This window comes from Coptis chinensis, chromosome 6 (genome assembly GCF_015680905.1).
Source record: "Coptis chinensis isolate HL-2020 chromosome 6, ASM1568090v1, whole genome shotgun sequence".
Classification (NCBI taxonomy): Eukaryota; Viridiplantae; Streptophyta; class Magnoliopsida; order Ranunculales; family Ranunculaceae; genus Coptis; species Coptis chinensis.
In genome coordinates this window covers 76,329,537-76,401,625 of record NC_141461.1, presented here as the reverse complement: position 1 = coordinate 76,401,625, position 72,089 = coordinate 76,329,537, and the positions used below count along the sequence as shown (strand labels likewise).

The 72,089-nt window shown below is 39.7% G+C and overlaps 2 protein-coding genes and 1 pseudogene across 3 annotated transcripts in view; 2 read left to right on the top strand and 1 right to left on the bottom strand.

Moving 5' to 3' along the window:
• Positions 1–44,101: 44,101 nt before the first annotated feature.
• LOC147494526 (uncharacterized) lies at positions 44,102–46,259 on the top strand. The gene is made up of 2 exons (XM_086568963.1): positions 44,102–44,370; positions 44,735–46,259. The coding sequence occupies exon 2, from the start codon at positions 44,783–44,785 to the stop codon at positions 46,052–46,054; it is 1,272 nt and encodes a 423-aa protein (XP_086425089.1). The 5' UTR covers positions 44,102–44,370; positions 44,735–44,782; the 3' UTR covers positions 46,055–46,259.
• A 187-nt stretch (positions 46,260–46,446) lies between these two features.
• Positions 46,447–47,495, bottom strand: LOC147494525 (peroxisomal membrane protein 11B pseudogene; annotated as a pseudogene). The gene has a single exon (XR_015199948.1). The product of XR_015199948.1 is annotated as a peroxisomal membrane protein 11B pseudogene (transcript).
• An 8,385-nt stretch (positions 47,496–55,880) lies between these two features.
• Positions 55,881–72,089, top strand: part of LOC147494524 (uncharacterized) — a 20,250-nt gene continuing 4,041 nt past the window's right edge. Inside the window, exons 1-8 of the mRNA XM_086568962.1 lie at positions 55,881–56,192; positions 56,272–56,454; positions 56,535–56,753; positions 56,845–56,899; positions 56,981–57,039; positions 57,177–57,302; positions 60,414–60,477; positions 60,617–60,771. Coding sequence (XP_086425088.1) covers positions 56,070–56,192; positions 56,272–56,454; positions 56,535–56,753; positions 56,845–56,899; positions 56,981–57,039; positions 57,177–57,302; positions 60,414–60,477; positions 60,617–60,771 — 984 coding nt within the window. The 5' untranslated portion in view covers positions 55,881–56,069. The remainder of the gene's footprint in view (positions 56,193–56,271; positions 56,455–56,534; positions 56,754–56,844; positions 56,900–56,980; positions 57,040–57,176; positions 57,303–60,413; positions 60,478–60,616; positions 60,772–72,089) is intronic.

Here is a 72,089-nt window from a genome sequence, read left to right as displayed (position 1 = left end):
TTTGGAATCAAAGGTAGTAGGACATATAATGGGAAATTAAAATTAATAACACACACCTTTTCCCAACCAGTATATATGGAAGCCCTATGGGAAGTGACAGTGCCAGAGTCTCCATAGGCTTGATCCCGAGGGAGATGGGAGCTGAAAAACAGAGATGCTGCGACAGCTGGGTTCTCCAAAGCTGAATCACGAGTGTTGACATCGTGGTCTCTAGCCTTGAATTTGGAATGCCAGACTTCAACCGGGCGGATGTTAATGGACTCACTAGAGTTGGATCCTGCCTGGAGCGGCGTGTGGGAGCAATAGACCACGAAGGCTCAGCGCGGGCACCAGTGTTGGAATGCGAAGTGGTTTTGACCTTTTTCGCGGGAGGTCTCTTATAAGAAACATCAATAGGCGCATCGCCATCAGAGTCATTGTCCCAAAGCTTGTATTTATTGACATCCATATCGGGGGCAGAAGTTGGATCAAGATTGTGGGCAAAGTTGTCTTTCTCACCCACACGAGAATACGAGGGAGGAAGTGGGACAACTTTTGTAGTTGAGGCCTTGGTAGCAGCGGCCCGTTGAGCAGCAACACGAGAGTGAGAGATTTTGGTGGTATACTTGAAAGACCGGTGAACTGGACATTTTCTTTTTTGAGGTGGGGAAGGTTTTGGCTTTCTTTCTTTGGGGGGCGGCAGTCGATAGAGGGGGCCTTGGTATTTGCCGATGTCTTTCAGAGAAGGGTCAAGTAGGAGAGGATTGGCTTTTTCGGGATCTATACCGAGGACTTCACACTGGGCACTTCCCAAATTGCGAAGGGATTGAAAAATCTATGAAAAAATGTCGGTGTATATCTGTGATCGCGAATCGGGTCTCCAACCTGGATCACCAAAAATAAAGGCAAATTACAAACAAGTTGGACAGAAATATTGCGACTCTAAATGGATTACTTACCGCTTGTAAGGAAATGGAGATGCCTCAGAGAAACTTCCGAAGGGAGGTCCACGGATAAAAAACTCCCAGACGTCAGAAGTGGTGATGTGAAAAATGAAAGACTTCTTTTGCGGACGAGTGCAGAAGGATTGGTATCCCACACTCCCAAGTTTAGTGCTTTTCTTTATATAAAAATGGGCAAGTATATCGCGGAGTTGGATTTTGGGGGAGTGGGTCGCGTTGTAATGGTTGGCAGCGTACATAACACGCTAGAAATTACCTATGCCCGGACATGGCAGAATGTTGAAATGGTTACATACTTTGACGTCAAGAAGAGTTAAGGGAAAGCGCAAACCTGCCGCTATCCGTCCCTACGATGGCGGCAGAGATAACCAGTCCTTGAGAGTTGCCAAGTGAGGGAAGTGGGTGACACCAGACACGTGTTCTAGCATCACGTCGCTGGGTATGCCATAAGCGACTTTTAAGCGGCATCTAAGTTGGGTCTATGGTAGTGATGCGGCGGGGAGGAAGAGATGATTTCCTCAGTAGATGGAACAACTTTGGACCGGGTGGAGTCGGAAGTGGGGGATTCCAATCGGTCCACGGAGGGATGGCTAGATCTGGGGGTAGACGATCTAGATCGGTCGGATTTGGTGGCAGAGGTAGTCGCCAATTCCGATCCAGACATGATGGAATCAGCGCAAAGAAGGGGGTTTCACACAAAGGGAGATATTGCAATGCAAGAAAAGAATAAAGTGATGGAGCAACACCTAAAAGATACTAAAACTAATAACAAGAGGAAAAGAAAATGAACAAAAGGGGAAAAACAAACCTGCGACAGGAGGAAGCCAAAGCGACTGAGGAAGGTGAAGAGCACGATCGGAGCTGGAGATATCCACCGGAGGGAAGAACAGAAGAGACAAAGTGGAAGGGTTGAAGGGAAAGAATTTGAAGGGAAAGTGAGGGTTTGGGGTTTTGAGAGAAGTAATAAGTTTGAGCGGGATTTGAAGGGGCAGGGGCAAAAGGGGATTTATCGAAAAAATAAGAACCAGAGAAATTGGGACACGTAGTATCTCAAAAATCGAAGAGGCAGATTTGGATGTGCGTGCGCGTGCACCGTATTTCCACGTGGCAATAAAGAGGAAGCACGTGGAGCACGTACTGAGAAAGAGAAAATGTGGGAAAATAGTAAAATAATAGGGGGTGGCAGTGAAAGGAAGAGAGATATGCCGCGAAGGGTGTATGGAATGAGCAAATGTAGTTCTCGGCCCCATCGTTGTCCACGGCCCATCAATATGACCGAGAGAGGGCATCTGTAGGGGTCATATTCATGACCTAAAAGGCTAGTGGTGACAAATGGACCGGATGCAGTATAGTACGGGGAAGCGGGCTGCATGGGATCATATCCACGATATCCTAACCGCTTTGGAACCGCTGCGAGACGTGGAGAGAGAGCGGAATCCTAACCGCAAGATAACTGCCGTGATACATGGAAAGCGAAGAGACATTGGATGGAGGGAAGATCAACGAACAGAGAGGAGGAGGTTAGAAAAGAGAGATAAAAGGAAAAAGGAAGAGAAAAAGAGAGAGGAGAAAAGGAAAAGACAGAGAGAGAAGAGAGAGAGAGGAGAAGAGACAAGTGATCTGATAGGTTATAATAACAGTGTATACAACTGCCTTTGAACTCACCAATGCACCTGGTACAAGTACTCCAAACCAAGGTGAGATACACGCAATCACTACTCTTCGATCTGGCAAAACTGTAGACAATCAAATACGTATGCCAGATGATCAACCAAAGGAATTTGAAGGTTCCAATGAATCTATTTCCAATAATGAACCTACGGAGGATTCACTAAATCCAACAAAGTCAACATCTCAGAAATTAGGAAACAAGCAAGTGGACCCCTTTGCCAAATTCCGCCCTAAGGTACCGTTTCCTGCACGCTTGGTAAAGAATAAACCTGATGAGAATTTTGATGAAATTCGAAAAACTTTTCAGAATTTGAAAATCAACTTACTTTTTCTCGATGCCCTAAAGCTATTGCCAAAACATGCAAAATTTCTAAAAGATATGTGCACCACAAAAAGGAGAACTAATGTTCCTTAACAAGCATTCCTTACCAAACAGTTTCTATCCATCACCGAACACAATAGTATAGTCAAATACAAGGACCCTGGTAGACCAACAGTTCCATGCACCTTAGGTGACAAATATACGGCTACTATGCTACTAGACCTAGGTGCTAGTATGAGCTTACTTCCATATTACTTATTTAAACAACTAGGTCTTCATGAGCTTAAACCTACCACCATGACTCTACATTTAGCCGATCATTCCGTTAAGTATCCAAAAGGAATTGTGGAAAATGTCCTTGTAAAAGTCCAAGACGTTTACTATCATGTAGACTTTGTTATTTTGGATACAAAAAGTTGCATGTGATTCCATTCCTATCATCTTAGGACGTCCGTTCCTAGCAACTGCTAATGCTCTCATTAACTGTAGGGATGGTTCCATGACCATGTCTTTCAGAAATCTTTCGGTCGAGGTGAATGTGTTCAAGTTGATGAAACAAATTCCAGAGCCTGACATTGATGGTGAAGTGAACATGGTTGACAGCCTTGTGCACGAGTATTTAACAAACTCTTTTCCTGACGATGAAATACAACCATTTCTTTCCTTTGGCGAATCTGAATTTGACGTCAATGATTATACACAGGAAGTAAACACGTTATTAGAGTCAATACCACTATTTGACCCTACTATCGTGATATCCAGTGACTTGGATGAACATCAATCTGTTTACTCCATGGAAGACAACTTTCCTCAAGAATCTTTAATACCCACGCACTCCTCCCGCCCCTGACTTAAAACCTCTTCCTTCGGAATTAAAATATGTACATCTTGATCCAGATAGTAGTCATCCAATTATCATATCATCACAATTGACTGACGATCAAGAATCCCGTTTAATAGATGTCATTCAACAACACCATTCTGCTATTGGATGGTCCCTCGATGACATTAAAGGCATTGACCCTACTGTGTGCACCCATTGTATACACCTTGAAGAAAATGCTAAGACGTCGTGCGAACTGCAGAGTCGTCTAAACCCAACCATGAAAGATGTGGTACGGGAGAAAGTTTTAAGATTACTCGATGCGGGTATTATTTACCCTATCTCTAATAGTGTTTGGGTGAGTCTAGTACACGTTGTTCCCAAGAAATCTGGCATTACAATTGTGCGAAATGATAAAGATGAATGCATTTCTGCTCGTATTCCAGTGAAATGGCGAATATGCATTGACTATCGCAAACTTAATGCAGTCACTCGTAAGAATCACTTTCCACTTCCATTTATTGATCAGATGCTTGAACGGTTAGTTGGTCATGCATATTACTATTTTCTTGGTGGTTATTCAGGATATTTTCAAATAGTCATAGATCCTGCTGACCAAGAAAAGACCACGTTCACCTGTCCATTTGGTACATTTGCATATAAACGAATGTCTTTCGGCCTTTGCAATACACCTGGTACTTTCCAACGCTGCATGCTTCACATTTTCAGTGATATGGTTGAACGTTTTATGGAAGTATTCATACACGACTTCTCAATATATGGTGATTCTTTCGATAATTGTTTGTCCAATCTGGAAAAGGTTTTCGCACGTTGTGAAGAGAAAAATGTCATTTCATGGTTACAAAAAGAATAGTTCTAGGACATATTGTTTCAAAGGACGAATCGAAGTCGATAAAGCTAAGATTGAAAAAATTGCTTCACTTCCTATACCAAAAACAGTTCGCGACATTTGCACATTTTTAGGACACGCAGGTTTCTATAGGAGATTTATTCAAGATTTCTAAAAGGTTGCTCGACCTTTAACCAATCTCCTGCTTAAAGATGCCGCTTTTGATTTCACTTTCAATTGCAAACAAGCTTTTGAGACCTTAAAATCCACCTTAACTATCGCTCCCATAATTCAACCACCTGATTGGTCTAAACCTTTTGAATTAATGTGTGACGCGAGTGACTATGCTATTGGAGCTGTACTAGGGTAACACCGAGAAGATAAGCCAATTGTCATTTACTACGCAAGTAAACCCTTAATGAAGCTCAATGTAACTATACCACAACTAAGAAAGAGTTTCTCGCTGTTGTATATGCCTTGGATAAGTTTCGTTCGTACTTAGTGGGTTTTTTCACAATTGTCTACACTGACCATGCGGAGCTTCTTTACCTATTAGCGAAAAAAAGATGCAAAACAAAGGTTGATCCGTTGGATTCTCCTCTTGCAAGAATTTACTCTAGAAATTAGAGATAAAAAAGGTTGTAAAAATGTGGTTGCAGACCATTTATCATGACTCGTCAGTGAGGTCGATAATGATACATAATCCATCTGTGATTCCTTTCCCGATGAACACTTGTATTCTGTCTTTTCGTCTCCTTGGTACGCTGATATAGTAAATTACCTAGTTACCGAGGAAGTTCCTTCATCTTGGTACATTGTATTCTTGGTCTCGTAATGACAGAAAAAAGTTCTTATCCACTGTGAAATTTTATTTCTGGGATGATCCTTACCTCTTCAAGTATTGTTCCGACCAACTAATCCATCGTTGCATTCCCGATTGGGAACACAATGACGTGTTATCCTTCTGCCATGAACAATCTTGTGATGGTCATTTCAGTGGAAAGAAAACAACGGCCAAGGTTCTACAATGTGGATTTTATTGGCCAACACTGTTTCGAGATGCACATGAGCATTGCAAAGCATCCAACCACGGCCAGCAGCTAGGACGCATTACTCAACGCAATATGATGCCCTTAAATCCCATTTTAATTGTGGAAATCTTTGATGTATGGGGCATCGACTTCATGGGTCCCTTTCCAAATTCTCATGGCTTCCTATACATACTGGTAGTTGTTAACTACGTGTCAAAATAGATTAAGGCTTTGGCATGTCATGCTAATGATCATAAAACGGTCGTTTTGTTCGTAAAAGAAAATATTTTCTCTCGATTTGGTGTTCCCAAAGCTATAATTAGTGATGGGGGAAAACATTTCTGTAATAAATTTTTTGAATCATTAGTAAAGAAATATAGAGTCACGCACAAAGTGGCAACTCCGTATCATCCTCAGACCAGTGGCCAAGTAGAAGTCTCTAATAGAGAGATCAAATCAATTTTAGAAAAGACAGTTAATCCATCTAGAAAAGATTGGTCTCTATGATTATCTGATGCCTTGTGGGCATATAGAACAGCTTTTAAGACACCTATAGGGATGTCTCCTTATCGCATCGTTTTTGGAAAACCTTATCATTTGCCGGTTGAACTTGAGCATTATGCTCTATGGGCCATCAAAAGCCTCAATTATAATACCAATGCGGCAGGCGAGAAGCGAAAATTGCAGTTAAATGAGCTTGAGGAGATTCGGAGTGATGCCTATGATCTCTCAAAATCCTATAAAGCCAACATGAAAAGAGTGCATGACAAGCACATATTGAGAAAAAATTTCAAAGTTGGTCAAAAAGTTTTGTTGTATAACTCAAGATTACATATTTTTTCAGAAAAATTAAAAACTCGATGGTCTGGTCCTTTCATTGTCACTGTTGTTACCCCTTATGGGGCTATATCTTTGAAAAATTTAAACGATAGTAGCGAATTTCAAGTAAATGGCTAACGTCTAAAACATTATCATGAGTTGCGCTCTCCAGATGTTGAAAAGACTCTTCTCCAAGATCCAGTCTACACAGACTAATAGATTCCCTGGTGTACTTCCTTCTATGTGATTAAAACAGGGAAAGTACGCCATTAGGGTAGCTGGGCCCTCTTATATTTTCTTTTCTAAAAATCCCTAGAGTATGGTTGGAAGCGCCGGAACCTTAGTGATAAAAGATAAAAATGATAGTTTACCTACGAAATGAACGATGAAACTCAAAACGTAAGTAAACTAAAACTTTAACGTGTCTATATTTATCAAGTTTTCTACTCTCAATTCTATCGAAATAGAGTGGAGTAACAAATTCGTTCCACTCCTAGTTCTCTAGCATGGAATGCTTTCGTAGTTAACTAATCGGTCTTAAGTCCAATGAGAGCTTTATGAAGGGTGTTATACTACAATACAATATGAAATTGATTATGTTGAATTTAAACTACGAATGCTATGGAAATATGATTGTTTTTTAATCTAGATAAAGGATTAGAGGGGAATTGAATCCACCTCGAATCCAACTTAATAACCTAGCATAGATTCTTGTATCTCGATTCTTACGTTCTTACGGCAAGAATTTCGAAGTTCTAATCCCTAGTGTTCATGGCATTTCTACCAAATACTAACTAGCATGTGAGGTCGTCCACCCATTCTCATGGGCGAATCCGACCTTCTAGAGTGGAATAGATTCTACAACGCTTCTACACTATACCACTAAGTTTTCATCAAAGCTTCATCAACCCCTCTAATGGAGGTTTTAGCCTTGAGTCATCAACCCATCATTTCCTATTGAATTATAACTACACATCATATTAAAATTCTAACTTAACTAATTTAACTAACAATGTTTCAATCTACTTAAACTACGAAATGATAATTAACAAGAATTAAAACTAGATCTATAAATTGAAATGACAAAAATCGAAATTGACAAAATAACTATTTTATTTATCTAATCAATCAAGAACAATGATTCAAAGACTTAATCTAAAACAAGAATTGAAAATGGAACTTAAACTTAATTAATCTACTGAAAACTAGATCTAGAATTATATATAGTTTTAGGTCTAATTAGCTACCATTAACAAAGAGCTAAGCTTTGGTTTTTATATGTTCAGATCCAAAAATCGTGCATGGGCTTGGATCCATGTTTCGGGCCATAGAATCAGGCCCAAAACCCAATACTTTCGGTCCAAAAAGGCCTCTTCAGCTACAGTTGACTTCGATAGACTTTTTGTCCACTTTTGCTCCTCTGATTAGGCCAACGTTTGGACCATTGGAAAGCTCTCTCCGAGCCGGTCGTTTTGACGTAAGGTAGGCCCAATTCCGAGGTCTGAGTCTAAAGATATGGTCTTCGGAAGTTCTGTTGACTTTGTGCACTGTTTCTGCCCGCATGGACTTTGACTTTTCATCTTTTGACCGGGCTTTACAGAGGCTTTGTATTCTTGAAAATTGGCTTTTAAACACAGAACTCCTTAGCAACCGACCTTTGCTCCTTTATCTAGCTAAAGTGGCACATTTCTGCACATAATGGACTTTGAAGCCGAAATGCATAAAACACGTAATCGGTATTAACTCTTAATTATTACTCACATAATTGGTCTAAAAGTATGTATGTTACGGGGTTAAAACTACAGTTTTGGGCTCTTATCAAACCACCCCAAACAGCATTTTGTTTGTCCTCAAGCAAAGATGAGAAATTAGAATAAGTGACCAAAATGGAGTTCTAACTACTCTCGCTTTGAGTTGCGATTGCATTGACCATATGCAACAAGGCCTTAAACCACTAGGAATTCCCTAGTGGACGAGTTATAGCCTCGTGAGAGTTTTCCAGTGAAGGTACTCACAAACTTCATCTATACTACAACGACTAAGAAATAAACTATTGTTTCCTCATTCATGTCTCAACTACCTATACATCTCACTAGCAATTGAATAAGAATAACCAAGTCAAAAACCTAAACTAATATATGCATAATAATCAATCATCTATGATACAAATATATACACTATGCGTAATACTATGAAATGCCTAGCAGGTTCGTTTCTGAAAACTCGGAATAGCGTCCTTAAGTAGGTCCTCACATAAATGTCAAGACAAAAACCACTCTGATTTTTCCGCTCAAGTTTCGCTACTCCAATGTGCAGTGGGCACACTTTACCTTACAATCTCAATGACAAACAAGGAAGCCAGAGTCTATCAAATATATCTGCCACTTACTATCACACTAACATATTCCTAATTGAGCTAGAGGTCTTTATTAGGTGTTGCAGGGATTAGGAGATGGTTTAAGAAGGAAGGAAATGGATATTCAAAAGGACAAGTCTGAGATAATAGAGTCTTCATATTATGTAACTTAGAGAAAACCTTGTTATTTTCTTTTGCTTCTATACTTTGTTTCCATCCTTAGCCACATTTTTCTTTTTCTTTTCTTTGGCTTTTGACTCCCTTTTATTCTATTTTTGGAGTTTTTATTTATTTCTATTTTTTCTTTTTCTTTTCTTTGAATGGAAACTTCTTTTCTTTATTTTCTGAAGCAATTAACTAACTTTTGTTTACACCGGTTTTTCTCTTCTTCTTTCTTCCTCATTCTATTCTCAGACTTATTCTAGATTGGGTAAGTTGATTTTTATTTTTATTTTTTTTTATTTTGTTTTGTTTTTGTAACAGGGTAAAGGAATTGTGGTTTATGGAAGGTTAACGAAAGGCTCAGAGGGGCGACTAGCGGAAAATAATTCATAGGTTTGAATTCCTGGCTATATCGATCCAAATAGGGCCTAAATTCTCGCTTAGGATATGACATAGTGATCAAGCAAGTGGACGTGTGATTTCTCTATCCGGATTTTACTTCTCCCTTGTGTCATTTCTCAAATGTTTTGCTCATATAAGGCTTTAGGCTATATTCTAACAGGTTTTGTAGAATAAGTACTCTAGCCTAGATTTCATAAACTTACTGATAACAATCATAGATACTCATGTAATATATTTATAGATAGATGCAAAGATTATTACCTACATATTAACCTAAGTTTCTAACAATTATTCTGATGCAAAAGCTACGTGAGACTTCTAGATTGTTAAGAGCATAAAGAAAGAAAACAATACCAATATCCCTAAGTGTATAGCATAAACTTATTTATTTATATTTTTGAAAATTTTAACTTGAAAACAAATGCATATTATACATATCTATATCCTAACAGATGCCTTAATTACACGTGTTTCTATGCCCCCCAAAACAAAAGCATGCTTTGTCCCTCAAAGCATTTAAATAAAGAGGGTAAAATACCATGGGAGCGTGGAAATCGGGAACATCCGCAAAACAAGGTTAGAACATACTAATATAGGGAAAAAATAAAATACCGACGCGAACTCTATAAGAGTTCCACCCATTATGGGGTTAATAGAAATAAATTGCTTGGGACATAAAGCGGGACAATAACAAAACTTAAAAACTTACCTTATCTCCCGCTTAAACATCCTCCTCATTAAAGAGATGAGGTTCCTTCGCATCCTGCCAGTCCATTATAACTTGCCAAGCTTGCCACCATTTATCATCTACTAATGCTAACCTGTTAAGTGTTATTATGTCTGATGGGATGTACGGGGCGACCAAATGAGGTGCACACCGCCATCCCGGCCAAGTCATTATTCGCAATGAGCGAACCACCCAATTGGTGGGTCTCGTGACTTCAACCCTTTTCCAATCTGTGAATTGTGCATAGAATACAGGTAAACAACTATGCATGATGCGACTTACCAAAACAGGCATAAGAAGATACTTACGCCTCATGCTTTGGGCTCTCTTAAGACTAGCGACTAAAACTCGGGGAATGTCATATCGGCGACGTCCCTCAGCTAAAGCGAGGAAAATGTCACCAGCGATCTTGTTTGCGAAATGAACCGCTATTCCCCAAAATATTCATCGGGATGAATAACATGGTGGTGCCTACGTTTAGGGAAAGGCTACCAAGGGCAATGCTATATCGCCCCTGGTCCATTACTCGAAATACCCCTCCCTCATAATACTCATGGAAATATGTATAATCATAAAGGTATGCATTATCGGTCATATATGCCCATGTGTGAACAGGATCAGGTATTGGTAATCCTGAAACTAAAGCGACCACATTTTTATTGAATTTATGTATCATGTCATCGATTACGACGGAGAATTCTTGTTCTCCATCCCCGATTACAATAGAATTTAACGTGGTCGTAGAAATAAGCAATAAAGTTTGTGGTGAATATGAATCGTCATCACTTACTTACCGTAGATGACGCCATCCTAACGGGCAGGATCCCGCCGGAACCAATGTCCATAGGTCTCGGTTTGCAACACGCCTTCGAAAAGACTGTTCCAGGTATGACTTTAGGAGATGTCATATCAACGACTCTTTGAACAGCCCAAAAAAATCCAGGATGACCCTCGAGAAAATTGGAATTTCCGTGTTCACGGATGGCGGTAGTGGCGAGTGCGCTTCGCTTTGGGCGCCGGGTCAGCTCGTGGGTTTTGGAATTACAGTGTTTGGGGCGAAGTCGCTTCAAGGAGGGCGCTGGTCGCGCTCCGGAGTAAACTTTTGAAAGTGTACAAAGTGCGCTTCATCGAAAAGCAGCGCTTCGTAAGGCCGGGCGAGGAGTTTAGAGGAAAAAGAAGGAAAAGCTTGGAGTGAAAGGTGAGGGATGATGGTGGGGTGTAGTGTGGTTTGTTAGTGTAGAATGAAGGGAGTTTAAATAGGTTCTGAGCTTCCAAAACGAATTGGCAAGTTGCCAAATTGTTTTAAGGCAATTTCCGGAAATAGAAAAATTCCAAACCCGAAAATGGAAACAAACCATCTTCTTAATTTTCTAAAAATCCTGGTATATTTTATACTGGATTTAGAATAGTAACTTCTAAACTCTCATAGATTTCATGCTACCACCACACAAAATCATAGATATGCCGATATCGGCCAAATTCTCAACCTTTCCTCCAAGACAACTTTACAATAGATGATCATATAAATTAATTATGCTCGGTATAAATATTACCACCCCCATCAATCAAGTCCGGAAGGTGAGATTAATGATAAAAAACAAGCGTAACTCGAAAATAACCAATTATATTAAAATTAAAATTTAAAACCAAACAACATAAAACAAACACCTTAATATTTAAATTTAACACTGAATTAAAATCCAACTAATAAAACAAAATCATGAAATAACAAATAACACAAACCGATGGTGAACACCTAGTTATGTGATGAAGATGGACCCCGAGATGGAGATTGGCCCAGGATGGAGAATGGTTTTGAACCATCTCGTCCTTCGGGCGACGACGCTCATGCCTTTTAGACTTCGGCTAAAACAGAATCCTCCACGGGTGGCATCGTCAGTAGCATCTCTATTCGAACAAGCGTTGGCTTCCATCTCACCCGAAAGATCGCGCATAATCGGGCTTGGTGATCTTTGGTGGATAGTCTCCAAGTTAGACAAGATATCGTCCCCGACCCTTTCGAGCATTTCAAGTCTCGCCGTCGAAGGTTCGCTTTGCTTATTTCGAACTACTAAACTGTCTATCTCGGATATTTTCACAAATACCTTAAACGCTAACGCGCAAGGCAGTTTGCAACACTTGCATGCGTTCTAAATTAGAACTACAACTATCTAATGCATCATCATCCAGACATGTCATATCCTCCCTTTCATCCTCCAACTCAACCACCTTTCCTTCAGACAACGGCCAAGTCTCTTGGATGCAATCCGTATAGATACTTGCATTAGAATGCAATTTGATCTTAATAGGAGCAGATTTTGCGACAACTCTAAAGGAGAGCATGATCTTAGTGATCAAGACGGAAGAGGCGCCAAGCTTTTCCCACTCCTCTAATCACATTAAACATTAAATCGAGGATGCAGAAATTATACTTATTAGTTTGCAAAATCCAGAACGTCGCGCACATTGCGCAGACCGATATCGGGCCGACTTTGTCTTTTCCCGAGGACGTTCCTACCGACCGAATCGAGCTCTGAACCCGTTGATTGGTTATCGGTCGATCGGGCGGACGAATGAGATGTCGGATTGTATTCACCCTCCACGCGGTATCTTTCATCAAAGCGGGAACTCCAAGATAATCGATTCCCGAATGGTCGTTACTAGGTTGCTTTCAAAGCGTAATTCTAACAAATTTCGACCAACAACCGCCTCTCGCATTTCCCTTCTCGTTCCTCGCTACCTTTATGAAAATCCTATCCCCCCCAATTCTCGCTTCTTATAAAACTGTTCTACCAAATCATAGTGATAGAACTCCTCACCGAAAGTACCACAGTCCGCTTCAATCCCTCCTAATCATCTGCGTAAAAGCGGTCGGTGCGGTTTTTCGGCAAAGAACGCGTGTTCCGCAAAATTCTTCGTCGTAAGCGCCATTGAAGTTTTTGAAACAACCAATGGTTTGTAGGCGATGGGGAGCGAAGTTTGATGTAAAACAACCAAAGACACAGTGGTGACGATGGTGGGTACGGTGGCAGGTTGAAGCTTGAATTGGTGGCTGTTTTCGGAGTTTTAAAATTGTTGGGGTTGGTGGTGGTAATGGTTTGGAGAAGATTTCAGTTGGATTGAATTGCTTGGCGTGGGTGTAGTTAGGTTTCCTTTTCTCTTTTTTTATTTTTTTATTTATTTATTTATTTTTTTATTTTGGTGTTCAAGGTTTGTTTTAAACTTTGGTAATCGGCGGGATTGGAAAGGAAAGAATTGTGCATTTTTAGGAAGGAAGGGGGCGCAGGTGCGCTGCTAGTGCGCGTGAGTTTGGGCCTAAGCCCAATTTGAATTTCGAAATTTCCCGATTTTTCGCGCAATTTCAAATTCAATTTGCGCGCTCATCTTGGCCCGATTTTGGCTTAATGAGTTATGGAAATGATCGAGAGAGAATTTCCAATCCAATGATCCATAAAACACTCAATTCCAACCATGGGTGACGTATAAGAAGGTGGAAAAATGCCTCAAAGCGCGCGGTGTGACGAAGTTATGCTTAACGAAGGAAATCTAAGTTTTAGATAACGCCAACCCAATTGAACTACACTCACTGGGCCTAAGCAACACAAATGGAAAGTTCGAGCAATCCGGATGGAAAGATCGATCGCTTCACCCCCAAACAAATTTTTAAATACAAAATTTGTTTTAACGCTGGTCGCTTTTAAAGTCGATTCCCAAGACTTGTTGGATTGCTATTTCTACGATTTAGAATTTTTTATTTTTTTATTAGTTTATTATAAGAAAAATGAAAAACAATAAATACATAATTCACCCCATAGAGGAACATGACTCAAAAATCGAGAAAACATGCAAAAGTGGAAAACGTGAATTATGTGAAACGTGGACTTAGGATCCGGTACTTATAGCCACACACTCCATAGGGAGGGCCCGGTTACCTGGATGGTGCACTTACCACTATATGGAAGTGGAAGGAAGTACACCAAATGACAAAGGTCAATCCTCATAGACAGTGGTCCCGTGAAAAAGAGTTCCCTACATACATCGGGAAGGGTTCGCGGAAAATGTTTTAACCGTTGACCATTAACTTGAAAGGTACTGTTGTCATTGAGATTTACCAAGGTGATTGCCCGTGTAAGGGGTGACTTGAGAACTTAGAAAAGGACCGCACCAACGGTTTTAGTTTCCCGGGAAAATATGTAGCGGGAGTTGTAAAGCAAGACCTTTTGATCGACCACAAACTCTTTTTGCATAAGATTTGCTTATCATGAACACGTTTCATGTTAGCTTTATAATCCTGGCGAGATCGTAAGAATCGCTACACGGATTTCTTCAAGCTCATTCAATTGCAACTTGCGTTTGACACCCGCCTCATCAATATTGAAGTTAAGGCTTTTTATAGCCCACAGAGCACGGTGCTCTAATTCAACGGGCAAATGACATGGTTTCCCAAATACAAGTCTAAAGGGAGACATACCTATAGGAGTTTTGAAAGCAGTTCTATCGCCCATAAGGCATCCGATAGACGCTTCGACCCGGTCTTTCCTATCGGGGTTTCTATTTGTTTCTAAAATCTTTTAATTTCCTATTAGAAACTTCTACTTGTCCGCTAGTTTGTGGATGATAAGGAGTTGCTACTTTGTGTGTAACTCCATACTTTTTCACTAGGGATGCAACAACTCTGTTGTAAAAATGTGTTCCACCATCACTAATGATGGCTTTAGGAATGCCAAACCGACAGAAAATATATTCTTTAATAAAAAATACAACTGTCTTATGGTCATTGCTACGGCAAGCCAGGGCCTCTATCCATTTAGACACGTAGTCCATTTCTATAACTAGAATATAAATGAAACCGTGGAAAACGGGGAAGGGACCCATGAAATCAATGCCCCAAACGCCAAAAAATTTATACTATCAAGATTGGATTTAATGGCATCATATTACGCCTTGCGGATTCACCCAAGTTGTTGGCAACGAATACACGCCTTGCAATGCACTTGGACATCCTTAAAAGGGTAGGCCAATAAAATCCACATTGAAGAACTTTAGTGGCTGTTTTCATCCCACTAAAATGGCCACCACACTCTTTATCATGGCGAACGATAGAACTTCATTATATTCCCAATCGGGAAATACAACAATTTAATAACTGATCCGCACAATACTTAAAAAGGTAGGGCTCATCCCAAGAGTATAACTTAACTCGCCAAGAACTTTTACGTTCATTTCTTGACCAATTATAAGGCATAACATCAGCCGTTAAATAATTTACAATGTCAAAGATACCATGGTGTCAAAAAATAGCATACGATGCTCATCAAGAAAAGAGTCCCGTATGGACTCGTAATCACTATTATAGTCGTTTTGTGAAGTCTAGATAAGTGGTCGGCAACTACGTTTTCGACCCCTCTTTTGTCCCTTTATTTCTAATGTGAACTCTTGCGAGAGAAGGATCCATCGGATTAATCTCGCTTAGCATCCTTCTTTGCAAGAAGGTACTTAGCGGCATGCATGGTCCGTGGTAAATTAAAGTTTTAGAACCAACCAAATAAGGACTAAACTTATCTAAAGCATAAAATGACAGCTAAGAATTCTTTTTCGGTAGTTGAATAATTCCGTTGAGCATCGTTTAAGGTTTTACTAGCATAATAAATAACAAATGGACTTATTATCTAGTTTTGTCCCAAGATCGTACTAACCGTGATAGTCACTAGCATCACACATGAGTTCGAAAGGTTTAGACCAATCGAGGCTGATAATTGGTGTAAAGGTTAGGGCGGCTTTTAAAGTTTCAAAAGCCTGCTTACAGTTAAAATTAAAATCAAAGATTGCATCCTTCAAAAGCAGATTAGTTAAAGGCCTCGCTATTTTCGAGAAGTCTTTAATAAACCGCCTATAAAAACCTGCATGGCCTAGAAATGCTCTAATATCATGGACAGTCCGTGGTTTAGGTAGAGTCGCTATCTTATCTAGTTTGGCCTTATCTACTTCGATGCCATCACTAGATACAATGTGACCTAGTACTATGCCCTTTTTTCACCATAAAATGACACTTTTCCCAGCTTTTAAAACGAGGCTCTTTTCTTCACACGCGTCAAAACCTTAGATAGGTTAGACAAACAGTTTGTGAAGGAGTCTCCATAGATAGAAAAATCATCCATGAAAACTTCCATAAAGCGTTCTACCATGTCACTAAATATATGAAGCATACACCATTTGGAAGGTACTGTGAGCATTACAAAGGCCAAAAGGCATTGCTTTTATAGGCATACGCTCCAAAGGGACATGTGAAGGTAGTCTTTTCTTGGTCATCAATATCAATAATAATCTGAAAATAGCCCGAGTAGCCATCCAGAAAACAATAAAAAGCATGACCAGCTAGGCGCTCGAAAGCATTTGATCTATAAAAGGTAAAGGAAAGTGATCCTTTCGTGTCATAGCATTTAAACGCCTCAGAATCAATACAGATCCTCCATTTCATAGGACCTTGTGTGACAACATAGTCACCCTTTCATTACGCACCATGGTAACTCCCGATTTCTTAGGAACTACATGAATGGGGCTTACCCATTCGCTATCGAGATCGGGTATATGATACCCGCGATCGAAAGTAATCGTAGAAGACTTCTTCCCTAACCACCTATTTCATGGCAGGGGTTCAAGCGGCGAGGAGGTTCGCAAGAAGTCTTCGCGTTATCCTCCAAATGGATACGATGAGTGCAAACATTAGGGTCAATTCCCTTAATGTCGGCTAGGGACCAACCAATCGCAGACCGATGTTCCCTAATCACCCGGATTAAACGTGTCTCTTCATTCTTAGATAATGAGAAGATACAATTACGGATGACTACCATCCGGATCAAGTTGAATATATTTTAACCCGGGGAAGAGGTTTAAGCATTGGGGTGGAAGGAAAATCAACAGATGTTTCGTCAGGGTCCTCATCTTGCATAATGAATACTTGCTTAGGTAGCAAGTCTTCATACTCAGTATATGGAGCGACTGGCGGTTTTACAATTGGTGTGGACTCAAGGATGGTGTTGACTTCCTCTAAGTAGGAGTCATTTACAAAATCTGAAGTTCCAAAAGAAAGGAATTTGTACATATTGTTTTCGGGAAAAGTGTTGTTAAAATAATCTTGAGCTAAGCTCTCGATCATGCTAACCTCCCCATCTATAGATCTAATCTGTAAATGTTTCATCATTTTAAAACATTTACCTCAACAAGAAGATGGCCAAAAGATAAGGACATCTTACCATCGCTGCAATTTATAAGCGGCGTTGGCGGTTGCCAAGAAGGGGCTTCTAAGATGATCGGGATGAGTCGTTAGCGATTTCTCGTGATCGAGGATAACAAAATCCGTAGGATAGTAGAAATCCTCAACCTTAACAAGCACGTTTTCCACTACACCCTTAGGATACTTAATTGACATGTCCGCTAATTGCAACGTTATTTTTTGTAGGTTGCATTTCCTGTAGACCTATTTGTTTATATAAATAATACGGGAGTAAGTTAACACTTCGCCGTGTCTAATAAAGCGGTCGCCGCGGGGAATCTCCTAAGGTGCATTTTATTATAGGATCTAACGAGTCCTTGTACTTAACAATTCCATTATTTTCGGATAAAGTTGGGAACCGCTCAGGTTAGAAAGGCGTCTTTAGGTATGTTTGTCTTATGCCTAGTAGTGCACAACTCCTTAAGAAACTTAGCGTGGTTAGGTAGCTTTTAATAGCTTCGAGAAAAGGAAGGTTTATCGTTAGATTTTGAAAACGTTCCTAATCTCCTCAAAGTTTGTATCCCCGATTAGCATGGCTAATTTTTCGAGGGAACGGTGGTTTCGCTTCTATATTTAGCGTATGGCTCGACTTGATGTGTAACCTTGGCTTTCTGTTTCTTAGTTTGTTGTTGAACTGGTACCTCTACAGTGGTAGGCTCTTCATTGTTATCAACCACTCTTCCAGAGCGGAGAGTGGTGATGGCATTAAGGTCACCTACAATTGTAGTTTCCGTACTAGTGTTACCGTTTACCTCAAAGGCTGTGTTTGCTGTTTTAGGGTTTGTTATCGCTTGTCCTGGAAACACGCCTTTTGGTTAGGTTTTCTCTTAGGCTAATTGTTGTATGCCCCGATTTATGGATTGTAAGATCTCGTTGGTTTGATTGAGTCATTGATTGGAAAAGTTGTTGGGTAATCTGTACAAAAGGCGCCTATAACGATCCGGTTGTGATGGTGTAGTAGTCCGGTGGTGCGACCGAACTATCTCACGTTGATTATTTATGGGTGGGTTGTGATAGTTACTATTGTTAACCGGAACGATACCTATATTGGTATTATAACTATTATAATTACCCTGACCTTGTGTTAGACCTTGTCGTGGTTGCGCTTGGTTGTTATAATTGTTATAATTCCCCTGACCTTGTCCTTGTCTAGGTGGAGCTTGGTTATAGTTGTTTGCTTGCCTAACATTTTGGTTATTAACCCTGGAGGTGTAACTTGTTGATTGTTTCACCAACTAAAGTTGGGATGTTGTCTCCATGGGGCATTAGGAATAGGATAGCTATTAATGGAGCAAACATTATCTTGCTTTGATTGTTGTTGTTCATATAGAGAGGACAATAGGAGTCGTGGTGCTCGGGGACTCAAACAGAAATTACATGGGTTGGAGTTTACATTCATGACGGGATAGGCTTTTGTTGAACGAAATAGCCTTAACCTTTTTAGTTAGAGATTCGATTAAATTTTTAAGTTCTGGATCGGATTTCATCTCAAACATACCGGCGGCCTTAACTATTGAAGAAAAACTAGCAGAGCGGGGGATATCATCACTACCCCCCAATTGTTATTGCATTTAGTTTGCTCTTCTAAAAATTTGTAAGCCTTCGAGGCTCCTTTACTTAGGAAACTACCCCCATTCATTATGTCAAGGACTTCTTTATGGTGATGTTGAAGTCCTTTGAAAAAGGCACGAACTAACGTGTCTTTTGCTAGGTTATGGTGTGGACACTTTATAAGCAAATCGGTGAAATGATTCCAAGCCTCAGAAAATGATTCATGAGGATTCTGTCGGAAAAAATGAATCTTGGAAAGCATCTCATCCGTCTTTAGGGGTGGGTAAAAATGTTCCATAAACAGCTGAACAAGTTTAGCTCACGAGTCCACAGAGTTAGGCGCTTGGGCAGTTAACCATGACACTGCCTTATTGGCTAAGGTGAAGGGAAATACCCTCAGTTTAATTTGTTCCGCACCAACCGTAGGATGATGGAATGTTGTAAGGACTTGTTCAATCCTACGCATGTGTTGATAAGGTTTTTCATGGTCTAAACCATGGAAAACGGGTAACAAATTAAATATGTTTGGGGGAATTCAAAAATCCCCCACTGGGTCTGCTAGAACGATGCAAGATTTAGGGCTATCGCTCAAGGCTTTGTAAAAGTCGGAGAGAGGAGTCTCTCTTTCTTCAGCCATTATGTCAGGTGTGGTTGGTGGAATAGTAGCTAGAGGTGTAGTGATTGGTATACTCGATAGATTTGTTTGTTGACGTTGACGGTTAATTACGTTCGGTGTTTTTCTCCCACTGCACCTTTAATCTCATGCAAGTCTAAGTCTAAACACACAACAACACTCCAAACAATCTTGATATTTTAGTATAAACCTCTAACTGGATACGCGAGGTATGGAAAAAAGGAATACCCGATAAGCGTCCTTGCTTTCGCTTATGAATAGCGCCTTGTTTTGGCGTGTTGATGTAAATAACAAGTTAGAACACTGAAAAACTTAAAAATCGGGTTCAAATAAACCCTGTAGAAACCCAGAAAATTTCATGCCGGTGTGCCTCGCTAGAAGTATGGTCGCTCCGTGTAACTCCAAGTTACGTTGTTTTTGGCTGGTCGCTCAAGGTTCCAGCGCTTTGCGCGAGGTGCACTTTCGGTTAGGGCGCGGTCGCGCTCAGTGTAATTTTTTGCGGAACTTTTCAACGCTGAAACGGACAACCACAGTATGAATCAAACAAGGGTGGGTGGGTTTAATGGGACTTAAAAATGACTAATTATACTATGAAAACAATGCTAAATTGAAACTAAGATGGCAGCGGTGCCATTTGATAAAAGATAAAAATGATAGTTTACCTACGAAATGAACGATGAAACTCAAAACGTAAGTAAACTAAAACTTTAACGGTCTATATTTATCAAGTTTTCTACTCTCAATTCTATGAAATAGAGTGGAGTAACAAATTAAGTTCCATCGCTAGTTCTCTAGCATGGAATGCTTTAAGAAGTTAACTAATCGGGTCTTAAGTCCAATGAGAGCTTTACTTAAGAGTGTTATACTCACGCATACAATATGAAATTGATTATGTTGAATTTAAACTATGAATGCTATGGAAATATGATTGTTTTTGAATCTAGATAAAGGATTAGAGGGGAACTGAATCCACCTCGAATCCAACTTAATAACCTAGCATAGATTCTTGTATCTCGATTCTTACGTTCTTACGGCAAGAATTTCGAGTTTTAATCCCTAGTGTTCATGGCATTTCTACCAAATACTAATTATAACTAGCATGTGAGGTCGTCCACCCATTCTCATGGCGAATCACGACCTTCTAGAGTGGAATAGATTCTACAACGCTTCTACACTATACCACTAAGTTTTCATCAAAGCTTCATCAACCCCTCTAATGGAGGTTTTAGCCTTGAGTCATCAACCCATCATTTCCCATTGAATTATAACTACACATCATATTAAAATTCTAACTTAACTAATTTAACTAACAATGTTTCAATCTACTTAAACTACTTAAAATGATAATTAACAAGAATTAAAACTAGATCTATAAATTGAAATGACAAAAATCGAAATTGACAAAATAACTATTTTATTTATCTAATCAATCAAGAACAATGATTCAAAGACTTAATCTAAAACAAGAATTGAAAATGGAACTTAAACTTAATTAATCTACTGAAAACTAGATCTAGAATTATATAGTTTTAGGTCTAACTAGCTACCATTAACAAAGAGCTAAGCTTTGGTTTTTATATGTTCAGATCCAAAAATCGTGCATGGGCTTGGATCCATGTTTCGGGCCAGAGAATCAGGCCCAAAACCCAATACTTTCGGTCCAAAAAGGCCTCTTCAACTGCAGTTGACTTCGATAGACTTTTCGTCTGCTTCTGGTCCTCTGATTGGGCCAAGGCTTGGATCATTGGAAAGCTCTCTCCGAGACGGTCATTTTGACGTAAGGTAGGCCCAATTCCAAGGTCTGAGTCCAAAGATATGGTCTTCGGAAGTTCTGTTGACTTTGTGCACTATTTCTGCCCGCGTGGACTTTGACTTTTCATCTTTTGATCGGGCTTTACAGAGGCTTTGTCTTCTTGAAAATTGGCTTTTAATCACAGAACTCCTTAGCAACCGATCTTTGCTCCTTTATCTAGCTAAAGTGGCACATTTCTGCACATAATGGACTTTGAAGCCTGAAATGCATAAAAACACGTAATCAGTATTAACTCTTAATTATTACTCACATAATTGGTCTAAAAGTATGACTGTTACAGGGTTAAAACTACAGTTTTGGGCTCTTATCACTTAGTCTACAAAAACTCTAAACAGAACTGAGTATAAATGTCTTCTGTTAATCAAGCAAACGTGCCTTCTGGTAAACAATGGGTTCCCAAAATTTCCCCTCCTTCATTCTCTTTCCTTTTCTATTCTCTCCCTCGCGAACTTCAGCTCATTATTTGGTGTAAGTCTCACCCATCTCGAATAGGTAATAGTCGTAGTACTTTTGCTCGAAAGCGACGTGCACGAAGGATGGGGTGGTGTATGAATTGTCAAACACCTTTCTGTCCAGGTCTTGAACTACTATCCGATATGAGCCGGTATAAGGTATATTATTGTCTAACACCAGCTCAGCAAGATAAACTTCTTCATCATTCCGTTGCTCCCACAGGTTGGGATTCGTCTTGAGGATAGATCTAACGTTAAAAGACTCACATTCGTCTTGAGGATCTGACGTTAAAAGACTCAAAATGTATATACTTGTGTCTTTTATTTTCACCTTTGCACTAAGCATTGTGCACAAAGAGAGTCATGATGTGCAACATCGGATGGTCCCTCGTTTGCACGGGCAATGGATTTCACTAGGCCAACCCCGAATAGTTTTATATTTGATGATAGTTCGGGGCGGTTTGAGGCTATACCATATGTACTAAGGGTAATATTATTATTAGACCATTGCACATTGGTCAAGGATGGTACCGTCCTGAACCCTAGGCCCCCAAAACATAAAGGTTAAGCCACAGTCTAGTTGGATTGGGTTCGCCCCAGGGCCGACATGACAGTTGCCTGATTTTATAGTAATGGTTTTCTTCTTGAAGTCCGGTGTTGTTGACATGTTCATCTCCCCTTGTAAATTTGTATATATATATAAAAAATAAAAAAAATATATATATATATATATATATATATATATATATATATATATATATATATATATATATATAAATAAAGTTAGCTCGCTGTTTTACAAGACTCAACCCCAAAAAAAAAAAAAAAATAAATAATAATAAATATTAATTATCAAATCCATAACAAGGAAGAAAAATTAATAACTCACAAAGATAATTCAATTTGAACTCAATAGGTTCTTATACGCTCGTGCACACCGCTCATTTTGTCTATCCATCTTCCATTATTGAGGTATGATAATCAATTCTGAAATTACGTGTAGGTCTAATTGCCCTGTGAAACCTTCCTCCATACTTTCTATCATTTTAATACCTCATTAATTGTTGTTAGACATCTGACATGAAAAAACATACTATGGATACCCATAGTTTCTGTACATAATAGTGTGTACCAACACCACATGGTTCACTTGTGTTTTCACATATTAATTCTGGACCTAACTGCACTTGGCATCCTGATTCGTACAGACTTATATATTGGCTATAAATCTTTTCTTTTTAGCCAATTTTTCTCATGCATTCTTCTCTATCTTTCCCTCACTTATCCTTCCAAATGGATCACTCAAGAAAGATAGTGCCCGAGAAGAAATACCTGAAACTTTTTGATGATGGTCGATTTTCTCCTTTTTATGACACAGAAATTGTACGTCGAGGATGGATGCCTGTTCCATATCATGCAGAAGCAGCTTATTTTAGAGATTTGGTCTTGATGTTCTACCAATTTAGCAAACGTGAAAATGGAAAATTTTATTTCCATGCTTATGGACATACTTCAAATTCCAATGAATAACTCATAGTTCAATCTTTCAGAGCCCCCATTTCATTCCGTCAAAAATTTACTACGGGCCACCGTATCTCATGGCGAAGTCGGAAATAAAAATCACGTTGTTCTTCAACGCTCTTTGAAACAGAATCAACGAGCTGTGCTCCACTGGTTGGGACACAATGTGGTGGGTACGTCACACCAATATGAAGTCACCAAGCCATAACTCTACCTACTTTGGATTATGCAGAATCAAAGAGATGATTTTTGCATAATCCAACACCTCTGGAACGCGATCACCAGGAAAACAAAAAGGTTACCACCTCTGCCTACTTTAGTCACGAAAATTATGATGCGTTGGGGTTATCCAGTAATACCTCTTCAAAAAGCGGTTGTTACTGTACTTCACAAAGACTGTGTCGGTGGTTCTTGGACTCCAGATACTATGATAGAGGAACAGGATGACCCAAGCTCAAACTCAGAACATTTCTTCCATGAAAATGCCATACATAACATTTTTAATCCCATGGAAGGCATTTCATTTCTTCATCAAGGCATGAGGGAACTACACGCATGTCTAGAACTCATCATCAAAAGCTTCATGGAATTCCAAGAACGTCAAGTAATGCACGATGTTCAACAGGGGGAAATCTTGGAAAATCATTCTCAGTCCTTGCAAAATCACGATCTCCTAATGGAAAATCAATCTACACTCTCTATCAACCAAGGTGACATTCAACTGCAGCTAAGCTAACAAATTGATGAACTAAACAGTCTTGTGCACGATTTGCGCCTCCATAGTCATCCTACTGATTTGTGTTTTCCTTAAATAAAATAAAATGAAATAAAATAATAATTAAAATAATAATAATAATAATAATAATACTAAGTAAATAAATAAATAATCGAATATATTATTACATTTATCGTCGTATTATGAATTTTGTTGTTATCTTTGTGTCTTCTTTTGTAAGAAATGCCTACTAGCATTGTCATAATTCATGTTGTGACAAGAACAATTTTAACATGTGATTTTCAATGTTATTACAGGAGAGTCTATTTTCTTCCATACTCATTTATCCATCCAGTTCGCCTTTATCCTTACCCATTTATTTACTTCATCCAACATGGCATTTTCATCAAACATTGCATCTTCATCAAACATTGCATCTTCATCAAACATGACACCTCCAAAACTCATTCCTGAGCAATCCTTTCAGTCTATGATGGATTCCAATACTTATGGCCATCTCTTCCGTGACTACATCACTAACATTGGGTGGTCTTTCCTAGTTTTTCAACCTGACCAAACTTATTCTCCGAGTTTGGCTGCATACTTTTATGCTAATATGGAAGACACACCAGCATTCAACTATGTGCATGGCTTCTACTTAGACGGCTTCACAATCCTAGTTGGTGACACACGACATATTTTTTCTGAACAACAGCTTGCCTTAACTTTGGATCTTCCATATCACCAACCGGCCGCATCATGGCATTACATCTATCACAATCCTTACCGTTCCTTTCATTGACATATTTTTCACGAAGCTTACGGTGATGGTATTGGGATTACACGAGAAGGAGATGGCCATGTGCCATGGCACGCGACATCACCATTCCCTTAGCAAGAATGACCATGAACATGGGGACTGCGATGTTGTTTATACTCCTGAACATCATGGGAGATTGGCACTTTTCTATGGCCAATGAGGCTCCCTGCGTGGTATTCAATGCACTGGCTGAAGGTCATACATTATTTGATATCTTACGTTATGTTATCTCCAATCTGAAACGAGCTCGCACTCTTCAGGATCAGTATATACTTTTACCTGTAACCGCTTGCCGAATCATAAAGACACATTTCCCACAGTTTTCAACTACGTTTCATGACTGGGTCAAGGTAGATTCTATATGCCCAGCAAACAAAATCATTCGTTCATTAAGGTTTAGGCAATGGAAACGTCCCGCTCGGTACCTGAGGCATGTTCGTTGTTACCCGAAGGATGAAAAAATGATGACACATTTGAACAAATTCGGAGACAAAGAATGGGCAAAAATTTGGCGGACTATTATCTTTTTTAGCGATGCTAAGGAAATGCATTTCATTTTAGAGGGCCTTGGACCAACACATCTCTTTGGATGGTAAATTTGAGCATGTTATTGTACATATATCTAACTGTAAATAGTTATGTTTCGTGTGCTACTGTTTTTCTTTGTTTATTTATGTATAATATATTAGGTTATCCAAACTTTGTGTTCCAGCAATCCAGCCCCTAATTTTGCTCACAGTTCTCAGGTAATTTCTTTCTTTATCTATCAATACTTCGAGGACTAAGCATCATTCAATTTGGGGGTGCTGTAAACCTGTAGCAAAAATTAGGCAACTTGTAGGCTGTATATAGTTCCACTTTCTTGTTAATAAATGTATTTAGTGACAAAGTCTTGTTTCCTTTTTCAATGATGAAAATTGTCTAGAAATGTCACATTAGCATTCGAATTAGGGTTTGTTTTTAAAAACTTAAGATAATACGTACGCAATAGTTTTAACATCTTTTCATGAGTATTCATGCACTGAGTATCATCAATTGTACATAGCAGTAAGTTTCTGGAACCCACGGTTAGTTTACTTAAACTATCAATCCTGTGAGAATCTAACAAAAAAGCCTCTATATGTGTGACATGTGAGTAATGGCACAGAGGAGTAGTGTTCCGAGTAGAGAAAATCACGAGTCTACTTACTTGATCACCATCCGAACCCTAGGCGAGAATTTAGGCCGTCTTTGGATTGACATAGCCAAAAATTCATACTTGTTACAAATTCTACCGCTAGTCACTCTACTAGACCTTTCATCAAACCTTTCATTTTCACCAAAAATCCCTTACCCGTCTAGTAATCCTAAATAAATTAAACCTACCCAAATGAGGAGTATGAGAAATAGGATGAAATGTAGAAAAATAAAGAGAAAGACTTGTCCCAAATAAAAGTCAGTTATTTGCTTCAAGAAAGAAAAAAATAGAATCATGTTCTTAAGCCTTAAAAAAAAAAAAAAAAAAAAAAAAAAAACAAAGGCTTAAAAGCAAAGTAGGAAACTCAGGTAGAAGCAGGAAAAGAAAACAAAGATTTCTCTAGTGTAAATATCTTGAAGACCCTATTATCTCATACTTGTCATTTTTGATTATCCATTTCCATTTTCTTCTACACCATCACCTAAGCCCCACAATACCTAATAAAGACATCTAGCTCAATTAGGAATAGGATGGTGTGATATTAAGTAGTAGTTGTGATCGATCTACCTCAGCTCCTTTGTTGTCATTGAGATGTGAGAAAAAGTGTGCCAATGCACACTGGAGTTAGCAAAACTTGAGTGGAAAAATTATGAGTGAATTTGTGTTTCGACACATACCTGTGAGAACCCATTTAGAGAAGTTCTCCAAAGGATCCAGAAACGGCCCTGCTTGTACATTTCAATGTAAAGTTCATTGTATGTATGTTCATATGTAGATGTTTTAATTATTATATGCATATTAACTTGAGTTCCAAGGGAACCAATCCTTTTTTCCCGCTAAGGAGATGTATAGATATCTGAGATTAATTTAGGAAACAAGCTTTTGTTACTAAGTCGTTGTAGTATAAATGAAGTTTGTGAGTATCTTCTCTCGAAAACTCTCACGAGGCTATAACTCGACCACTAGGGAATTCCTAGTGGTTTAAGGCCTTGTTGCATACGGTCAATGCAACCGCACTCTGCGAAACGAGAATTAGTTAGGACTACACATTTTTGGCTACTTATCTGTTTTAATGTCTCTTCTTTGCTTGAGGACAAGCAAAGTGCTGTTTGGGGGTAGTGTGATAAGCACCCAAAACTGTGATATTATACCCCATAGAGACATAGCAATTTGGTTAATTATATGTTTAATAATCAGGAAATAATCGCATTTTCGTGCTTTTGCAGGTTAGAGCAACTAACGTAAAAATGATGACAAAGCCAGTATTTAAGCACGAAATAGGGAGTATACAGAAGCTTTCCGATTAAGCCCACGTGAAGCCCAACAAAATCCGGACTAAAGCCCAAAGACTCAAACAGTACATAATCCAGTCAGAAACGGGATTACGTGCACAGAAGTGTCAAACTTTTGAAGCTCATATCTCTTGAACCAGGACTCCGAATGTGACGAGTGAGCTGCCCCAACGATTAGTGCGACAAACTCTACGCATAGGTGGGAAGTTGTAAAAATGCCAAAAGACCGGACTACCACTGGACACTGCACATGGACCTACTAGGTGGGCCCATAAAATTTGATGAGTTATCATGCAAGTCAAGACAAAGGTGCAAATAATTGGTGCAAATTTGACACCTTGCATGAAATTAATGAGTTGGTTGGATTTAGGTGATGATTGTCTAAAAAAATGAAAGGTGTCAAATGGGGGTTAGTTGTGGATAAGAGAAAAATAAATGAGATGAGAGTGTTTCATATGGGAGAAGAGAAAAAGGCTCTCTTATGTAAAGGGGGGCTATTTTTGGGGAGTTGGCTAGCTTTTACTTCCTTGACTCTTATTTTTCATTTACTTCCATGTCTTTACTTTTGGTTTTAGTTTTTAGTGTTAAGAAAAAAAAAACTTGTAACTTGTTAATGGAGGACTACACCTTCTAGTTCTTGAATAAAATTTCTTTGATCCTTAGGTAAAATAGTTGGTACATTTTGTATTCCTTTCTTCTTTCTCTCTCTCTCTTTTAGATATCTTCTTATAACTTTTATTTTAATTCCAAGGATCATGATGAGCTAAAACCCTCCATTTGTGGAGGGTTAGTGATGCTTATGTGAGAAATCCTTTTTTATTGTTTTTCTAGATAGTTGTTTTGGAAAAACAACTAGACTTACATCCTATCCCAAAATGGTAGTTGGTGTAGAGTTTAGTTAGGAATCAAGGTGATGATCTTAGAGATAAATCATTATTTGGGTTCCACATGCTAAAAATATGATATTAGAGATGAGTCATATTTTTAGGGATCAAAATAATCTTGTTAGGATTTGTTTTTGAGTTCTAGAAAGATTAAGTTGCAATAATCTAAAGTTAACAATAGAAATCGTCTTCACATAAGGATAACTAACTCTCCACACCTTTCCTAGAAATTGATTTTCATTTTATTTTAGTTTGCATGTTAAGTAAACTTAAAAATTAGAAGAAAACTAAGTAGTTAGTATCAATTCAATCATAGTTTAAAAACTTACTCACTAGTTTCCTAAGGAGCAAAAACAAGTTGTAAGTTGTCCTAGACTTGGGTTGAATTGGCTCGAAATCCCTACTCAAAACTATGCACACAAATATCGTGAGTAAGGAAAAATCTTTGTATTCACACTTTGCCGAAACAGAGAATCAAATCTCTAACATACTCAAAAAGGTGAACATCAAAATAAATTATTTGCCATTCTAAAGACCCAAGGACTCGTGGCTTTACATTTGGAATTCTCTATGGGGAAACCCCCCACTCTCATCCTTTCATTTATTTCATTTTCTTGAGTTTCTTTTTTTTTTTTTGAAATTTCCTGTGTTTTGCTACTGATCCGCATACTTCTTTTGGTTGCACTTACAGGTTCAAAATGCATCGACCTAGAAACTAGGCTACAACAAACACTAACCTTACTGTGAAAAATTTGGTCTGCTGTGCACATTTCTTTTCTTTGGCGGACTTGCGGGAAGCTTGCAGGTTCCAAATTTTAAATATTTTTGCATGATTCAAATGTATATAGTAGTTATGTTGTAGCATGAACTATTATTTGCGTATTAGATTAGAAATATGCATTAATCATGTGAATACGCCTGTAAATATCTATATACGGTTAAGTGACTATGAATTGCATTTAAATGTATATGTACATGTACATGGTACTGTTTTGCATGGTTATATATATATATATATATATAAGTTGCATGTTTAGCATATATATAAATATGGATGGAATATAATTGCATGTTGGCATTTTTAACTTTTGAGTTATACATAGTAATTAGGGTGTGTTTTGGTATTTTGGCCATAACTTTGGCTATAGTTCTCTGAATCACGCGTGTGAGCTCAATTCGGAAAGATCTCAACAGCGCGCACGCTATCACCACAGAGGGCATTTTCGAGGTCAAAATCAACTATTTTCCCTTCCAAAATCATCATTTTAGAAAATTGTCTTTTTAATAAGTCGATTTTGTCATGAAAGAGGAGAACATTCCAACGAGGGTTCAAATCTGAGTTAGGTAACGACAAAACGATCCACATGATCACGTTCTAGGATGATTTTGTTACATCCACTAGAGAAAAAAGGAGACGCGTAGGCACTCTCCAAGAAGTCTACCGGTTTTCTTCACAGGCCGCACTTGCCCCACGTAGTTTAGGTCGCAGTCCAGGTGACATAACCTTCACAGAGGCCGACCTCAACAAGGTTTGCCTCCCCCACAATGATGCCCTAGTTGTTCACGTCAAAATCAGCGACTGGACAGCCAAACGTGTCCTGATAGACCCTCAAAGAGATGACCTGCCCAGATCGGTCTTCATAGATCCAATCGCCCCTCTCTATGGATTCAATGGGTCTCGAACTGATCCAATGGGGGACATCATACTTTCTGTCTCTATTGGATCCAAATAAGACAAAGTTAACATCAATACGCGTTTCAACGTTCTGGATGTCAGCTCGTCCTATAATGCCATCCTAGGACGTCGCTAGATCCATCAAATTCAAGTAATACCATCAACACTCCATCAAGTACTCCGTTTTCCAGGCCCTAGAGGTATGATGGAGCTTCGCAGCAACCAGCTCGAAGCTTATCATTGCAACCAAATCTTCTCAGCAAACAAGCCCGCTGGGGCTTTAGTTCGAACCAACAGTGAGCTCGCCAGCACAAAGATGGCCAAAGACTTCATCGTTGAGGTCAAAACAAGAACGCCAACACAAAATGCTGGGGGCTCTATCAAAAAAGTCACACTACAAGTATGGACCTCAAAGGTCGCTACAGCTCCTACTCTCAAGACCCCCAGGATCGCCCCAACCCCTGTTGTCATGACCACATAGGTCTCATCAGCCCTTGTTGTCGTAACCACAGAGGTCGTCCCAGATCCCGTCATCACGACCTCCGCTCCTCAGGTTGAGAAAGCATCACCTGAGACCAGCACCGCCGAGGTCGCTTCAGAGCCCAAAGCAACAGTTCAGATTGAAGAAAAGGAGAAAGTAAACTTGGGAACAGAGGACGATCCCAAGTTCTGTAGGAACCGTTATTCAGAATCAATATTTCTACAAACCGCGAACACCACGCAGCGGAATTAATGGGTGTTCACGATTTGTGATTGGAAAACATACCTTTGATAATCGGTTTAGATAACTCTGAGAATCCAAGCTTTATGAAATCTGAAATCAACCTCTTGTTCTTCTGTTGTATTCCTGAATAGATTGGACGTTGTGTAGACAACAATCTACCAACCCCCTTCTTTTCACAAGATCATAAACGAATTCAGATCTACTTTTCTTGCTTCTTTTTCAGAACAATGAATAGTGAATTTCGGCCAGAGAGAGAGTATTCTATTTATATGCTACAACAGGGACCATGAGGAGAAATTAGGGTTGGGCCTCCTGACGGGCTTGGACTTCCCATGTTCGTCCAGAACACACGGCCCAAGTCCGTCCAACAAATGGCTTATTCCACTAAAGGTCATTGTTGTACTCACCGCCTAATCCCAAATTACGCGGTCGTTTATGGGCTCCATATTATATGCTTGTGGATCTCCCCATGTTTAAGATATCGAATATCCGTTGATTAAGTTAAGTTATCGACAACTACATTAATCAACTTCTTATGTCCTTGAGTAGTACCACTCAACCTCATTGTCATGTCGGAATAAATCCACCCGGGGTTTACATGACAATCTTTTTTGAGCTCTTCAAGGGGATATCATCAATCCGACTTCTTCATTCGAATTCCTTCAATCAACATCATTACATATAATGTCATTCATTCGAAGTTTGTTAATTCACAAATGAATCTCACTCATTGATGATTTAAAGTAATATACAATGCACATAAGTGCCCGTTATTATATCCGGATTAAGAGGACAAGCATCCATAATAACATAGGTGTTTGTTCTCTTATATAGTCAGTATAAGGAGAAGCAGCCTCACTTGGTCCTGTTCAATACACACAAAGTGTACTAGTGTAATCCTATAGTCAAGATAGGCTAATATCAGATTATACTACAACCGTATCAATGGTTTGTCCAAATCCATCTAGGTTGTGAACGATTACTTATACTTTATAAGGTACTGATGATATGATCTCCTGTGTGTTCACACCATATCATCTACAACATAAAGTATTAGACACATGCATATAACTAATAACATATATAATATACATAACATTTGCCCATATGATTCTCATTCAAAATATAAAGAATTAGAGTTAATACAAAAGTAATGCTTTTAGTATATAACCCTATCAAGTTTGTCTATGTAGGGGCTAACCTTGACCCTACACTCAAGGCCCAGCTTGTAAACTTTTTATCAATGAATAAAGACGTCTTCACTTGGTCGTACATCGATGTAACTGGTATAGATCCTAGTATTGCATGTCATAATTTAAACGTGAACCCCAATGCTAGACCAGTTCGTTAATGACCTAGGAAATTATACCTGAGATTTTAGAAAACAATTAATGATGAGATCGACAAACTCAAACAGGTCGGTTTCATTCGAAAGGTCGATTACCCAGAATGGATCACTAATATAATAGCAGTCCCAAAAACGAACGACACAGTTTGCCTCTGCGTCGACTTCACCAATGTCAACCAAGAAACACCTAAAGATAGCTTCCCCTTACCTAGAATCGACCGACTTATGAACCAGACCTGTGGCCATGAGCTCTTGTCATTTATGGATTCATACAGTGGGTACAACCAGATCCTACTCACTGAAGAAGATCAAGAGAAAGCTTCATTCATCACAAAACAGGGAATCTACTGCTACAACGTCCTCCCGTTCGGCCTCAAGAACGCAGGAGCGACCTACCAACGGCTTGTCACTGACATGTTCCAAGACATGTTGGGGGACACTATGGAAGTCTATATCGATGACATGGTGGTTAAAAGCAAGAAAGTGGTTGGCCACCTCACTCACCTTGAGCAGGCGTTCTCCAGATTACGCCAAACTGAGATGAAGCTAAATCCCAAAAAATGCCTTTTTAGAGCGTTCTCTGGGAAGTTTCTTGGGTATCAGGTATCACAACGAGGGATCGAGGCCAATCTAGACCAGATCCGAGCGTTCTTGGAGATGCCCGATCCATAGACAAAGAAGCAAATGCAGAAATTGTCAGGAATGGTGGCAGCTCTCAACTGATTCATATTGAGAGCATCAGACAAATGCCGACCTTTCCTACATATTCTCAAAAAGGGGAGAACAATTCTCATGGAGTGACCAGTGCCACCAAGCGTTCTCTACACTCAAAGAATACCTGACAACAACCCCTCCTAGCAAAACCAACATATGGTGAAATGTTGGGGCTTTACCTTGCGGTGTCTGACTTTGCTATCAGCTCGGTTCTCTTCAAGGAGGACAACAACTCGGAGAAGCCGATCTACTTCACAAGTAAGACGCTGTCCCCAGCTGAAAAAAACTACTCCTATATTGAAAAAGTAGTACTAGCCCTACTGTACTCTGCAAGGAAGTTCATACCCTATTTTCAAGCACATCCAATCAAAGTGCTCACCGATCTCCCATTGAAGAAGATCCTTCTCAAAGACAACAAGACAACTCGCATGGTGGTATGGGCAGAGGAACTCGGGGAACATCATGTCGAGTTCGTCCCGCGAACCTTTCAAAAAGGCCAGGTCGTTGCTGACTTCCTAGCATATTTTTCCAGTTGACGACCTAAATTGGGAGCCAACAACAGATGTCCTATCCACTAGAAAACAAGATAAGTCAACATGGTCACTCTTTGTGGATGGTTCTAGCAATCCTAGAGGAAGCGGGATCGGAGTCGTCCTAGTGTCATCAAAAGGCACTATGGTTGAGAAGTCAGTTCGCATCGATTTCGCGACCTCTTACAATGAAGTTGAGTACAAAGCTCTAATTATAGGACTTAGAACGGCACTACAGCTCGGTGTCCAGGAGTTAAAAGTCTTTAGTGACTCGCAACTAGTTGTTCGCCAGATTGCTAAAAAGTACACTACCCATGAAGGTAACCTCACTAAATACCTTCAAATTGTTTATCAGTTACTTTCTTTCTTTTAAGACAGCCACCATACACCACTTCTTGCGTGACAAGAATTGCCACGCAGACAGTTTAGCATACCTGGCTACTCAAACACCGAGTTGGGCCCCTAGACAATTACTCATCGAAGTAATTGACCGACCTGCTTACCAAGCTGAGCACACCCTGGAAATCAACGACCTATTCCCACTCTCTGATAGTCAGATGAGTCAAACATGGATGCGACCCATCATAGAATACATCCAACATGGCATAACCCCAGAAGATCGTGCCCAAGACAGACAAGTTTAATATCAGGCACGTCACAACTGCCTAGTTGATAACAAACTATTCAAAAGTCTACTGGTGGACCTCACTTGAGGTGCATAAGCCCAGAACAAGGTCAACTGATTTTTGCATAAATCCATGAGGGAGAATGTGGGAACCATGCTGGAGGTCGCTCTTTGGCTCACAAAGCGATATCCCAAGGGTACTTCTGGCCACGAATGCAGGTCGATGCCAAGAAGTAGGGCAGGGATCGGGTCGGGTTCGAGTCGGATATGGCTATATCTGAATCCGAATCTGAATCCGAATAGTTTCGTAATATCCAAACTCGAACCCGATTATATCCGAAATTTAATATCCGAACCTGACCCGAACCCGACTAACCTGATCGGATAACACTAAAAATTAAAAAAAAAACCCGAAAAATATATCTGAACCCGAACCCGAACCGAATCCGATATACCCGAACCTGACCTAAATAAGTAAACGGATATAAAAATTGACATGAACCTAAACTATTTGGGTTCGGGTCAGGTCAGATTCAGGTCAAACCCGACCCGATTCCCTGCCCTACCGAGAAGTATGTGCTTAAATGTATCAAATGCCAAACTTTTAGCCACAACACCATCTAGCCAGCTCGCGAATTAATCAACATCGCCAGCCCTTGGCCATTTCACATGTGGGGCTTGGATATCATGGGTCCATTCATCCCACAAAAAAGCACTAGCTTTCAGTTTGTCTTGGCAGCAACCGATTATTTCACTAAGTGGGTCAAAGCGATCCCTTAGCTCATGTCAAAGAGTCTCACGTCAGAAACTTCATCTGGACACACATCATCACCAGATTTGGTCTACCCCACACACTGGTGATGGACAATGACTCCTAGTTCAAAGGTAAAATAATCAAAGAGTTTCTAGCAAAGTGGAAGATCGTTCATGCATTCTCCACCCCCCAGTACGCCCAAAGCAATGGCCAAGCAGAGGCCAACAACAAAGCAATTCAGGAAAATTTGAAAAAGAAGATTGAAATGAACAAGAGCCAATGGCCAAATCAATTGGAGAATATCCTATGGGCTCACCGCATTACAGCTCGCTCTAGCACAGGCGAGTCACCTTTCTCACTCTGTTATGGTACGGAGGCAGTTATTCCTACCGAACTAAAGTCACAACGACTTGGTCCGAGATCGTCGAGTCAGGACATAATGACTCCATTCTAGCTCGAGAGGTCGATTTGCTCGAAGAACGCCGCGACCTAGCAGCCATCAGATTGGCATCATATATATCATCAGACTATAAAAACTCATACAATAAGCCGAGTCAATCCTCGATCTTTTGAACCTGATGACTTAGTTTTGAAAAAGACTCAAGATGACTCTAAACTGGCACCAACATGGGAGGGCCCTTACATAGTGAAACGAGTCGTTGGCAATGGAGCGTACTTGATCTGATAAAGACCCAAGAGGGAAAAGCATTACCATGTCCATGGATCACATATTTGTTAAAGAAATTTTATCAATAAAATTATCATGCGTTGGAAATCATATTCTTATTTACTGGAAATCCATGTATATTTTAGTTATGGTTTTCATTACAACCTGCTTTGTTCAAGTTCACCAACAGACGCGGAGCTCGCTCTCTACGAGCCACCAACATATGCAAACTAATAACACTCTCATGAAGTTCAAACGTTCACAACCTCATAACACGCTCTTTTGAGCTCATAAGCTCCATAGCCTCTCCAATTCTCACCAGTTGAGGTCCTACAACTCTAGGATCAACTCAGTGAGAACGCTCTCTACGAGCAGCACACTTTCTTAAGCTAACACGCTCTCTTGAGCTCATAGGCTCCATAGCCTCTCCAATTCTCACCAGTTGAGGACCTACAACTCTAGGATCAACTCAGTGAGAACGCTTTCTATGAGCAGCACGCTTTCTTAAGCTAACACGCTCTCTTGAGCTTATAGGCTCCATAGCCTCTCCAATTCTCACCAGTTGAGGACCTACAACTCTAGGATCAACTCAGTGAGAACGTTCTCTACGAGCAGCACACTTTCTTAAGCTAACACACTCTCTTGAGCTCATAGGCTCCAAAGCCTCTCCAATTCTCACTAGTTGAGAACTTAAAACTCTAGGATTAACTCAGTGAGAACGCTCTCTACGAGCATCACACTTTCTTAACCTAACACACTCTCTTGAGCTCATTGGCTCCATCGCATATCCAATTCTCACTAGTTGAGGACCTACAACTCTAGGATCAACTCAGCGAGAATGCTCTCTACGAACAGATCGAACACTTCCTTAAGCTAATTCTTAGGCTTCTTAGCTTTATTTTTTGTAGACCTATAATCCTAGGCTGCAACGATGAAAGGACAAAACAATATGCAAAAGCAGTTGAACATAAGCAGCATACATGCATTCCTTAACATTCAACATGTGAACTACCTGAACACACTCAGGAAACCAGTTCATACATCCACCGATCTTCTAGGTTTACCCAGAAATCTAGATCGGTCTGATTACAAGTTTTTGAGACTTTCGAGCTGCCACTTACGTGGAAACCAGCTCGTTGTGTATCTTCGTACCAATAAAGACTAGCGAACTGCCCAGGCAAGCCTAGGACACCAGTTCTATTGTTATTACTCTCCCACAGAGATGAGAACAGACAAAACATTCAAAATATTTCACAACTTACATAAAAAAAGACAAATCCAGCAACCATAGTCAAGAACCTGGAACAATGTGTTTATCAGCAGGAGCGACACTAGTTAAAGGAGCGTTACTTTCGATCTCTTGAATGCGACAAGTGTGCGGTACCCGAGCCCCCACGATCGTCGTGCTCTCTTTAACTCAAAGTAGGTCTCCTCCAGCATGGCATATTCTTCACATACTCGGTCATATACGCCTTGCGCCTTTCGTGCAACGGCCTGACAGTGTTTGGTGTACTCAGCCACAACAGTATCAGGTTCAACCTCCTCCCTCTCACTCTCAAACCCAACTGATTCTTCTATCTCTTCCTCAACATCATCTTAACCCAGAGAAACCTCCCGAATCTCATTAGATCGCGTATCATCAGAATCAGACATCTTCCTCTCACAACTCACCCCTACCACAACAGTAAACAAGACAAACGACCTAGCAACTCAACAGAAAAGCAAGAACAAAGTAGAAATATGAAGAACAAAAATGGCAAAAAACTAACCTAAAAGTTCTCGGTGTAGTGTTTTTCTGGAAAGGAAAGCAAGAAATGGCTCTTCAGATTTCCAGAATTGGTTTTGTGTAACCGACCCTTCGTTTTCTGATGCAAATCATGATTACACCCTAAACCCTAGCACACACGTCTACCAAAGACCTGTCTTTTCAAAATCCCAAAAAAAGCGGCGACACGTTTTCCTCTTCAACTGCTCAGATTCTCCCACCTGTCAATCACGTGCCTGCTACAGTGCAACACCAGTTCGTTATACTGCAAAGAACGATCTCTCCAAAGTGGTGGATATTTCTATTCACAAGCGTTCGCCTCCTCACAGATGCTAGACACACACCACCATTCTTTCTCAGCAGATCGCTTCTTCGTATAAAGCGACCTACTGAGATGGGGTTGTGTGAGAGACTAATATTCACATTTAATGAAGATCAGGCGTGCGTCCAGCATAAGTAGAAATATCCTACCGATCACACGTCGTTGTCCTCCGAGCTCTTCACAAGCAACTCGCTTCATGTAGGTGGTCTACTTCAGCTCGTACTACAAATAACAACATCATCACCCGCTCCAAAATCTACCAGCTCGCTCCAGAAGGACACATGTCGCACGAACTAACTCACGCAGGTCGCTTCATCTCATAACGTCATCCATCTTCTAGATGCAATCATTACTGAAGACTTACTTACACAAGCCATTACTGCAAATCACAAACCACTGTAACCACTCCCCATCATTACAAAATTCCTACTAACACCATCCAAACACTCCTTCTCAATCTCAACAATACATATATGCTTGTCAGTACACGTGTTGAGTGGATTCTCATATTCAACAACTATAAATACCCCCTACATGAACTACGTCAGACCTGATTCAACTCTCCCCCCCAGAAGTGAGAGCTTGATACGTAGTAGGGGTGGGAAATGGGCCGGGACGGGCTAGCCCGGCCCTAAATATTTAAAGCCTTTCAGTTATTAAGGTTGGGCCAGCCTGACCCTAAAGTCCCTATAGGACCGAGTCGGGCCGGGTCATAAGTCTAAATCTCAAGCCCTGACCCTACCGTAAGCCCTTTTTAAAAGTTTTAGGGTCGGGCAGGGCCGGGCCTATATATTTTCTCCTTTTTACTACATCAATTTTAAAACTCATTTATATTACAAAAAAAAATCAAAGATTTGCAAACTCAAAGTCCCACCACTTTGAAATTTGAATAACAACAAATCTAGTAATAATTCTTGATAAGTCCAACAATTTAAAATGCATATCTACAATCTAATAAACTGAAGTACATAGAGACTCATACTTATATTTCAAAATTACAGTTAAAATTCACAAGACACATTTTGGAAGGAGTTTTCACTGATATAATTAAATCCATTATTTTTTGTACTCAAATATCACAAAAATTACATTTAACATTGAATAACACAAAGACAAATAAGAGTTTGGAATGAGTTTTTATTGACGTCAACCTATTTTTGATTAAGCTAGTGCCCAATGCTCATTATTGTTCTTGGCGACTAGGTTAGATGGGCAGTTGTGAGATAGAAACAATTAGGTTTCACTACAAGAAACAGGGTCATTGGCGACAAAAAATACTGTCGCTGAAAATTGCCAAAACGTCGCCAATTGCATTTTGCGACGATTTTTGGAGTGTCGTGTCAGCGTCGTTAATGCTATAGTCGGCAATGATATGGGCCTACGATTTTTCAACGTCGCCAAATATCATATATTCACCGACGATTTCTAGTGTCGTCATTTACCTAATTTCGTCGCTAATTCTTTTCCGCATTTTAAATGCAATAACGTAGCAAAAGATGGGGTTTTTGCGACATATTCAAAATCGTCGGTAATGAGGATTACTAGCTACATTTTTATCGTTGATAAAAGTTTAAATTTTTGAAATTTTTTGCGTTATTAGCGACGTTTTAATAATCATCACTATAAGTCCAATTTTTTTTTAAAAAAAAAGTAGTATTAGTGACATTTTTAGTATCTCTAGAGATAATAGTAATTTGAAACTTTGTTCATATAAACGATATTTTTATTGTCGTTAAAGATTTAAAATATTTGAATTTTATGTGTTTTTAGCAACGTTTCCATCGTCGACAAAGCTAAAACGAATTTAAAAAATTGGTATAATAAGCGATGTTCTAATCGCCGCTGGAGTCCAAAAAAGTCTATTAGTTGTGTTCATGTTCCGACACTACATGCGCTGCAGAAGACTATTTTTATCACTAATATCATTGTCAATTGTGCCCCATTTGTACAAATTATTTTTCACCTGTCCCCTCCCCCCAAATTATCATTTAACAAATAAACCGAAAAACAAAAACCATAACATCAAATATCTAATAATATGTAATAAACAACAAATTTTCAATAAATAAAATTGGGTCAAATCACTCCGTTATAAACAAATGAGTTGCATATTTTTTTTTCTAAACTCTTCTTAATAATAAAGGTATTAACTTAACAAAAACAATTCTAAACATCCAAGTAGCTTGCAAATGAAATTGTCTTTTCTAAAAAGCAAAAACAAAGTGACATAAACTAGCATATAGATTCATCTAAGGCCTCTTGCAATTCAAACTGTCATTTCTTCACAACACTCCTCTTTTGATGTCGATAATCTGCATAACGAAAATGTTATCTATTAGACCTTTTGCATTATAGAGCATAATAACATGAGCAAGCAATATACAAACAACTGAAATCATAAACAATACTAACACAAGGTTCTTCATCCGTTCGTTTAAGCAAATAAATTAAAGTTGTGATTATGACTAATGAATCCCAAGTTTAATCGACCGTGTCCAAAATGAATGTGGGTGCGTACGTATAATATATGTCACCGTAAGCTAGTGGCATATACCTGCTACTGCCAATTCATTTGAGATGTTCACTGCATGTCCACTCTTTACAGCATAATACTCGCAAACTTATACACCAATCTAAAAGTTAATGACAAGAACGATTCATCGATGTGAAAATTAGCACAGGAATACAAGTTTAGGCCGCAGTGTTTATTCATTTTATTGTAGTATTTGTAGTGAACAACATGTTAGGTGTGTAAACCATAGCAAATCTGTAAAGTCCAGCATCGGGGAGGCTCTCACCCCATAGCTGAGGTCTTTGGAGTAAAAACAGTTGATGATGCCCAACTGCAGTTGGGGCACTAGTGGTTAAGGTCGGGTCAATATCGGGCTAGGGTCAGAGAATAGAGGGTACCTTGTGTTACTGTCCTTGACCTCGCTGAGATAAAAGAACATGAATTGAATTCTCATAGTTTAGATGAAGAAAAATATCTTGTTAACTGAAGAAAAATATCTCTCATAAATTAATTAATAGGAACCGACAAAATAAAAAGTAAGTACGAAAAGTTGTGAAATCACACAATATGAGTAAATATGGCCATAGATTTGAATAATGAGATTTTATACAATATTTGCAGAAGTAGGTTTCAGCTTTAACAGTTTCCTTTCTTTCTCCATAAGGTCATGTAGAATGTTGGGGTCAAAGCATGTAGCAAAACAGACTTGCCAAGGGAATAAATGAAACTGAAATATTAGAACTAAAGTTAATAAAAAATGAATTGTCCACTAAAAGCCGGAAGCGAGAGGTACCACATGATTATTAAGCGTAAAATTTACCTTGCTATTTCTAGCCCCTCGGAAACATGTGATAAAACATTCCGGCATGTGCATCGGCATTCAAAATTGCCCCCTTATCCGGAATTTCTTCCTCTCCCCTAACACTTCTTGCCACTAAAAGCAGTTGGTTTTTCATAATACTTATTCGAGCAGTGGCGGTTCATCAACAACTACAACATATCCAACTGCTTCAACTGGGCTGATGACCTGCCAACTGTTTAAGTCCAGCTAAGGTTGCATTAGAAAGTAATTTTTATTTCTTTCAGAAAATTAAATTTAAATCTCTGAGATATGGCTGTGTTTAAGAATAAAGATTACTAGAAACTGAAGGGTAATTTTATAAAGATAGGTAACAATATCATGGATGGAATTAAAGAGAAAGAGACCAAACGAATAGTCACATTCTAAACACAAGGAAAGCAACACTATTTTTAAGAAGGATATTCATTTTCCTTAAATTGATTGGAGAAGGTGGGTAATTGTCTCTTCTTCCCTCTCCTTCTCTTGTCGTCTCTCATTTACCATAAATCTTAGTTCACTAAACCAAATACAGTAGTAGACCTATCATGAGGTGCATACTAAACTAGTTCTTAATTTATCGGTGACAAATCAGTTAGAGAATAAGTATATAAAGTACCTTCCGAGATTAGCCGTCTTCCTCGAGTCTGAGGGTCAAACCAATTAACAAGTGGCGGCGGGGATGCCAGCGATCCAAAGCCGCGAATAATTTCTTCGGTGAAAATATTATTTACCCGCGAAGTGCTTTTGAGTTAAGGAATTCAAGCTAGCTACAAAGGAGAACATACAAGACCTGAATATAAATAGAACATACATCATATCCGATTGATCGACACCAAGCAATGATCCAAGATACTCGCCAGGCGTTGGAGAACTTATCATAGTGCTTTCGGCTGGCTTGCAAGAGCAAGTCGTGTCACATCAAGGACTGATTTTATATATAGTGCCCAAATGATCATCTCCACTCTTAGACATGTTAAGGGCATGATTCCATCAATTCAAAAAATAAAAGGAGTACCAAAAAAGAAGTCAAAATAGTCAAAATTTTAAAAAGAAAACAAAGATGAAAAGAATAATTTTGCAAATCACCACGAATACATCATGTAAGAGATGCGCTCAAAGATTAAGAAGTTCCTCATAAAACTTAAACAAAAATAAGAGACTTGTAAGGTAAATAACTCAAAAAGGAAAAGTGAGAGGTGGTATGCAGGATTATTCCAAGGCGGGGACCAGATCCTTGAAGTGGATCAAGTTCATTACAACTATAGGCCCCTTCCTACTGTTTCCTTTGTTTCTTTAACTTATCCGACTTATAGGAACAGCCCATCTCCTAATTTATGCTTAGATTTAATGGGTTCATAACATTCAACCAGGGAATTGCACAAAAGTCTAAGTGATTGGTAGAGCAATGTGTTAGCATCCCTTATGTCAGGTTTGAAGAGTTACCCCCGAAGAATAAAGATAAGAGAGTCGAGTTTTTCGAGCAAGGAAGGTATTTTCCTTTTAATTATGATTGGAACTCTTTCCAAATGGTGACTGTTTCAAATCTAAATTTAAGTGTTAAGTGTCTGATTGTTGCCATGGTTTTCACTTAATCTTGACGCATTTGTATCGTGTTATACAGAGTTACCGATCTCATTTAAAACAAGCTTGCCAAAAAAAAAAAAAAAAAAAGGGTGTTATACAAAGGTCTTTAGAAAAAATTATAAATCGAGTGTCACTTAATCTCACCATAAAGCAAGCATACATTTAAAAATTATCGACATCTGGTTGTTATTAGTTAATTTTATCACTCTATTTACGAACTTAATAAAAACTTTAGAAAACACTGGAGGCATTTGTCGTTTAAGCTACATAAATTATGCCTTCAACATAACACAAAATTTTTCTGAAGAGTAAATAAGAAACTAATAGATTCACCAAGCGAATACCTTTAAGCATTAGAGTAGATCCTCATTATTGTCAAACGAAAGTGCAAGATTTTCAAGAACTAGAGTGATAAAATACATAATTTTCTGCAAGAGAATTAAACAGATTAGGTAAACGTTTGAGTGTAAAGTCAAAACCAATTGCTTGATTTATAGACCACAGTGTAAATAAAAATCTAAAGAAACAGAAAAAAAAAATGATCAACATAAAGGGAAGAAAAAAATAAAGTGTATTTAAATGGAGAGTGTACTGAAGCGGTTCTCCGATCCGATGGGGGAGGGTTGTTCACATTGGTTGAGGTGATTTAATAACTGGTGGTGGAGGCGAGAAGAATGGCGGTTCAGTGGGAGAGAGAGTGCGTGAGTACTGAGTAGTAGCTAGGTTTTTTTCTTTTTTTCTTTTTTCCTTTTTCTCTCTTTTTTCCTTTTCTTTTTAATTGGATGGGCGCGACATAACCAAAAAATTTGAGCCTGAAATTTTTCGAAACAAAAATTTTGACTCGCTGAAATCACAAATTCATCGTCGCCATTTATGGTTCTTAATTTCTATTTATGCCAAACCATTGGCTACAATGAAAAATGCCGCCAAAAGAGTAAGTTCTAGCTACGATTTTTTTTTTTCAACGTCCATATATGGATTCTTAATTTCTATTTATGCCAAACCATTGGCTACGATGAAAAATGCTGCCAAAAGAGTAAGTTCTAGCTACACTTTTTTCAACGTCGGATACTCTATCATCACCGATGCTTAAATACGTCGTCATTGGTAAAATGTTTTCCAACAGTCCTTTCTTCGCCAAATAACTTTTTATGATTTTCTAAAATTTTCAAATTTTTTGAACAAGGCTTTCAGCAACATAAAAAGCGTAGCCAAAAGTTTATCATCAAAGGGTCTGACACTAGCGAAATTGCGACGTTACAAACGTTGTTAAAGATGATCATTAGCCACGTTTTTTTATTGTCACTAAAAGTTTTGTCGCTAAAAAGCCTATTTGTTGTAGTGTTTACAAGTTTTTATGATATAAGACAAATTATTAGAAGTACCGATACAGTAAGTAATAAATTACAAAGGACAGTATTATTTTAATTGAAAATATGTAACAAGGAGTTGGATAGTTATATTATGTGTATTTTATAGTGAAATTATAACTAGGGCTTACTGAGGGTCGGGCCTATGTTTCAGAATCTTAACCCTGATCCTGTCTTAGAAGGCATTAGGGCCGGGTCGGCCCTGCCCTAAACTCTGTGAGGGCTTTATAGAGATTAGGGTCGAGTCGGTCAGGGCCGGGTTAGGATCGTTAGGGCCAAATTCTCACCCCTACACTTGTAAGGTGAACTAAAACACACCTTTAGACACATCACTTGCTTGATAGGAAGAGATTGTTCCCTCCATAACTTAGATTTTACTTATCAAGTTCAAAGTTTGTTTTGTGAGAGTAGTAACAAACCTAAGTTCAGCTTCATAATTTTTCTTGTTAAATACTGTTAAGTCAGATCTCATGTGGTCATGTATGGTGAATTGGTGATGGGAGCCAGAAAGGCAATTGGCATTAGACACAATGTAGTGGATGTATTTCTTTCGACAAATCAGCCGGTATTTATTGGCATTTCACAATTTAAGTCGCTTGTGGAGCCCTCAGTGATCCACTGCTCCATATGAAACGTCAGTCTCATTAAAAATGTGTGGACAAATTAGGAAAGTAGCAGCAGCTCAGTTCTTGGTCTCTCGTTCGTATGTACCTCTTTTTCTCTTTAATTCCTTTTTATTATTACCCACACACGTACATATTTATGGCCTTGTTTATTTTAATGTTTACTATTCAGATTTCGGTGAATAGTAAAGCTTTTGATGTATTTAGATTTATATGCTTGTTGTTTGGTAATAATCTCTATTCGTATAATGTGTTGCTTTGAAGTGCTAGTTTGTTTTGGTAATCTGAGTGAGTTGAGGTTGTGCTGGGTTTTCTTAGATGCAATTTTCTTTGAGGAACTGTTTTTCATAGTTTTGCCAAGTGTTTGAGAGCTTTGGATATGGTATTTTCTATTGAAAATGCCATGTAGGTGGTTGAAGTGTCTCATGTCTCATGTCTTCACAGGTTTGGAGTTTTGGAGAATCTAAGTAAGTTGCGGTGTACTTGTAAGAGATGGTGATTGTGAACCAGGATTCCACGAGCCTAGAATTTCAGGCATCTGAAGACAATGCGTGGTATGCGGTTTGTTTGGTTTTGCAGGGAGAGACTCTTGTTGTGAAATTCTCTGAATTCCCGGATACATATGATGAGAAATTTAGCACAGCAGATTTCAAGGACACCAAGGAGTTGGAGAAATTCATTGGGAGGTTTCGCCCAACTTCTGATCAAGTACAAGATAATGAATGCAAGGAGATCACCGACGGAACGACTGTTTGTGCTTCTAAAGTATTTGGCGTAAATGATGTGAAATTCTATGATGCAACTGTCCAGGAAGTCAAGATTAAGGACCACAAATTTGAAAATGGGGAAGAGGTATGCACTTGTAAATTTGTGCTTTACTGGCTTAGTGGGCCTAAAGGTTTGGCTTGTCCAATGAGTGAGGCTGATGTTGCACACATTTGCAAAATCCAGCATGGTAAACCTATGAATCCAACATTGACTCTTTTTGAGAAGATATCAAGAGAGAAACTGCAAATGCTTTCACACGGTTCTGCTCGTGTTTCCGATGATGTTAAACTGAGTCCTAATAGGACCCCTGACTCTACTATTAATAATGAGACAAGGTCAACTCCCAAGATACTCAAGAGCTACAAGCAGTCAGTCACTACACCCCGGACATTGAAAGGGCGCAGGAGTGGTCTTGGGAAGAAGAACGAACAGGATGAAGATTTAGAAGGAAACTCTGTTTCTATGGAGGATATCAGAGAACCATCCTCTTTCCATTTTTTGTTGATAGAGAATTTAGAAAAGGACTTGTCTCCGTCGGCTATTGTAGATTTTGTCAAAAAGCATGTCTCTATTACTTCTCATGCACAAGTGTTCCCAAGTTTGTCTTCAGAAACTTATACAAGAGGAATCATCGCTGTAGATACCCAAGAAGAGCTCCAGAAGTTATCTGATTTCTTACATGATCCTGGTCATATAATATTGTCCGCAAGGGGAATACCGTGGATGATAACTGAGAAGAAATTGAGGCTTGGGGGTCTTGGACAAAAAATTGAGGACTTAACATTATTATCTGAACGTCGTCCATGGGATAGCAGTCTTGAAGTTGGTGAAAAAGTTAAAGTTGCCAGCAGAGGAACTGAATTATACAACAGAGGCAAGCAACTGAAGACGCTGTTTCTGGAATTTGCAGATCATCTACGAGGTCTTCACCAGAAATTTGCATCGGAAGAGTGCAAGATCTTGCAGCCATCCAATGGGCCAATAAAGGGGCTGTAAAGGGATTTCACAAATGCATGACTATTGGTACTCAGTTTACAATAGTCAAGCTGATTTTGGGAAGCTTAATTTGTGAATAGGATTTTGTTAAGATGCTGGATGCGCATTTGACATGAAATGCATGTACTTAAAAGAGTTTTTTGAGAATTTTGTAAAGCTTCGTTGTAGCACTCTAAAACTAAATGCTAATGACTTTTGGATACTATGCTATACACTTGTGTGTATGTGTGTCAGTGACTCAGTGAGTGTGTATGTGCCTTTGTTTCCTTCTGTGTCTGCTGCTACTTTTTTCTCTCTGTTACTGCAAGTACTCTCCTGTAGTTGGTCTAATCAGGGGGAAAAAAAAAAAAAAGTGAAGCATGCATGGCCAACCATTGCTCAATATTTCTGACTGTTGCGTTCCAACTGTATTCTTGCAGCATAGATTTGCTAATAACTTGAACTGCTTCTACATTATATGGCTTATAACTCATACCATGGAACACGGGATACATTCCATTGCTCAACATGTGCACCTTGCACTAACATTACCACTTTAGTTTGGAGACTTCTACTGCAACTACTTCGTTGCAACTTCTCTTACGCTTCAGTTGAAGATTTCAACTGCAACTACTTCGTTACAACTTCAGTTGCTTCGACACCAACTTATTTAGGATTGTAATTCGGAAATGGAGATGCTTGAGCTAGAGAGAGTTGTATGTGCCTTCTAAGTGTTTTGTTGTGTTTATGATGGTAATAATTGATGGAGAAGATCCAGATTCCATTGAAGGGGCGCAGGAGGTTATAGAAACATCTAACCAGTTTGTTACAAGTCTTCCAGTTGTTGTGTTTGGCGTCTTCTCCATCAATTATTACCATCAGCCATCACGGCAAATTTTAGACAAGAGGGTGCACGGGTCGATGTTTCGAAGGAACTCATAACAAAAACAGCAAGCACGCTTATCATCCAAAAGCTCTGCTTTCCTTGAGAGCTCTCTTTGTGCATCTAACCCTTCCTTAATGATAATCAAGTCTGATATGACGAAGAAAACATATCCGAAGGCTTCTCCAAAGGCAGAAATAAAACTCATCCTTCTAGCTAAATCTTTATCTATAACTCCAACTCTTGCCAACCATAGAAAATGGTCAAAGAAGAAGTAGACCATCTCTCCTGCATTGGCTAGCACGGTGAGGTAACGAAAAGTTGGTTTTGACCCAGGGTTCCGCCGGAGAGCATTGAAGCCTGTGAGAAACTGACCTGTTCTGAAAGATTTACGACTGAGGTCAGAAGCAACCTCCCATTGCTTTGCTCTTTGGGCACCGTCAGGATGACTGGTCTCTACATGCCAGTGGACTAGCTTGGAGACATACTGAAAAGTCTTGACAAGCTTGTCTATACCATCTCTTTTAGCTAGGAAGATGACCAGCTTTCTACTGTGTCATTCATTATTCAATTAATAAGGTAGTAGACTTGTAAACTTGATGAGAACGAATGGTAAAGAGCTTATGGTTTTGCTAGTAATAAGTTGTATTTCTGACCTCCATAGAAAATATAGAGCACTACAGGAATTAGTTATGGATAAATGATAAATCCTTGTCCAAGATAGCTTAAAATATTGGTTTTGTTCGTTTTGAAAAGGAAATTATTGTAGTGTCTTATGGAGAATGTTGTCTGGATAAACAACCACCATGCATTTTATGCATATCGAAATCTCATTTCTTATCTTTTCTTATTGAGTGACAAATCGAGATGACATCATCATATGTAAATTTAAATTTACATATGAAAATTTAAAGGGTAATTTAAATTTACACAATATTCTTTACCTAAAATTTAAATGTACATTTACATAGTATTTTATATATGAAAATTTAAATATACATTGCTGACGGAAGCCTCAGCTCGTATTTTTGGACTTGGAGTGAAATTAAAATTCAAGTTGGCTTAGGGCCGATTTTTTTTGGAAAATTGGGCTCTCAGCCCAATTAATTGTATTTTGTCTAGTTTTTAGGCACTTATATTATCCCAAAAGGCACAACTCTTCCTTCCAAGTTCCTAGAAACTGTTGGGTTGTTGGAACCGTCAAGCTTTGCTCCGGTGTTTGTATGCCACGTTTACGATTTTTCAGTCTAATGAAGAGGGCGCACCCTGCGCTCATGCCTACCGAAATTTTTCACTGTTTCGGCCCAATCCCATTTGCTCCCCTTTTTCTATGTACACATATATAAAGGAAATAGATTAGGGTTTTAAAAAAACTTTTTGAGAGATTCATTTCTTGGGTATTGTGGGAGCTCTATTGAGCTAGAGTTTGAGTGAGGCCTCTTGTTCTTGATTCTTGATATCTCTTATAAACTCTCCAATCTTTACTATAAAGGAAACTCGGCTTTTGTGTGGATGTATGTAACATTTATCGAACCACCTAAATCTTTGTGTCTCTTTGCATATTTACTTCTTTATTTATTGTTTGCTTGTTATGGGTGATGATAAATTAGTGGATTTGCTTGTTTGAGTTTGTTGTGATAACTACCAAAGTCTTGGGTGGGTGATTTCCTTGGTGTGAGCTCCAAGTTGAAATCATTTGGGATAGAAAGTAACTAGATTGAGGTGTGACTTTCTAGTGAAATCTCCCAACAAGTGGTATCGAAACTATAGTTGAATCATTGGAACAAGGTGTGTGAGGAAAGTTTCCATCTTTAGCAGAGAAGACTAGGTGTTTGAAGAAATTCCTCTGAGAGAGTCTCCACCGTTGTGTTGGTTCAAGTGGAAGTCATGACAACCGAAAAGGAAAACTACAAGATAGAAGTTTGTGGAACAAATTTCGGCTATTGGAAGATGCAAATCGAGGGCGTACTTCTATCAAAAAGATTTGATGGAAACATTGATATGTGAAAGCCCGATGAGATTCCCGCAAGACAAATGAGATTTGCAAGATATAAAGGCATTAGCCACAATCCGATTGAGTCTCTCAAGTCGGTAGCCTTCAATATTAAAACCGAGAAGGCGGTGAAGTCTCTCATGGAGGCACTTACTACGATGTATGAACAACCCTCGGCCGCGAACAAAGTCTATTTGATCACTAAGCTATTTAGTATGAAAATGTCGGAGGGGACCTCCTTCAAGGATCACCTAAATGAATTCAACCAAACTAAGGACCAATTAGAGTCGGTTGAGATTACATTTAGTGATGAGGTGCTAGCTTTGGCGATACTTGGACAATTGCCTCCAAGTTGGAAGGCAGTTATGGCGGCTATTAGTGGCTCTGCGGGAATAAGCAAGTTGAAGTTTGAGCACGTTGTTAGTATGGTACTAACCGAGGAAATCAGGAGACAGGATTGTCCTTCATCTTCAGGGTCAACTTCAGGGTCGGCATTGAGTAATCGAAAGTAGGGGAAGAAATTCAAACGAGGAGTTGTAGTAAGAAAAAGTGGAGGGGAGATCGAAATCTCAAGCCCCCCGATTACAAAACGTTGAACACAATCCTCGAGACATAAGTGAAGTTGTATGTTACAATTGTGGTAAGCATGACCATTATAGTAACAATTGCCCAGCACCAAGAAACAACAACAACATTAATAAGAACAATAAAAGAATCAAGAAGCTAATGTTGTTGAGATGGTAGATGATGCTTTGATATGTTATGCACAAGATGGAGTCTTGGGTACTTGATTCGGTTCGCGATCTTTCCATGCTACCTCACATCGAGAGTTCTTGAGAACTACACGAAGGTGACCTTGAACGGTCTTTCGGTGATGACCAACCTTGTGACATTGTCGGCAAAGGGTGGCGTGCATGTCAAGATGAATGGCTAGTCATGGTTATTGAGGGACGTCGGACCGCCCGGATTGAGGGGAAGAATTTGATTTACGTGGGGCAATTGGCAAGTGAAGGATTTGTTACGTTTTCACGGTGATACTTGGAAGGTCTCGGCGGTTCAATGGTTGTTGCAAATGGTAAGAAAGATGGTACTCTTTACACGACTACACATGGTTGTGAGTCGATTGTCGTGGCACATGGCAAAGATGATCTGAATGTTTGGCACTGCAGACTTGGTCACATGAGTGAGAAAGGAATGAAAATCCTTTACTCTCCTGGTAAACTCCCAAAGTTACAGTCGACTGAAATTGACTTCTGTGAGAACTGTGTATTTGGAAAGTAGAAGCGGGTGAGTTTTCAGAGAATGGGTCAGACTCCGAAAGCTAGAAGGCTTGAGTTGATTCATACAGATGTCTGGGGGCCAGCTAATGTCTCTTCACTTGGTGGAAAGTCATATTTTGTGACTTTCATTGATGACCATACTAGGAAGGTGCGGGTCTATTTCTTGAAACACAAGTCAGAAGTATTTGAAGTGTTCAAGACTTGGAAGGCCATGGTTGAGAATGAAACAAGCTTGAAAGTAAATAAGCTGAGATCCGACAACGGTGGAAAGTATGAGGATTCAGGTTTTAAAAAGTACTGTGCTAACAATGGCATCAAGATGGAAAAGACTTTGCCAGGGACACCTCAGCAGAATGGGGTTGCAGAGCGGATGAATAGAACACTGACAGAGAGAGCTAGGTGTATGCGTACACTAGCAGACTTGCCCAAGCAATTCAGGGCAGAAAGTGTTAGCATAGCAGCTTACTTGATCAATAGAGGACCATCAGTACCTTTAGATTTTAAGATTCCATAGGAAGTGTGGAGCGGGAAGGATGTGAACCTTTCCCATTTGAAGGTGTTTGGTTGTGTGTCCTATGTTCACATTAGTGACCAAGCTAGAAGCAAGCTTGATGCTAAGTCACTAAAGTGCACCTTCATCGGCTATGGCGATGATGATTTTGGGTATCGCTTTTGGGATGATCAAAATCGGAAAATCATTCGTAGTAGAGATGTTGTGTTTAATGAGAAGGTGATGTACAAGAACAGAGATGAAGCACAAACCAAGGAATTGGGTACAGAGAGCGGCACAGAGCATGTTGAGTTAGAAGACTTCGATGTAAGTCGTGGTATAGTGGGAGCCCCACAGTCAGAGGATGACATTAGTAGTGAGTCAGAGAATAATGAGGATGCTACACCACCGAGTCCATCTCCACCTCGTGCCCCAAGGAAGACATCCAGGCCATATGTACTGAGTACGAGATATCCACCCTCCACCTATGTGAATTACTTGCTACTTACTGATGGTGGCGAGCCTCAATGCTATGATGAAGCATTGGAGGCGAGTGATGCAAGCAAGTGGGAGCTTGCTATGCGAGATGAGATGAAGTCCCTCATCTCTAATGGCACGTGGGAGTTAGCCATACTACCCATGGGTAAGAATGCTCTACAGAACAAATGGGTGTTTAGAGTCAAATAGGAACATGATGATTCCGAGAGATACAAAGCGAGGCTAGTAGTCAAGGGTTTTCAGCAGAAAGCAAGCGTTGACTTCACAGAGATATTCTCCCTAATGGTGAAACTGAATACCATTCGGTCAGTGTTGAGTATTGTTGCAGTAGAAGATTTGTATCTCGAGCAGTTGGATGTTAAAACTGCCTTCCTCCATGGTGACCTAGTTGAGGAAATTTACATGCAACAACTAGATGGTTTCATCAAAAAGGGTAAAGAGAATATGGTATGCAAGCTCAGAAAGAGCTTGTATGGTTTGAAACAATCCCCTAGGCAGTGGTACAGGAAGTTTGATAACTTCATGCAAGGAAATGGCTACTATAAGTGCAACGCTGACCATTGTTGCTACAAGAGGTTCAACTCCAGCTATGTCATCTTGTTGCTATATGTTGATGATATGTTAGTAGCGAGTTCTGATATGTCAGAAATTGGGAGATTGAAAGAGAAGTTAGCAAGTGAGTTCTCTATGAAAGACTTGGGTGCAGCGAAACAGATTCTAGGGATGAGGATCATAAGAGATAGGTAGAAAGGTATTCTGGAGTTGTCTCAGGCTGAGTATATTGAGAAGGTATTGAAGAGGTTCAACATGGGTAGTGCGAAACCAGTTTGCACACCTTTGGCAATCCACTTCAAGTTGTCCAAGGAACACTCTCCCAAGACTGTTGAGGAAAAAAACTTCATGGCTAAGGTACCATACGCCTCTGCCATTGGAAGTCTTATGTATGTCATGGTTTGCTCGTGTCCAGATATAGCCCAAGCAATGGGAGCTGTCAGTAGATTTATGTCTAATCCTGGCAAGCAACATTGGGAAGCTGTGAAGTGGATATTGAGATATCTGAGAGGTACTACAGAGAAATGCCTATGTTATGGAAGGGGTGTTGTGAACATGCAAGGGTATGTGGATGTCGATTTTGCAGGAGAAGTAGATCGCAGAAGAAGCACTACTGGTTATGCCTTTACAGTAGGTGCTACTGTAGTGAGTTGGATTTCTCAGTTACAAAAGATTGTTGCTTTGTCTACCATAGAAGCAGAGTATATGGCCGTTACAGAGGCAAGCAAAGAGATGATCTGGTTACAGGGATTGATGGAAGAGCTTGGGATGAAGCAAGAGAGAAGTGTGTTACACAGTGACAGTCAGAGTGCTATACATCTTGCTAAGAATTCGCCTTTCATTCTAGAACCAAGCACATTGGTCTCCGGTATCATTTTATCCGATCTCTGTTGGAGGATGATGTTTTGGCACTTGAGAAGATCCAAGGGAGTGAGAATCCGACGGATATGTTGACTAAGACCGTGCCTACTGAGAAGTTGAAGTTGTGTTCAACTTCGGTGGGTCTTCTTGCTTGAAGACCATGATGGATGAGCCGAGTGTTTCATTAGTAAATTGGATTTGGATTGAGTTGTTACAATTGAGATGTGATGTGCATGAAGAATCTCAAAGGTTCCAAGTGGGAGATTGTTGGGTTGTTGGAACCATCAAGCTTTGCTCCGGTGTCCGTATGCCACGTTTATGATTTTTCAGTCTGATGAAGAGGGCGCACCTTGTGCTCATGCCTACCGAAATTTTTCACTGTTTCGGCCCAAGCCCATTTGCTCCCCTTTTTTCTATGTACACATATATAAAGGAAATAGATTATGGTTTTGAAAAAACTTTTTGAGAGATTCATTTCTTGGGTATTGTGGGAGCTCTATTGAGCTAGGGTTTGAGTGAGGCCTCTTGTTCTTGATTCTTGATATCTCTTGTAAACTCTCCAATTTTTACTATAAAGGAAACTCGGCTCTTGTGTGGATGTATGTAACATTTACCGAACCACCTAAATCTTTGTCTCTTTGCATATTTACTTCCTTATTTATTGTTTGTTTGCTATGAGTGATGATAAATTAGTGGTTTTGCTTGTTTGAGTTTGTTGTTATAACTACCAAAGTCTTGGGTGGGTGATTTCCTTGGTGTGAGCTCCAAGTTGAAATCATTTGGGATAGAAAGTAACTAGATTGAGGTGTGAATTTCTAGTGAAATCTCCCAACAGAAACTGATACAAAAAGAAGAGCTAGACATGAGATTTTTCTTATCCCCACATAAAAAAAAACTCACCTGTACTGTGTACAACATTAAACAAAAAGAAGCTCGATCACTTGCATGTGGACTTTCTCTAGAGAAAGGCAACACCTAAAGAAGCATGCAAGGAAATATATATTGAAGCTAGCAGTGTTTATGCTTTCCAAGTGATACTCTTTAAGATTGTTGAAGACAATGCTTCTTCCTTTCAGATCATAAACAATAGAGTAAATAAAAAAGAAAATCCTTTTAATTATAAACAAATACCATTCTACACATGGACATCAGAGGAGGTTGATTTGGAAATATTGCCTTTCTACTTTTCTAACCTATTATATGTTCCAACTTTTTCAAATATTCTAATTGAAAAATTGTTTAGAGCATTTCCAATGCAAGCCACTCTTATTCACCTCCACGTCAGCTATATTTTTCCTATTTTCCACCGTTTTTGTGAAAAGCAATGTGAGGTTGCCCAATGCAAAAGTGATTATTATTCTCGGACGGAATGTTTGATTCCATCTGAATGTAAAAATCGAAAAAACGCGCCGGACGGAATGAAACATCCCGTCTGAAGTTAAAAAAAACCCCGAAAAAGACGAAAAACATGCGAGACGGAATGAAACATTCCATCGAAAAAAAAAATGAAAAAATTTAAAAAAACACACGAGACGGAATAAAACTTCCCGTCCAAAGTTTCCAACTCAGTTACTATCTCGGTTGACGGTTTCACTCTCGTTTTGACTTGGGAAAATAGTCACCTTTGCATTGGGCAAATTTATTGACCATTTGGAGGTGAATATTGTCACATCCCCTTGATATTCATCTGCAGTGGGAATGCTCTTATTGTTCATGCCAAACTCAATGAAAAAAACATCTAGAATTAAAATTTAAAAGGGAGAATTCCCAGGTTTGGTGAAAGAAAAAATCATTCTTCTAATCCAAAAAACCTCTAATATTAGAGAGAGACGACCACACATGTAAAGAGGGAAAGGGAGTGGACTATTTAGAAGCCATATAACCAAAGAAGTTCTAACAATTACGCCACGTACTAACCGTTTTCCAATCACTCGACCCAAAGTTGTTATACACAATATAAAAAGATTAAAAAGTTCTTATCTATGGGAAAGCAAAAGGAAAAGGCATGCTCTGTAAAAGGATAACAACATAAGTTATTGTTTCCATCCCTAATTCTTAAATAGGTTCTAGATGACGAAACATAATATAATTACATTTAAAAAACTATAAGTGAATGCCTTCCAATTTTTCCTGTGCGACAAACCTATGGGCAAAATGGACCAAATAACCAGGTATCTAGACTTATTAGGAGGTGGGGTTTGCTAGTCGATCGCCCTTGAGGTTTAAAACTTCTCTAAACCTCTAAATCCAACATAGATTTCTAGATCTAATTAAACTCTAAATATAAAACTCTTGGGGTGAAAATAGATTGTTGCATGAACACTGATTTGATCGAAGATGTAGTCAAGCAATATAATACTGATATTAGGCAAGTAATAAAACAGATTGTTCAAATCTTGTTTGATCTATGAACTCGAATGGCTTCAATTTAGGTCATGCATTTTCTATTTCAGTCGCCAAAAATTTGTGTTTGTTTTGTAGTGGTGGAAAAATAAAAAACAATTGATATGGAGAAGAATGGTGTAGCAGTGGTGGTATCAGTGGTTTACCAGACGAAATCATTCACCACATTTTGTCATTTTTAAATATGGAACAAGCTGTTCCAACTAGTTTTCTTTCTAAACGTTGGAGATTTATTTGGACTTTCAACCCGAACTTAGTCTTCCCTCTTTACTCCAATGATGATATGATCAGCACAGTGTTGCAACAATATATCTTTGCACTAAGTTTTGCAAGCCAAGAGAACTTCACAAGCTTTCTATTGAGGTGAATATACTTGGAGATGCATCAAAGGAGATTAAAGAATGGATTAGTTTTGCTTTAAACAGGGAAGTTCATGAATGCCTTTTTTTTATGATGTCTCGAATCGGATGCTACACTTCGAGCTTCCCGAGGCACTATTTACATCTAGAGTGTGTTTGTTCTTAAGGAATGACTATAGAAAGGAAAGGAAAATAGGTGTGGTAATCTACATTTTCCATAGTTTTTTGGCTGTTTGTTTACCCCGTGGAAAGGAATAGGGCTTTCCATGTGGAAACCAAACCACCGAAACAGAAATGGTAAATAGCACTAGCTACATTCTTAGCCCGGTTACTTCGAAACTCAAAAACCAATCTCTCTTCAGTCTTTCTAAGGCTAAAACCCTAAAACTTTGTCGTTTCCTAAAATCAAATATGGTGCAAGGATTCTAAGCAAATACCTGTCGTGGCATAGGACAGTATCATCTCGATTTAGGCCTATGAGGCCCATAAGTCCAAAGTATGAGGACTAAGGTATTGGGCCTCTAAGGTGACCCGGGGCCCGGGCACTTGATTGATTGATGAGTGTAAAATGGGGGCGAAGGAATGAGGTAGCACTGGATCAAACCTTTTGTTTATTAATCATCGTCTTCAACCTTTCTAAGATAGTCAGATCTGGTTTTGTTTTAGAAAATATTTTCCCTCTTTCTCTCTCCTCGTAATAATTTTTTATTTTTTTTTATGGCAACGACAACTACAACAAGTGGGGTTTACATTAATGTGATTGAAGACGTTGTTAATAAAGTTCGCGATGATTTCCTTCAATCTAATGTCGATGAATCTGTTCTCCATGAACTTCAAGGGGTATTCTCGTCTCTTTTATTTTATTAACTTAGGGTTTTGTGATTCTTTTATTTATTTGTTTTTTGTTTTGAAATTTCAGCTGTGGGAAATGAAGATGATGCAATATGGTGCTATATTAGGACCAATAGAAAGATCAACTGTACCTAAATTACCTACTAATGGTGCACCTGCTGTTGGTCCTACACCTGTTCATGATCTCAATGTACCCTATGAGCCCACTGAAGAGTACGAAACGCCCACTGCCGAGATGCTCTTTCCACCGGTAACCACCTTAAAGTTAATTTTATTTACTTTTAGGTTGCTAGTTGTTAGTTGATTGGGAATTTGGGTTTTGGATTTTAGACGCCGTTACAGACTCCAATGCAAACACCGTTACCAGGGACAGCTCAGACGCCTTTACCTGGAACGGTACAGACTCCGTTGCCTGGAAATGTTCAGACGCCGTTGCCAGGAAGTGGGGAGAATTCGATGTATCAGCTTCCTACAATCAGTGATTATAGTAGTGGACATGAGAGTGTTACTCCGAATGAGGTGAAACCTGGGATGCCTAGTCCATATATGGTAAGTTTTTAAAGCTATCGATGTGGGATTTTTTGTTAGTAGTTTCTAGCATTGACCATTAAGATTTGAAATTCATTTATTGTTTGTGCAGCAAGCACCTTCTCCTTGGATGAACCAAAGGCCTCTTGGAGTAGACGTTAATGTCGGTGAGTTTAGTGGCATTGGCTAAGGATAGAGCATATATCTATCTTCAAGCTATTGGTAGTAATTAGGTTTGAATCTTGTAGCTTATGTCGAAGGGCGGGAGGAAGGGGACAGAGGGAATCCTCCTCAACCCACGACGCAGGTTATACTCTTTCTTTAAATATGTTTATTTGGTAGGGCTTGGTTACTTTTTGAAGGAAACATAAACTTGTTTGTGTTAATTCTGATAAATGTAATCTAGAAGTCATTGTGATTCTAAATTATATGGTTTAAATCCAGGATTTCTTCATGATGTCTTCTGGCAAGCGGAAACGTGAGGATTTTGCTCCTCATTTTCATGGGGGCGGATATATACCGCAACAAGATGGGGCTGGGGATGGTGCATATGATGTTTTTCAAACAGAGGTATTTGTTTATTACCTTTGCCAGAACATTTATACTGTTTTCATTCTTATTAAAGTAGATCTCATGTGTTCCTCCGTAAGAATGTTGTGTTTTGTTCAAGTTAATAATATATGCTTGAACCTAGCATTGTTAAATTCAGCAGTGTTTTATTTACGGTTGCATCATTGAATTGCATGTGCAATTAGTGCTAGAAATAAATGAAATATCTACATAGTACTACTAAAGATAACGCTGATATTCTTACATGAACTGCAATAATACTATTACTTGAAGTTAGAGAGCGTTTGTTCTTCTCTGTTCTCTGTAGCTTTGGTAAGATATGAATCATAGAGTATTAATTTGGCTTTATTGCATGTGGCATTCATAATCTACTGTTGGTTGCTTGTTTACTCATGGAAGGAAGGCAAAAGGGAATAGTAAGTTAGAATCACATTTTATGAACAATAATAGTATAGTTCAACATAACTCAGAGAAGGTAGAAAGATGACTAGATGAGTTCATTTTGGCCTTTCTCTGTTTTTCTCATTATCGTCCCTATTATTTTTTCGTAGTACTAAATTTCCTGAACTTGCAAACCATTTATCGGAATTAAAAGCAGAGTTTTTCTCTAATTTGTGATGAACTGAATGTTTGTTTGATGTGTGAGTTATGTGTGCATGCTTATTGTATCATATTCATGCACTCTCTTCCTCATCTCTTTTAGTCCTTCTATCACAGTCCTCTGTGGCATCAAAGGATATCTACTTCTTGGATGCCAACACAATTCCAGTTCTCCTACTAAAGTAAAACCTAACAGAACTGAGCATACAAATTGAAGCATTTCGGGAAGTTGGATCCCCTATTTATCCTTTTATTGTGGTATTAAATATAACTGTTTATGCCGATATTTTGAAAAGTGAAAACAGCATAAAGAGAGTAGTTTTGATGTTTGGATATTTCACTGATCAACAAGAACAGAAAGTGGTTATTGTACTTTGAGATATGCTGGTATTCAGCCATCACATACACTTTGAACTATTCACTTTGACAGTTTGTTCTGGCCCATATATATGCAGCTTAGAGTGAAAGTTAACTTTAGGGTAATATAATAACATAAAGAAGCAAGTCGACTTCGAGTATAAGAATCCTAACGTTAAGGTCCTTTTGTTGAAATGGACGAACAAAGAATTACAGCCTAGCAAAAAAAAAGGACGAACAAAGAATTACAAATGGCTTTTGTTGTATTGATCCTTTTATTATGAACTTGAAATAGTTTTGGTGTATGTGAAGAAGTCAAATACATACATCTGATTGGCCGAGGGAGAAAGAAAGTGCTTTCCTGAATATGTCATTGAGATTCTACCAGTTAACCATATATATTAGTCCAATGAATTTGTTATCACCATCAGCAAAGACTGAGGTACCCCAAATGATATGAACATTAGCACCAACAGAATAACATGGAGAAGTTGAATAGTCGCATATTTATATTTTTGAGTATTTCGTATGTCACATTTGATAGGTAGTCAGCAAACAATTGACAGTCCAAATGAATTTCTTGGTTAGAATGAAGTAAAATTGTTCTTCTATCTATTTGGATGCACCATTTCAAAGAGGAATTGAGTATTGTTTGGCACAAATTTTGTGTCAAAAAGTTATCATCCTCTAGTAGATGGCCTAAGAAAGCATCTTGCAATCAGAATGGGAAACTCCATTGTGGATTATCAATGATATTATGGAGGTTTTTTGTATCGAAGGTATTGGTTATCAGTAGAGGAAAATTCTATTTTCAGTCTGAGAAACTTGGGGGGCGAAACTGAACCAATTATGACTTTCTTCCAGCGAACATATGCTTTTCTTGTGGACAGACCTGTTTAGTTTGCTTATTATGTTAAAAAGAAAAGCTTACAATGTTGATTACTTTAGTAAGTTAATAGAGTGGAGTTAGGGCCACTTGGAATGTGCTTTTGAGTTTTGAGAAGAAATAATAAATATTAAGATTGTGGAGGTTCTATTCAATTTCTTGATATTATGTAACACGTTATCTATACATTTGCATAGGAGGATAGAATGATCGATCAAGTTGAAGATGTGATGATAAAGATCTTATTCATAATGAATGTACTAGCTGCTTCCTGATCAGTATGCTCATCATGTACCTTCGTAATACATTTGACCAGGTCCCTAGCGAGTAGTGGTGAAATCACTGTCTCTAGAATTTAGATGGGTGGTTTAAGCTGAAAAGGGGACTACGGGACGAAGTATGGAATGTGCATTCCAAATATTCTCCATGAAGATCAACCGTGACTCTGGTTTTTCTCCTATTCCGCTTTATTTGTCAATATAAATGTCATCAAGTTTTAGTGGGAATATTCTGTCCTCCCACATCGACCAAAGAGTCTTTGGGAGATGGTTATTTTTTCCAATGGCAACGGCCAAAAATAAGTTTTTGTCAGAGCATCTTCTTCCAACAGTTCTTTGGCCCCCGTACGGAATAAAACGAGTGACAAAATTTCCAGATTGGGTGAGGACAATCAATTTTATGGATGGATTCATTGTGCTTAATGCAGAGTAAAAGGCTGTGGTTGACTACTATGCATGAACCCCTACCAAAGGTGATATCCTGTTGGGTTTTAGTCTCTTCTCGTTGAAAGACGTGTTCAAGCTCGTTATTTTAAAAACAGAAAGAATAGTGATAATCAGACTCAACAATAGTTTCATTAGCAGACGAAGCCCACTAAGGTGGATTTTCATATCATCAGCGAAAAGGTGTTTATGGATCAAATTGTCACTTTATGAACAAATCTATAAAATCATTAATTATTGTTTGGAAACTGTCTCATAAGTGTTCCTTTCAAGCTATTTTATATTAACAACTAAGTAGGGCATGTTTGGTGTGTATGTTTGTTGTCATTCTTTAGTCTTGTTATTCTGCATTCAATCTGGGCCCTCATTAACATATGTTAGTAGGTAGGCCCATACCCTCTTTCAGTAGCATATTTATAAGCACTACTGAAAGTGGTCACAGTTATTTAGTATTTCAACCTGCCTCCGTCCGCTCCACAACACCCAATCCTTCACATTGCTGATTCAGCATTTTGTTTCTAACATTTCTTTTCATAACTGTTGAAGCTGTACCCTTATCAAGGAGTTGCTAGTGAAGACTACAACACAGTGAACACACCTGCTCCCCTCGGTAAGTTTTTTGAACATCTTCTCCTAAACCAACACTTTGGAGTTGATATTTAGCACGTGATTGGTTTTTGGGAAATTATTCCAGCAAGTATATTATTATACACATAACAATTGCTGCCTTGTTCCTTCTGCTTTGGTAGATTTACATGCGGGCACTCCCAATGTTGGCACACAAAATGACATTGTGGATGATGACGATGAACCTTTGAATGAAAACGATGATGACGATTTGGATGATGCGGACGAAGGAGAGGAGCCAAACACACAGCATTTAGTTCTCGCTCAGTTTGATAAGGTAAACTGACTATGGGTGTAGGTCTTCTTTACATTACCAAATATTATATATTGGTGTTATTGTTGGAATTTTAATTACATTCAACCTTGCCATGGATTAAGACCGTGACCAATCTTAATGTACTTTTTCAGTTATTTTTGTTTTCCTTTGTATTTTTTTACCAATTTATAAAATTACCCTTTAGCAAAAAAAATAACATTCAACCTAAGACGCATTGACACAGATACGGAGTGTCTCACACGCGACCTGTATGAAGTATGACACGGGGACACAGCTAATTAAAAAGAATTTTTGACTATTCTATAGTTACATGACTAATTCTTGGGGTCAAGACGATACAAAGCACCTCCTAACAAATAAATAACTAAGAAAGTGGCATTTATGGAGTTGTAATTATGTTGATAGATTATTTTTTTAGTCTTTTAGGTATAGAAGAAACCTTATATTGAAATCATATGCACAACGTGTCCGACACCAGTGTCTGTGTGTCTGTCCGACGCAAACTTTTTTTAGGATAATGAAGTGTCCATGTCACTTAGCATACAAGGTGGACGAAAGTAAACAAGGGAAGACCAGAAGGGGGCAGCTACTATATATAATAGATGATACTAGATCTTGCATCTTTTTACAATTCTCAGCATCAAGATGATACTCCGCATCCCTTCAAACTTCACTCGTAAACTCTTCTCTTCTAATGTTTGCCCGTGTATCTGCAAAGAATTCCCATACATGTCATTTATCCTATATTAAGAAGGAAGGGTAAGATCCTTCAGAGGGGTTCAAGTTACATTAGAACGCGTCATTTATCCTATTAATGAAGAAACTACCGGTTTAGAGATACTGATGAAACAAGAGAAGTACGGCGTTGATTGATATATACGAATATATATACCCTGTTTCAGAACCAGTCTAGAAGAAAATAGAGCAGAGTGAATTATGATATACATTTTTCTAAGAGTACGAAAAGTTCGAGAACCAGGAGGGTAGCGCTTTCACCTTTCACCAGGTACAGCAAAAAGCAAGGTTTTTTGGGCACGTACCAATTCATAGAATCCATGGGACTCCGTTCTGCCCGACCAGAAACTATCCACTCTCTTTTGGGTCTCTCTCTTATTAATTAGTAGGTAGGGGGTGAGCTTATTGGATTCATTGTGCAAAGTTCGAGAACCAGGAGGGTAGCGCTTTCACCTTTCACAAGGTACAGCAAAAAGCAAGGTCTTTTGGGCACGTACCAATTCATAGAATCCATGGGACTCCGTTCCGCCCGACCAGAAACTATCCACTCTCTTTTGGGTCTCTCTCTTATTAATTAGTAGGTAGGGGGCGAGCTTATTGGATTCATTGTGCGGAAAAACGCAAGTCGATCCTGCAAAGACTAAACATCCTCTCCACCCTAGAATCTCGGAGAGTTGAAAGCACGGACGTCTTGCCTATCATCTTATATTATAGATAGTAGGATGAATTTCCAATCTCTCTGGGAAGATGTCTCCCCTTCTCTATAAGCGAATGACAAAAGGAATGCACTTTCTTTGTCTGGGACGAGGCTTGTGACAAGGACTATGAATATTATATACAAGAGTACGTGACCAAGCCTGCGGTATTGGCTTCCCTCGTCGTTGCAGGCAGACCATTCATTCATTACCACTAAAAAAGGCTTTCTTTAGATCATTCACTGGGGTAAATGCTCGCCCAGAATAAGGATTCAAGGCGAGGATAGCGTGTAAAAAATCGGATTCCGTGAGTCAGACAGTCGGGAGAGAGTAGCGTCATTATATTGGTCGGCTAGACAGGCGAGCAGCAGCTATATAGTGGTGAGAGCGTTCGAACAACGATTGGAGCCCTTTACAGGTTGGCCTCAAGTGGTTGGTACTTAGCTTAAAGACGTTAGGATAGCTTGAGAGTGCGTCTCACTTATCTCTTGGGGTGTGGTAGTCAAATCAACAGCATATTGGTAGCAAGCGGTTTCATAGACATTGTTTCATTTGGTTCACACACAATAATAAGTAGGGGCCCCTGACTTCTGATTGCCAACTCCTGAGCTAGTTCCATTCCCATAATCAGCTTGTTGATACTCTTCAACGTTGTTGGAACTTTGAGTCTGAAAGCGAGGAGAGCGCATACGAATCGCGGGACTGATGGTGTGATGAATGCCAACACCTGTGGGGCCCCACAGCAAGGCTTTTCGTCCATTCATTCGGGAGGCCCATTTAGATCATGCAAACTCAATTTCCCATGTTTCTGTGGATCGTGGGTGAAGCCGACCTGCATAACAGATTCGTTGGGATGGTCATCATTTAATGGAGAGTACGGTAGAAGAGGATGCGCAGCGAGGAAGTCTGCCCAGTGCTTGTCCTTTAATGGCCTGGGACATAGACAATATAAAATTGGGAAAACAGGATTGGCCATTGATTGCGCAAGGCGAGCACTTGGAGCTCCTGCTTTGGTGACCAAAATCTTGCTTGGGTTGACCCTTGACACAAGGTAAATGGTATGGGATACAAGGTCATGTCTGAGTTTCTGTACCGCGAACATGAGGGCCAGACACTCTTTCTCAACTGGTGGATAACGGTGCTCTGCCCACACCATCATTAGAAAAAAAAAGGTAATACAGAGCTGACTATAGATGCTCGCCTGTCCTTACATGACTTATCTCCTTCACCACTACTTTGATTTGAATTTAGAGAGTGATACTTAACTATACATATATGGACCGCTCCTTTATCCTTTAAAGCATTCTCTCGCTCACCTCTCTCTACCTTTTTTATTAGAAAAAACACGCTGTTTGAAAACAGTAGAGGTTCATTCTCTGTTTTCGTGAAGCCGGTGCTTAAACATGAGCATTTCAGCCACTGGAAAGGAGCGTAAATGACCATGGAAAGATAGATTTCTGATGCTAACTCCCCTTTAAATAGTTAGATCGGGCCTGGCGAACTACCATTGATGGATTGAGGCTGGCATACGGTACCATTTCACGATCGATTTCGGGAAATCCCTTTTGATAGATCTATTTGGATAGCAAATCCAAAATAAGTAAACAAAAAGGCACCTTTCCAGGTCCTGTAATGGTTTCGCTTTGGTTCGCTTACCCATGCTTTTGTCGTGCACGTCCGTAACATGAACATTACACATGCAATTGCTGTACACATGTACATTTATTGAAATCTCGAGAAAGAGAGTTCTCAAGAAGGTGGACTAAGAAAAGTCTTTCAAAGAAAGGTAGCGGCAGCAGAGACAAAGGTGAGTGCAAGGGCGGGATAGAGACCTTTTATAAACTGCTGTAGGGTAGTACACCCATATTCCCCAGCAGCTGCCGCGTAGGGTTGAAAAAAGAAGGAAAACTTCGATAGCGATCAATGAATTTGATTGCCTCGTAGCCCGGTTTCACCACTCCTTAGTGAGTTAGACGGTTAGGAGGCGCACCAAGACTAGTGTTGGTTGGCCGAGGCAAAAGACAAAGGCCTGTCTCGTAGGTGTATGATTCTACATTTTCTTTTCCCAAAAGAACATTCATTCATTTCGAAAGTGTATCGTGAAAGTGTGCCATGAGGGATTGGATCTTTAGATTGGCTGAATTCCCCTTTCGGGGTTAGAAAAAGGAGCTGCTGAACGACAGCTTTTAAATGTCTTTCCTGCTTTCTGTCGATCAGTTCAAAACAATGAAAACCAATCACTTGGAAAGTCAGAAACTCCTTTCTTCTCTGGCTAGAAGAATGTTAGATCGACTGGCTCACTCTTTCTGGGAAAAGGAGATCTCTTATGAGACTTTTGAGTTGTCAGATTGGTATCTCTCAAATAGGAAGGAAATAGGCTCTAAACAAATAGGCTTTCATGTATACTTAGCGTAAAAGCTGTCTAATCCACCTCATGGGCAGGGGAGGTCAACAGCCGATTTCCCTAGACTGGCCGACCTAGCCTCATGGCAAGAAAGACTTTGCCACCTTTGGTTGAAGAAAGTGGATTTAGCCTCCTTGGGCAACTGAATAGGGAGAATTCCAACCCCTACGCGGACCTACTTCTCAAGGCTTTCTCATCTACGTGCTGGGCTTGTCGAACACAGCTTCAACATCAGCTGCTCTTGGGGCAACAGTAATGATTGATTTTTCGATACTGATTGAAAGAATGGCACGAAATCTTAGCAAAACAGTTGTTTGGTTATAGCTGGAACTTTGGTCCACTAAAGAAAGAAGAAAGAGAGAAGGAACCTCTAGAGTACAACTAACTCTCGGTGGGCCCTTATCTTACTCTATTCCTAATCCCAGCTCTGGTTGGACAGGAGAAAGAAAGAAGAATCACTCGAACGATCAGGCAGAAGGGCAAAGCTGAGGATCAATAGGAGAGTCAAGCTAAGAAGAACATAGCCCTTACCCTGTCCTCAATAGCGACCGGTACAGAGACCTCAGCAGAAAGAGCCGGCAGCGGGGAAAGTGAAGTACGATAGAAAGAAAGGAGAAAGCAAGAACGATCAAGTCGAGCAGAAGCGCAAGCAAAGAACTGAAGTTCCAACTTCCAAGACTAACTTGATTTTGTTTGAATCCCCATCCTTAGGTCGATCCTGCTGATGTTTATCAAATGATAGATTTAGTGACACTGAATGATTAAATGAAGACGTTTCCAATTCCGAGTGACTAACTTACTTGACAGAAGACTGATCAGCTGACTTTGAAAATGGCTTGAAAGGGACAGATATAGGGTTCAAAACTGTGCCTGAGTGATGGCTCTCCAGACTTTCAAAACCAGAGGCGTAGATGATAGTTTCAAGGACAGGACAATGGACCATATGAGTTCGAGACCGAGAGGATAGTTTTGACTTCAAGGGAGGCGAAAGGCGCAATGAAAGAAAGAGTCAGATAAAGATGTGAACATGAAGACAGAGGTTACCCTACCAGGAAACGAAGCTCGTGGAAGTTTCCCAAGTAGCTCTGGTGAAAGGGAAAGCCTAATAACGGCTTGCTTGGTGCGGTAGAGAACCCAACTCTTTGCCTTTGGTAGGTCACCACTTTCTTCCCTGAAGTCAGTCCGGTCATTCCATACAATGAAGCTAGCGAACTCAGGGGCGAAAGGAAGGATGACGGCCGATTCAATTGCTTTTTTTCCTCTCGACTCAATTTATTGAATATAGTTGCGTGAAGCAGCATAAGCGCTAACCTGATCTAAGGAAAGAGGGGGAGCTGAAAGACGTGAAACAAGTCTATTCTGGGGTGTAAAGCGTCTGTAGGCCTATCAGCCATGAAGTTCTCGATCCGGCCATGCGAAAATAATCCATTTTCTGCCTAAGATTCGAAATCTTCTGGTCGTGGGCTGCCGGGATCATGATGAAATAGGTCTTTTGAAAGGAAAACCTTTTCGGGTTTTAGCTTACGGCGTATCTTTCCTCATCTAGTTCAACTAAGAGATCTGATTCCGCTAACAGCAGCCCTTATTCCTTCAACATCTGCTTCAAAGAGCTAAGCCCGGGTCTCACCGAACTGGTTCAACTTGAGCAAGAACTTCTTCGGATCAAAGAACTATCTTCCCTTTCGACAACAGCTAAATCACGATGCCCCCCCTTTTTGCCTTAATAAATATAAATCAAAGCTTGAGGTCGTTTCCTAGAGAAAAGAATGTCTTTCCCTGGAGCCAGGTAAGTTAAGTAAGGACGTTGCCAGGGGATTTCACTCAGAATTGAACCGGGTGTAGGGTTGATCCCTTCTGTCCTTCCTCCAGAAATAACTGCGGTTAGGCCTGAAAGCCTTCATCGGAGAGTCGTGAACAGGCAAAAGAAGTTCCGATCACAGCTTCTCCTTCAATTCCCATCTCTCAAGCTAAAGATAAGGAACTAAGGTAAGGCCTTGGACTGCTTGTTCGTAAGTCAGAGACAGCAGCAAATTCAATGGCAGCGGATGCATCAATTGCAGCGGACGCCGAGGCTTCTCTTCCGGTGGTTCAAACTTCAGAAGTTCTTTGTCAAGAAGATCTTGCACCAGGTTTATCAGATTGTAACATCTATCAGTCCAGTGCCCTGCTCCTCCCATGTGATATTCACGCCTGGTATTAGGATTATGATTCCTGGGAGGTGGATCTGATACTGGTCTGGGAGGTATGGGTGTAACCAACTTGGCTTCCAGCAGCTGCGGAAGCAATTGTGATAATGGTAGAGGAAGAAGGCGGAATGCTTTCGATTCCTTGCAAGCCTTGGATTCTCTGTCCAAGCCCTCCAAAGGTGCCTTCGCTCACCTAAAACGAATGCTTTTTCCTTTTTAGAAGTAGGGGGGAGTGCCAGCGATTTCAGTTGCTGCCCTTCTTGAGGCACGAGCGATGTAAACAACCTCTTGTCTTCTTTCGTTCCTGGTTGAACTTAAGACAAGAGGTTCAAAATGTTCAAAATGTTCCTGGTTGATACTTATCTAACTCGCTGTCCAAAATGTTCTTGTTCTTAATATCATCTAGGATTCTACAAGCCTTCTTTAAGGAAGGGGAATCCTGTTGTGCAACCAGATCTGCTGTGAGATCCGTAAGGCCATCAATGCAATCCCCGCCTAAAAGGGCTATAATTTTTCAGGCTTTTCCGTGGGAGATGGGGCGCCCTTTTTGTTTTTTCATTTCCGATCTCAAGTGATCGAGGGCTCTCACATAGAGAGCCCAATAAGGCGTATTATGCCCCCTACCCTTTCCATCATCTGCAGGGTCGGGAGGAGCATTGTTCTTGGAAAACGATGCCCCAACATTCATCTTCTCCATAAAAAGAAGAAAAGGAAGAACATAATCAAATGATTGTTTTGCCAATGATGGATTCCTAGCCACAGAATGGACCAAAGAACTTAAAATGCCAATACCGACAGCAGCTCCCGCTGAAGCAATTGTTGCCGCTCCGGCACCTATTAATTTTGCTTCCTCTAACATTAACATTTCTAACAAAAAGAAAAGGACTGGAATCCTGGCACCCATGTGTTCAGATCGATCCCTTTGCCTGGGGAAGAAGCAGTATCAAAGGTATCTACATAGAACATCCTTCGCTTCTTTCTAGAAGTCAGCTAATCATTCCTGTAGCTAAGCCAGGAGTATAGAGTCAACGTTCGCTTCCTTCGCCGCTTCTTTCGGATAAGTCCTCTTACTTTGGATATTAGATGATTCTCTTTTGATAGTTTTTACTTTCTTCGATCTAGTGTTCAGAACGGGCGGGTGTTCTTGAGTTCACTGCCTGCCATGAAGGAAGGAATTGGGTAAAGAGATTCCGGAGGGGTTTCAAGTTACAAGAGTCTATATCAATCGATTTGATCCCTTACACAGAGAAGTAGGATAAACCGATACCCTGTTTCTATTCCAGTCCAGCCTAGAAGAAAATAAAGCAGAGTGAATTATGATATACATTTTTCTAAGAATACAAAAAGAAATCAAATTAATTCTTTGGATAAATAGATTTCTGAAAACATCAATTGGGCACTATGATAATAGCGCCAATACTCTTTTTAGATTGAAGTATTCTAAGAAAGCATTCAAAGCCGCTTTTCACCTTTATCTCTTTCTTAAGAAAATGCAATAGTGCACAGATGGAAGCTTCTTAGTATCGCTGCTCACCAAACCTAAGTAGTTCAGTTTAAAAAGTCGAATTAGTCTCTAATAGATAATCCAATATAGCTGGAGTTTGGTTCCGGGAATCAATAGAATTGGGTTGAAGTCCAACGATGTGAGTCTTAGAAATAATTCCTAAAACAAATAAATAGTTTAAAACAAATAGTGAGTTTATTACTTCTCTATGGCTACCGTGAGTGATGTTACAATTACCAACAACCGCCTGATCATGCCCCTGAGATTCTTAAGCCTGTGATAGAACGCTGGGATCGGCAGTGGGTCCAAAGGAGAGGAGTGGCACCAGTATATGGATTGAACCAATAAGATCGGGCGCAGAGCTGAGGAGAGAAAAGAAAGATTAGGTTTAGTCAGAAAAAGACAACTTATTCTCAGTGATCTCGAACATCATTCTACAATATTTCCTCCTTGCCCTTTCGAGTTGGAGCTCTTAGCGGCTGGTCAACCCTAGGAAGATATAAAAGCATCACCCAGTTCCCGAAGGAGATAGGAGTTAAGAAGCTATACTTAACCAAGTACCTAATCATCGGCAAGAACATCGTATACTTGAGGTTTTGAGTTTCTTCAAGAAAATCCTTCTAGTGTTGAGCTGACTGTTGGAGCTGAGACTGAGGAAGGGGCTACTCTTTCGAGCTAAGGCCGACTGTTGCAGTTAGCCTTTCGAGATGGAGCTAAGACTGAAGTGTAGCTACTGAGCTAAGAGCTACTCTTAAAGTTGGAGCTAAGACAAGGATAGGAAGTTTTCCTTTAGTAAACCCCGGAGTTTAGACTTCTCGATAAGTAACTCCCTTGCGGGTTTTCGTATCGTAGCTTAAACGTAGCTTTTCTTACATTATCCTCTGGAGCTAGAGCAAACCGGACCTACATTCCTGACTTGAGGAAGGAATTGAATAAGGTCTGACTCTACTTAACGCAAGTGTAGCTACTGAGCTAGCACTAACGGTTGTAGCTGACAGTAGGAGCTAAGACTTAAGTGTAGCTAAGACTGAAGTGTAGCTTTTGAGCTTATCGTTTCTAGGAGCTACCTTCAGGATATAGCTTTTTCGGATGAGTACAAGCTTTAGTTTATACTATCGATAAGTAACTCCCCTGATGGGCTTACTTTATCGGGCCTTAAACGTAGCTTTTCTTCTACTTAATATCTTTCTTATCCCGTGAGGTCCCCTTAAAGGTACCTCACTACAGAGGCAATGTACTATTTAGTGCCCTCTCTCGATAGGTTCAGTCACAAACAAGGAGAGGAAGGATCCTAACCGATCCAGGGGGTTCTGTACCGCCGTAGCTTAGCGATCAAAGCCATTCCTTTAAGTAGGTAAGTTTGGAGGTTCCCAAGTGATTCTGCTGCTTCCTTCTCGGGAATACCAAGACTAGCGCCGGGCCTTCGTGGGACTTAATTCATCAACGTCTTCTTTCCCAAGGGGTACCATTTCAGTATCTCACGGCACTGGGATTGGAGTTAGGGCCCATCAACCCCGATGTTTCTGGATTCCTGTCCTTCCCTCTAGGTGTTTGCCTTAGCCTGCCTCTACAGCCGTACCATCAACTAGCTCACTAGGTCCCGTCTCTGTCTCTCATAAGGCTGGGCTGGGTCGATACCCACCAAGCCAGCAACATAGCTTAGAGACCCCATCCCGGGAAGAGCAACTGGGCCCATAATTGAACAGATACTTTTTTTTTTTTTTTTTATCGGTAAATAGATATTTCATTGATATAAAAATATAAAAACATAGAAATAGTAGGATGAGGTATCCTTACATTGAAAACCAACTAAAAGAAAGAACAACATCAAATGTACACAAAAACAGAAAACACCGTTCTCAAATCAAAATATCTTCCCATCTACACACAAAGTGCTCAAAAGGAATGTTACTAGTTTCCTCCTGAGCTTTGGCCCAGAAAAATAACAGCCCTTTAATTGACATGATTACTTCCTCCAAAGAAGCCCTTTAATTGAACAGATACTTGTGAAGTCTCTCTTTTAGCATTCTTGAAATCGGCCAGATAAGAGGCATCCTTGCCATCCATCTCTCCGGATCCAGGGAGTGCTCGTTCCTGTGCGATATCCAAAGAAAGAAGAATAGAATAAGCAATCGGTAAAAGTACCGTAACTACAATACAATAGCTTTCTTGAGGCTGGTTTTACTGCTTTACTTGGAGCCCCTTTCCAGCCCCTGAGCGTTCGTGGTTGCCGGCACTAGGAAGCCCATTCTTATTCATGTAGTGTAGTCAAATCTGTGTAGTCAGGGTAGACTTTTAGAATTCCGGACCGTGCTGAAAGCTCATTCATTAAGGCAAGGTTGAATGTAGTGTAGTCAGGCGACCCTTGTTTAGTTAGTTTTGTTGGGGGGCTCATCAGCCTCTTTCTATATTGCATACTTTAACACCCCTTGATCTTAAAAGAGGTGCAGTGCAAGCCTTACTTACCTATACCTTTTTATCTTCCGCTCTCACGGATATTCGCCAGCTTTGTTACTCTGGTGGCCCTTGACTGATCCGTCTCGTATCATTTAGACATGAGTTCTTCAATCTTTTGTTAACCTTTAGCTCCGGGCCTTTGTCCACGGAGAAAGTTGTCGAATAGCAGCGGATACATTCCTATTCCTATTCTATGGTCTTTTCTGTCTTTCCACCTTTTTCTTGCGGCCTTTACCTTTTCCTTATACACTCATTTAGAAGCCTTTACAAGCAAGAGTAGTAATCGCACATGGTGAAGACGTATCACGTTAGGGACTAATTAATAATGTTCTTTTCTGTGACTTCGATCATGCCGCGTAATATCTCTAACTTCGATCTCGGGAAGTGCCTTTGTAAAGATGTCTGCGAGTTTTTCCTCAGTTTTGAAATACTGCAGCTTGATCTCTTCGTTAACTTCTGCTTCTCTGAGAAAGTGGTACTTTATCGCAATATGTTTTGTCTTACTGTGATAGACTGGGTTCTTTGCCAAGGCTATTGCTGACTTGTTGTCACAGTAGATCTCAGTGGGATCTTCCTCTTGCTCCCCCATGTTTTTGAATATCCTTCTTTCTTTGCCATATCGCTTGACTTGTTACTCCAGCTCCAGCTGCTGCTATATATTCTGCTTCAGCTGATGATTGTGCGACTGTAGTCGATGCCCAAGAGAACCCTACTGGCGTAGACTAATAGCCGCTCCGGCACCTATTAATTTCGCTTCCTCTAACATTAACATTTCTCACTTCTATCATCCTATGGATTCTTAATCACCTACTGGCATAGACTAATAGCCGTAACCTACTGGCGTAGACTAATAGCCGACCTACTGGTGTACTCGAATATAGCAGCATCTGGAGAAGCATTTCCTCCGGCCAAGTTCAGATGCTTTTGATCCCGGTCTAACTAAGAGTGATTAGCTTCATCTTCTGACTTACGAGCCTGGCCTAACTAAGAACTAAGAATGATTAGCTATAGCCCCCCTTAGTCATCGGGGGGGCCTACACGAAAGCACTTTCTTTCTTCTTTATATAGTGCTTTTAATCGCTCTTTTGAACTGTATCGTCAGGCGTGCACTTCTAGTCAGGACTCACTTATGACGGCTGTATTGAGAAGGATAGGGTCACCCTCATTCTGTTAAGGTCTGACGCCCTTGAGTAGCATATGAATAGCGCGCTCGATTAGCTTATTAGGTGTCCATCAGTCGCCTATCCGTAGCTTTACTGGTCACTAAATAGTGGCGTGGCACACGAGCAGCGTGAATATTCTTACTACCTAGTGGTATTAGTTGGACGGTCTTTACC

Excerpts from the sequence above, each read along its gene's own strand:
- LOC147494526 (XM_086568963.1), top strand. The coding sequence starts at position 44,783 with ATGGTGATTGTGAACCAGGATTCCACGAGCCTAGAATTTCAGGCATCT.